This window comes from Triticum aestivum, chromosome 3D, assembly GCF_018294505.1.
Source record: "Triticum aestivum cultivar Chinese Spring chromosome 3D, IWGSC CS RefSeq v2.1, whole genome shotgun sequence".
NCBI lineage: Eukaryota > Viridiplantae > Streptophyta > Magnoliopsida > Poales > Poaceae > Triticum > Triticum aestivum.
Window position 1 is genome coordinate 339,710,901 of NC_057802.1, and position 70,798 is coordinate 339,781,698.

The window sequence follows — 70,798 nt, forward strand, 5'->3', positions numbered from 1 at the left end:
GCCGACGCTAGTCACCATGATATGTGTGGAGTTCGCGATGAACTGTAGGGCACGACCTACTTAAGGTACTAGTAACTTGCACGTGCTTTCCACGCTAACTTGTAAAGCACGCGCTTGACAGACGGATCATCCACAGAGCACATTGGAGAGTTTTATATGTTCGCATTTGGAAGCTCACCTCCAGTGCTTTCTACTCCACTATCTCGGCATCCAATGCCCATTTTCTTTTTCTTTTTTTGCGGGGTCAATGCCCATATTCTTGGTTTAACTTGGTCTTTGATCAAGCTGACAGTTTGGAAAGCTTGGACACCTTCAAAGTGCAATTTTTTTGCTTGGCAAATGATAAATTGCAAAAAATAGGATAGCCTAATTGTACCTTTTTGCCACCTTTGCAAATGTAACATGGAGACCTCGGGACACATCATATTCCAATGCCAATATACATAAAGAATTTGGTGCATGATCAAAGATTGGCTTGGAAAAAAGGACCTCGACCCTGGAAATTGGCATCATTCAACTCCACCCACACTTGGTGGACCAAAGAGGTCGACTCAAATGAGCAACCAAACAATGCCATGGCTTATCTTCTGAAGCGCATGTCATGGGAGATTTTGAATGAGGAATGCTTGAGTTTTTCGCAATTTTGCATCTTTGCCCACGTCTGTATTTGGCAATATCAAGAGAGAGGCAGGGCCGGCCCTAAGGGGGGGGAGGTGGGAGGGCCCCCCCCCCCCCAAGTATGTATTCCTTGTATTAGGCCCATAAGTTTATGGCTGTAGTAAAAAATATCATTGTGCCCGACCCATCGCAAGTAGAAGCAGCTCCCGTACATGGAGCGTCTGATATATCGCCATAACTCACGCATCAACAGAATCTCCTAAAAACTCACGCATCAGCTCGCGGGATTGAGGAACCCACGCATGCATCGCCATCATGCACGCAACAGCCGCCGCCTTTCCGCCTCACGCCCATATTATGGCAGATGAATCAGAAGAGCTTGCTGTAGGAGGAAGGCCGGGATCTTTTTTTTTTGAATTGTCACCGGGGGAGGGGTAGGACCCCTCCACCTGAATCTTTATTACGACATCACTCATGAGAGGAGAGGGGAGACCTCATGTACACGGGTTTGTAACATACAGAGAGGAAGAGAGGGAGGGGAGGGGAGTTCATATCTAATTGAAGGCCAGGATCACAACGGGTGCGATGCACATGATCTCTGGCGCGCGCATGATCTCTGGCACAGATCTCCGTCGCTGGAGTTTCGTCTATAGAGGTGCGTATTTCCATCCGGTCAACATTTTCCACTGTTTATACAATTAAGCTTTCTGGTTCTGCAATTTAATATTGATGTTCAAGTGGTAGATCTCAAAGATTATACAATTAACCTTTCTGGTTCTGCAGTTTAATATTGATGTTCACGTGGTAGATCTCAAAGAGATCAAGCGAAGAACGGGGTACTGGATTCTCTCATGGCAGTTGGTTTATATATGAACTGAGCAATGACGACATAATTGGGTAATTAACTATTAATTTAATCATTCACACAACTCGCTAGGCGGGAGTTGCTTTTGCACTATCGTGGCACTATATGTTTACCTTTTAAGATATGAAGGTATTTATTTTTGAAGATACGAAGAAATATTTTCCACATCACTCGTATGGATTTTGATTATCTATCTAATTTCTCAAATACCCCTATTTGTAGTAATAGTCTTACCAATGTGAATCCAACTATGCAATTCGGATGCAAATTCATTTAGGACTATTCATAGAGTCTTCTGTCGTTTTGGTACCTAACATAATGTACAGTTGTATTTCAAGTATGGCATTAAACATGACTTTGCATCACGCATGGTGGTTTACTTTCTTCATAGCATATAATTTTGATGCTTAAGTTAAGGGCCCCTGGATTTTAGTTTCGCCCCGGGCCCCCGAAAACTTAGGACCGGCCCTGGAGAGAGGCTAGGTTGTGGTATATCACCGGGGTGAAACACTTCTAGGGGCGATCATTCCTCGAGAGTAGTTTTTTCTTTGCGAATTTCCTAGAGAGTAGTCTGTTTGCTTCTTTTTGAATACAACCTTGTACATGCTCTTTACTCCTTGGTCATTTAATGAAAAAGCAAAGCTTTAGCCTTGCTTAATGAAACCTTTACCATCTAAAATACTACACCTGATGAGCATATTAGAATGTGAAGCATCTATTTAGTTTCTTCTATGTTTATGGATTGGTAGAAATCTCTGTCTTTGCTTAGAAAAATGTGAATTGTACACGCTAGCTAGATTAATTGCCCGCAAAATATCCTCGATAGTGGTGCGTTACCCCTTTTCTACGGCGGCTGAATCGTGGTACTCCTTTTTCTACATCAAAATCGTAGTACTCCTAGTAATGTGACAAGACAGGTACCGGCTCGGTCAAGCTAAAAAAATATATCCATTGGGACCGGCCAGACCACAGACAGGTAAGTTTCTGGAACAGCCTTCTAGCGTCTATGTTTTTTTAAGGGAAATAACGTATAGCTTCTAGATGGTTCCCCCAGCTGGTTCAGTGTGGACCTGTGACTCACGGCAGGAGAGGTGAATCCGTTTCATGCTAGCCGTTGGATATGTTGCGCTGACGATTGATGAACGGTAGATGTCAACGTAATGTGGGAAATCAACAGCTCCAAGCACCTCAATAGTGTTTTGGCGGGAAGCTAGGAGGGAAGTGGTAAATCCAAATTCGAAACTGCTACACTATAGTAGTAGAGAAATGAGCTTTTTTTCTCCTCCATTATTTTTTCTGTTTTCTTTTTTTTTCTTTTTCTTTTTTCTTCTCCATTCTCTTGTTTGGTTTTCTTTTCTTCTTCTCCATTTTCAGTTTCTTTTCTTTTTTCCTTCTCCTTTTTTCTTTTTATTTTTCAGTTTTCATTTTTTCATTTTTTCTTTGTTTCATTTTGTTTTTCATTCCATATTCTTATATACATTATTAACATTTTTTTCAAATACTTTTTCAACCTTTTTCAAATACTTGTTCATCATTTTTATATACATGTTCAACATTTTTTAAATACTTGTTCAACATTTTTGTATACATGGTCAACATTGTTTTTAAATAGTCGTTCAACATTTTTTTTCAGATACTTGTTAAACATTTTTTTAAATACTTGTTCAACATTTTTTAAATACTAGTTCAACATTTTTTAAATACTTGTTCAATATATATAATATCTGAATGTGTAAACAAACTTAAAAATGGAATAAAAACGAAATAAAAACATGAAAAAAACAGAAAAGAAAACGAGGCAGTGCAGTACACGCGAACCTGGGGCGACCCATAAGCTTGCGCGTCTCAGCGAGTCGGAAGCCTCGCCCTCTCTATTGGGTCGTTGATATAGTTGGGCCAAACTTGGCGAACTCACCAGTTGAGGAGTACTCATTGCAAAGATCATTCCCACCTTCCCAGGTTGCGATAAGTGGCACGCTGCAGCGCGCCACTTGTCGCAACCTGTGAGTTTTCCCTTTTTTTCGTAGATTCGTTTATTCAAAATATTTTATCTCTTAAACCGTGCGTTCAAATCTTGAACCGTTTTCAAATACTTGTTCATCATTTGTTTTTTCTTTTTTTTTCTTCTCCATTCTCTTGTTTGGTTTTCTTTTCTTCTTCTCCATTTTCTGTTTCTTTTCTTTTTCCTTCTCCTTTTTTCTTTTTATTTTCAGTTTTCATTTTTTTCATTTTTTCTTTGTTTCATTTTGTTTTTCATTCCATATTCTTATATACATTATTAACATTTTTTTCAAATACTTTTTCAACCTTTTTCAAATACTTGTTCATCATTTTTATATACATGTTCAACATTTTTCAAATACTTGTTCAACATTTTTGTATACATGGTCAACATTGTTTTTAAATAGTCGTTCAACATTTTTTTTCAGATACTTGTTAAACATTTTTTTAAATACTTGTTCAACATTTTTCAAATACTAGTTCAACATTTTTTAAATACTTGTTCAATATATATAATATCTGAATGTGTAAACAAACTTAAAAATGGAATAAAAACGAAATAAAAACATGAAAAAAACAGAAAAGAAAACGAGGCAGTGCAGTACACGCGAACCTGGGGCGACCCATAAGCTTGCGCGTCTCAGCGAGTCGGAAGCCTCGCCCTCTCTATTGGGTCGTTGATATAGTTGGGCCAAACTTGGCGAACTCACCAGTTGAGGAGTACTCATTGCAAAGATCACTCCCACCTTCCCAGGTTGCGACAAGTGGCACGCTGCAGCGCGCCACTTGTCGCAACCTGTGAGTTTTCCCTTTTTTTCGTAGATTCGTTTATTCAAAATATTTTATCTCTTAAACCGTGCGTTCAAATCTTGAACCGTTTTCAAATACTTGTTCATCATTTGTTTTTTCTTTTTCTTTTTTCTTCTCCATTCTCTTGTTTGGTTTTCTTTTCTTCTTCTCCATTTTCTGTTTCTTTTCTTTTTTCCTTCTCCTTTTTTCTTTTTATTTTTCAGTTTTCATTTTTTTCATTTTTTCTTTGTTTCATTTTGTTTTTCATTCCATATTCTTATATACATTATTAACATTTTTTTCAAATACTTTTTCAACCTTTTTCAAATACTTGTTCATCATTTTTATATACATGTTCAACATTTTTCAAATACTTGTTCAACATTTTTGTATACATGGTCAACATTGTTTTTAAATAGTCGTTCAACATTTTTTTTCAGATACTTGTTAAACATTTTTTTAAATACTTGTTCAACATTTTTCAAATACTAGTTCAACATTTTTTAAATACTTGTTCAATATATATAATATCTGAATGTGCCTCTCGCGAAAGCACAACCATGCCTCTCGCGGAAGTAAAACCGTGCCTCTCGCGAAAGAAAAAAAAATTGAAAACGCGTTTCCTTTTCTGTTTCCTAGAGGCACGACCGTGCCTCTTGTGAAAGCACAACCGTGTCTCTCGCAAAAGTAAAACCGTGCCTCTCTCAGAAGAAAGAAAAGCAGAAAATATGTTTCTTTTTTTCGTTTCCGAGAGGCACGGCCGTGCTTCTCTCGGAAGCAAAACCGTACCTCTTGTGAAAGAAAAAAAACATTTTTTTCCGAGAGGCACGGCCGTGACTCTCGCAAAAAAAGAGAGTATTTTTTCACGGATTTACAATAAAATACATTTGAAAGATGGCAGTTTAAGTGATTGTTTGTAGGCCGTACCTCGTTTATCGAAGCATCCTGCTGTAGTCCTGCTGATTGTTTTTTGGCTGTAGCTACTCCCTCTGTCTCATAATATAAGAGCGTTTTTTACACTACATTAGTGTCAAAAATGCTCTTATATTATGGGACGGATGGAGTAGTTGATTTCTGGTGGCCAGGGATTGCTCTACTTGTTGGGAACACACAGCTTGGACAACCCCTCCGCTGCGCGGCTCTCATCTACACAGATGTCCTGGGATTTAGCCCTTAAAAGAATGATGTCCCGGGATTTGACGGGCCACACGCCAGATTTTTCATTGCGGAATGCACCGACGTAGGTGGCACGTCGGAAAGCTACTGCAAGCACCAGTGGCGAGTGTGCCGAGGAGGGACAAACGTTAAGCGCACGTCCGATTTGACTTGATCTGAGATTCTACATGACTGATGACCGATGACTGCCCCTGAAGATTCGAGTCTGTCTTTTCAAATGAGTCAATGAGTGTAAACTGCAGATTTGCTTCCTGAAGCCCTGACCGAGGCAGTTACTACCTAAAACTGTAAAACTGCGAGTCTGGTTGGGAGAGGATTTATTATGGCTGTAGGTCTCACGGCACACGGTCCTTTGCAGGGGCGGACCTAGAGAGAAAATGATCAGGTGTCCTAGCATATGATCGCTCATATTTCATTTAAAGATGGAGTGTCACACACTATATTTTACATGAAATTTACAAAGAAAACATTTTGCACCCGGTGTCCTATGCATCCGGGTAGCTCAACTTGGGTACGCCCCTGGTCCTTTGGGCGTGTTTTTAATTTTGACGTCTGATTTTCAATCTTTTATATTTCTTGAACGGAAAATCCAAATTAAGCTTTGTTTCATATTCGTGTTTCTCATGATGAGGGCTTTCAAATAAGATCTATTTTAAAAACATTTTGATGAAATTGAAAATAAATGTTAAGTTTTAACAATTTTTTTGGGCTATGGCAGAGAAAAAAAATCTTACAGTTTTATCTATGAAACTGGTAAAATTGAGTGAGAAAATCGTAAGTTTTAGAATTAAACTTTATTATGCCCTCATGTGAGATCGAACTACTTCGTGAATCACGAGACAATCGAGCGACCGGGCAGGGCTTGGCAGGTGCGTGCCCCCGCACCCACGGGCTCTGTGAATTTCCGAGTCGGGCTGCTAGCGGCTAGAGGTGGTTTCTATCCAAGTGTCTCGTTGGACTTTGGTAGAATTTTCTGCAAACTACTCTCTTTGTAACAAAATATAAGACCGTTTGTTTACATTGTGATAGTGTTAGAAAAACTCTTATATTTTGATGCGGAGGGAGTACTTCCCTTTGTTCCATTGAATAAAGTCGTGGGTAACATCTGTAAAAGCAGAGCGATCCTATTGCGACGCGCATATGCATTGTGCCGCGGACAGGAGTCGCCTGATCTCGTACGTACACGCAGAAAGTAGACTTGACTTCCATAAAAGATGGAAGTCGATGTCAGGTTAGCTGTAAGTACAGGGCCATATGCTTTGTTCAAGTGTAGTTGGTTCCAGCTACTCCAACTTTCGGTTACTCGTGATCGACTGATCGGTGAAGATGTTGGTCTGGTGTCGCTGCAGCAAGTTATCCCAAGGAACATGCATCGCATCTTTTGAAGAGCGCGAATGGCGGAACGGGCCAGTTTTATGGAAGTGACAAGGACAGGTACAGTACGTGCGGTGATGTGGCTCGGCTTTTTTCTTTTTGCGGTGATCAGGTATGCTTGCGACGTTCCAGAGTGCAGGTGCAGCGGGACTCGTACTATACTCTGCCATGCACCTTTTTACAGGCACGCAGGCGACGACAAATGGGAGAAGCACAGCCAGACATCTGGGGCAGCCGGTCCCAAACCTTGATCAGCCAGCATTAACTAACGGTTTATGGTCGCTCGAGGCTACCGAAACACTGCGCTTTTTTGACCAAACGGCCGCTGCCCGACAAGAGGCAAATTTGCAAGCCGTTGGCGAGCGTAAGAAAACAACAACGATAGGCTAGCAGTAGCAGGGGAGCGTGTAGTGTAATGTAGGCCTGCGCTGCACGCCCGGGCCCGGCTGTCACGGCCAGTTCGACTCCAGCAACACTCGAGAGTCGAGAACCATATACTCCTACCACCACCCTGTATGACCTGCCGCTGCCGGCCTTTTCAGTTCAGATACGCCCTGCCCCTGCCCCTGCCCCTGCCCTGGCGTTCTAGAAAGTCCATGCACTTTGTTCAAATTCGCCATGTTTTGCAACTTGACAGCATAATAAACACTGTTCAACATATATTATGCATAATACAGTATATCCGTTACAGCATGCGATGCGCAATAAACGGACCAGCGCAACACATATACAGCCACCCAGCTGAGCTTGCGCTTGCGGTTGCAAATAAAATCGGCAACGGCCTTTACAGCACGAGCTGAGCTGTTAAGCCGTCCGTCTGGCGGATGCCTTACGCACAAAGCAGCAGCTCAAGCCACAATCTCTTCTTCTCCTTTGAAAAAGCACGATCGAAACGGCGATAGGTAGGTTTCGGCACGTCCAGTCCCGAGATCGAAACGGTCTCCTTTATATTCTCCCGTCTCCGCCTGACCACACCCCGCACGTCGCTCCCCACGCCTTCGTCCCGTCTCGTACCAATCTTCTTCACCTAGGCTAGCTATATACTAGGTCTTCTCCCGCTCAGCCATGGCCATGATGGGCATCATAGCGCCGGAGACGGCGTACGAGACGGAGGCCGTGTCTCCGGCCACAGCCAGCGCCGCCGCGGGCGCGCGGCAGCGGAGGGGCTTGCTCCGGAGGATGATGCCGCGGGGTCACTACTCGCCCGTCGGCGCCGAGCAGAAGACAGCGCCTGGAAGGGCGCCCGAGGTGGCACCGATCGCTGCCGATGACTCGGAGGTCGCGGAGAAGCCGCGGCGCAGCTGGCTGCGGCGGCTGGTACCGCGGCAGCGGCAGCGCTGGAAGAACCTCGGCGGAGCCGGCGCGTCGAGGCTGGCCGGACTGTCGCGATCGCTGCGGTGGAAGCGGCTGTCCATGAACCTGAGGGGCAGCTGGGCGTCGGCGCTGCTGGACACCGTCGCGTTCCGCGTCATGTACGTGGTGGAAGCCATCGTGCTTGGTCTGGCGCTTTCCTGCTTCTTCTGCTGCTGCGGCTGCCAGATATAGCTGGCCTGCCTGCCCCTTGCTGTGATTCATGCAAGCCCCCTTCTGCTTGCCATTGGGCGTGTAATCTTTGTACCGTCGTCCTTGTTTATTTAAGATGCTTATATAGTTCTCTAATGAAAAGGATTTTTTTTTTGCTACATCGCGTTGATCGTCGATCTTGTTGGACTCCATTGCATGTTCTTATGCAACAGATGTCTAGTTGCGAGGACCACGTTGCTGGTATGCTGCTTTGCGTATTTGCGAAAAAAGATACTACCTTTGTCCTATAATATAAGAACGTTTTTGATATTAGTGTAGTGCCAAAAATGTTCTTATATTATGGGACGAAGTGAGTATGATGCTAGCGGCTCGCGAGCGTGCATGTTAATGGTCACCCTCGCCGCCTCCCACGGTCTCGCGCAAAGGCTTTTTGTGGATCACCATGACACGTTACACCCTGCTGTATCAAATTATTATTATTCCTTTCTGCGGCAATGAGGGCTATCAAATTCTGTTCGATCCATAGTAAGGGGAACAGGTTCTGAAAAAATTCAAAGATATCGGATTTTTGGTGGGTCTGTCATTCTTTCTGTCAGTTGACTAAGATTTAACAAAGTCTTAATCAAATGACATAGTATATAAAAAGAAAATCTAGAAAGAAAATTTTACACGGATCTCCATGCAAGACGACTGAGACATAATCAAGTCTCAGTCGACTAAGATTTAGCAATGCTGATAATTAAACATCTATTGAAGTTATGTGCTTTCATTTTCTTTGTTCGTTATTTTGTGCTAGAACTAGAAATTTAATATTCCCTCCGATCCATATTAGTTATAGCAGCTTTAGTTGGGAGTATAACAATATAGCCGGGAGAAACCCTTATGGTTCCCTTAAAAAAGATTTAAGTCTTTAATTACATATATCTTCTAAATAACTGTCTACTTCCTCGCCTTTTTTTGTCGATGTACTATCTCCATGCTTTTTCAGTGTTGTGCAACTCGCCATAGAGATCGATGCACATAAGATGATTGTTAAGCTCGATAGCAAAGGGGTGGTTAGTATGATTAATGACACCGAAAAGAATTTATCAGCCGTTGGACCTTCATTGAAGAGATCAATGGGATGTTGAAGTCTAGACAAGATTGGCGCGGCGCTCGGCCAAAGAGGCGGCACACCTCCTAGCTGAGAGCATCTCCAGCCGTTTGGCCCTCCAGCGTACCCGGCGAATGCCTTTTGGCTTTTGCGCCGGTGGTATTTTTCGCCCTGGGGGCAATCGAGTTTGCAGTCGCGCCCTAGGTTTCGACCCCCAGACGCTCAAAAGTTTGAACTTGTCTTTCCCGCTGCCAAAAAACACCACAGGTTCGGCGGTTATCATGCCACAAGTCGGTGATCATCATGCTACAGGTCGGTGATCAAAACATACCCAAAAGTTCGACGATCAAAAGGAAGGAATCATAGACATGGAACACATCAAACGGTAGGCTCCTCTGCCGTGGGACTGGCCGGGGTCGGCGTCGGCATCGGCGTCGGCGTAGCTTCAGTGCTCGGGCTCGGCGTCGGCGTGGCTTTAGTGCTCAGGCTGGTCATCGGCGTCGGCACAACTTCATTGCTCGGGCTGGGCGTCGGCGTTGGCGTCGTCGTGGGTGTAGGGGCGGTGGTCGCCGCCGGTCCGGGCATCTGGTTCAAGATGAGGCCGCGCTTTGCCAGATACCACGCCTTCATCTGCTTGTCCATCATCGACATGTCTGCCACCATCAAGAACGCCAGGTCGGTGTTCCTCTTCTTCGCGGCGACGTTCGTCCTGAGAAGGTCGAGCTTGACGTCCTGCTTCGTCATCAACGGCCACCACCTCGCGTCGGATTTCTCCTCCCTCTTGGCGGCGTTGTTCTTGGTGTCGGCGATGCACTGCTCGATCGATGATTGCAGCCGTTCGGCAGCTGGTGCCGCGTCCCTCGCCGCCTTGGCTCTTTTGTTCCCATCAGGGCGCCCTTTCGTCGCCGCTGGGGCAGGCGCGTCCGGCTTGTAGGTCTCCTTGGCCTTGGCGAGAGCGAGCCGGCACTTCCCCCACTTCTCGCACGACTCGATCCTGGAGAACACGTGAAGGAACTTGAACTCTTGGTCGCTGTTGTCCTGGCGAAAGATGTTGAACATCCGAACCATCTGCACGGTTGCAGAACAAGTGTCGGCGAAGTACACGGCGAAAGGCGGCGCGGGCGAGCCTGAGTACGCCGGCGGTGAGTAGCTGTACTAGGTGTTGAGGCCGGCGGTGAACACGAGGGAGGGAGTGCGCGGGTCGGGGTTGAAGCCGGAGGGGCAGGCACGCGGCGGCGCGCCATGCGTGAAGGTGATGTTGGGGTTGAAACCGCCATGCACGTCGCCGTCGGAGTAGCCAGGCGAGGGCGCGTACCCCCATAGTGGCGGCAAGAAGTTGGCCGGCGACGCGACGCTCTGCTGGCTCCCCCACGCGGCTTGTGGACAGTGGCCGGGCGGAAGGTTCATCATCCCCGCGCGAGACACCTCTCCCTGCTCCGCCGCCGCCGCGTCCCTGGCCCTCTTGGTGATGAGTCTGTTCCGCCGATCGGTGGTGACCGCCTCCCGGCACTCAACGTCTGCCTTCCACTCGGCGTTCGACGAGCCTGGTGGCCTTGCCATCGGCGCCCTCGGCTTCCTCTGCTTCGGCTGGGTGGTATCGGTGGCTAGGCGAAGGGGTGCATACTTCTTCGGCGGCATGGCGGCCGGATCTGATGAGGAGAATGGCAGGAGCGGCGGGGGAGAAGGGGGGAAGCACTAGGGAAATGGAGGGAAAGGGGGGAGGGGTAAACGGCGGGAATAGGTGTGCTGTCGCCGACAGCGCGGTCCCACGTGCCTTTTCGCTTCAACCGGCGCCCTCGATGCGTCGGGTTCGGCTTGGGTTCGCTGGTTGTTATTTGGGCCCAAACAGGCGATAAACAACGATTTGGTGGCGCGATTGGATCGATTTTTCATCGCCAGCGGTAATAAAGGCGTCCTGAGGAGCCTGTTGGGGGAGGGGGGGGGGGATGCTCTAAGGAAAGAAGGAGCACCTGCGAATTATGCAAATTATGGTTTCATGTCCCTCCCGACTGTATTTTGAGCGTTGTATCGACGAAGATTCCAAACTCTCGTGAATAAATGAAGTAAAGCATTTTCTTCTAAAATAAAAGAGTACAATTTGGAGGGACCTTTGGTCGTGTTTGTTAATATCGTTCAGTCGCTTTCCTCGAAGTGATAGAAGGGTTTTGCCTTTTGCACAGTAAGAAAATATCATGGTTCCAGTACTACTACATGCCAAGAAATATAGTCTGTTTGATGTGATCCATTAGTGTCATCTAGCGCACTATCCTATTCCAGTCATGGCCTCTACCATACGGCGCACTTTTCATCGTTAACCCCGGTGCCAAGTTGACCGGCATTGTGAAATATCTTACTTAATCGTCAGGGTCAATAATATCTTCTACGGGCCACATCGCTCCAACCTGAAAGTGAAAAGCGAAAGCTTAGCAGAAGAATTTACAAGAGTATATCTGGTTGCGCCGTCATGCATGGACTGATGCACGTTCATATCTGATCTCTCGTACGGGCAACTTGGCAAGCAGAGCAGGAGTAGTGGTACTCGACTTGGATTTCCACCGTCGAGTGGATATTGCGAAGTGTCGGCGAGCAGGGTAGCCAGCGGACGGTGAGTCAGCCTTGCTCCGCGCCTCCGCGTGCCCGCCCTGGCTGCCGGCACCCAAAGGATCACGACCACGAAGCTCCGGGCACAGCTTCGTCTTTGCTAGGGTACTGGTAGATACTCTCTCAATCTATTACATGCACAGGGGAATTTGAGATACAAGAGCGAATTACAAGCTCTGGCTAGAGTACAGGAATGGAGAGCGAGAGAAAGAAGAAGGAAAGGAAGCCGCGCTGCCGTTCGTGATCCACTGGATACCCTCCTTAGTTGCTTCCTCTCGCGTACTTGTAGTCTGAGGGGTTCTCAACCAGGCCAGGCCCATGAGCTAGACGGGGCAAGCCCATACAGGTAAGGTGGGCTGCTAACACCCCCCCCCTCCTTGAGATTTGGCTTGACCCCAAGCCGATGCCACCGAGAACCACCCGGATCCCATTGCACTCGATGTTGCTTGGCTTGGTCGTAGTCACGGTGGTAGTCGTAGTTGATGAAGACTTCAACGCCGCAGAGGTAGTAGTCGTGCTCAACGGAGGCTTGCCGATGGAAGGTGTCAGGGTAGTTGTTATGGCCACCAGGGTCTTGATCAGAGTAGCAAGTGTAGTAGATGCAGCAAACGTACCCAACATCAGCTCTGTCACCCCTCCTTCCTTGATTAATTTCCTGTTTTCCAGTTGATTTTGCACATGTCGTGCTTGGTGGACGGAATGGTTGGCCAGAGTTGTTGCCACCAGAAGAGAACTCCAAATGAAGTGTCCAAGCAATTTCCCACTGAAGCAGCACCAGACCATAAAGAAAAGAATATCCATGGAAACAAGAGTTCATACTGACTTGATAGCAATTAGGATTCAGCAGTCCCCACACATAACAACCCAAGGGAACAAAATCCGTCTTGTTCTGGCCATTTCCAACCTCCTCTAGCCATTTGTTTAAAAAGCATTGTGGGTGCCACTCACGCTTGCACTGATCACTGTCGGTCTGTATAATTGCACAGATAGGAACCACGCAGTGATGCTTTGAAACAACTTGAGATATAATGGGGATACCCATTCTAGCTGAACTGGAATCCACCATTCCAAAATCGGCAAGGGGTGTTCGCTGATTTGAATAGAACAGTGACTCCCAGTCATGACAAATGCTCTGCTCAAACATATAATCCAATAATATATGATGAGACCATAATGATATAAGTGACCTCGTTTCAGACGCTGACATCATCTTACAAAGCACCGGCACAAACTGAAGAAGGAAGATCCCATGCTGCTGACTGTATGTCGTGTGTGAGAATAGACCATGATTCAGTACTGTAAGCTGAATTCTAGCTCTTGAACCATTAGTTATTTGGTCAGAATTGCATTGCTTATCAAGCTGGCCACTGCCCTTAAGTTCAGTTTGATTCAAAAATGGCCAATGTACTGTCATGCTCATGATCTGTATGGCCCCCTGTGATATCTCATGCCGGGGGATAGCACATACAACATCATGCTTGTCATAGTCAAGTTGCCATTGATCATTGATGCTAGCTTCATCAAACAACAGTAATTGCTCGAACTGTATTAAGTGAAGACCGATACCCATTTTCCGCATTCTCCGACACAGAGGTGCAGCCATAGTAGCAAGCCAAGAATGTTGTAGTACAGGAGCAGAAGTAATAGAGCATGAATAGAGTTCTGAAAACCAATGCTTACCTTCATGCAAAAGATGCTTACTGAAACATGAATTGTCAGTGTCCAGTTTCAGAGACCACCAGTGCCAGAGCTCTACAGAAAGTATCTTTATGCAGTATCCGCGGAGGTTCCACACAAGATCTCCAATATGACATAATTCCTCGTTTTGGTCAGCAAGATCCCGTGCTCGATGCTCAGAAAGTTTCCAATGCATTTGGATTTCACATACCATATTACTAGTGCTCAAAAATTTGTCAAGACCAAAAGTGCCAGCCAACTCACTGACTTGTTCAGGAATAGCCAGAAATTGATGCTCAGTAGATTCCAATGAACAAACAACATAAAAAGAGGGAGTCACCAGTGAAGAAAAAGGAGTAACACTAGAATAGCAGTCATCAGGGGGCTCACCATTAGGTAGTTTTGACCACCATTTCAGCCGGACATCAATTAATCGCCTGATCACAGAGATAGCTCTTGCCACCGAATGGATCCAGCAAACAACCTTCTTCCCGGAACATGGTGTCAGGTGCACACTTAATAGATACATCCAGGATGCTCTCAGATCTGCAATGCTCAAAAATTTCCAACGCATTGACATGCTCAAGACCTGCACTGCTCGTCAATCGCATGAAAATGATGGCCAAGGTGGCTTCAGCTGGATAGTCTCTTGACTGAACTTGAACACAGGCCGTGGCTCAAATTGCACAGTGTATCCTCCACTGCATTTTGTTGCCCTTCCCATGATTGTACATCTACCGAATTCCCACGGAAGAAGTGAATCAATAGTATATGCAGAGAATACAGTCTGAACAACAACACTAGCAAACAAACTGGAAATCGGACCCTGAAGCTTGTAGCAGACTAGTTCATAGGGCCCAAATTGCATGAACTGAAGAATTTTTTTGCTTGAACGTTCGGTGCTTAGAGCAACCATTTTCTGCATGCTCAGAAGTAGATGTGCAGTCGTGATAGCTAGATTCGAATGCTGCACTGGAGGAGCCATAGTAATAGAGCAATCACATAGTTCTGAAAGCCACTTTTTACCTTCATGAAATAACTTCTCACTAAAACATGAATCATCCTTGTCCTCTGATGGCACGCCGATTTGAAATGATGGCCATGGAGTTGGTCGATTCTCATTCCCCTCAGCCATATGATCTGCCAGAAACGATGGCCATGGTGTCGGCCGCATCAAAAGTCCTTGGTGCCTTGTGGGCAACGAGATGTCCAGGTCATGGCCCCGGAACGACGATGTGGCAACGACTTGGTTCGAACAATCCGTCGAATAACTCACGAGTGTCTTGGTGATGCTGTCCTGGGGCACATCATAAGCAACCTCGAAGACCTCCTTGGCCTTTGTGGTGGATGAGGAAATGCTGGTAGGTACTGCAGGTGTGGTGAGGACATCGGGAGGGGCCTCCACCGCTGCGTACTTGCCCGGGTTGGAAGACACCACCGTGGCGGTCACCACTGCGAGGGACTCGGCACTCACGGTAGAGTCAGTGAACTGCTCCACCCTCTTGTCGCTGAGGTCGATGACGGGCTCGGGGTAGATGGTGGTGACCTTGTTGGCGCTGTTGGTGGCGACAACTTGGTTCGAGCCATCCGTCGAACAGTTGATGTGCGCCATCGCGATGCAAGCAGGGGGCGCGTCTTGGATGACCTCAAGCACTTCCTGGACCTTGGTGGTGGAGCCGGAGACGTCTGGGACGGGAGTAGGTGAGGCGTGCGTTGTGGTTGAGGCCGCCGGATCGACAAGCGAGGTGACCACGGGAGGGTCACCCACTCGTGCAATACCCAACACTGAGCTCATCTCGTCTGCCTGAGCGCATAACCTCTCGAGATACCACAACAACTGCTCCTTGGCAGACATGGCATCCCACTCTGGTGGTTTGACGGCAGGCATGGTGTCGTCGCCGGTGGAATTGTAGGATTTGGGAGAAAAAATTTGAAAGGGAAGGGTGGTGCCTGGCTCTGTATACCAGATGTTAGGGTACTGGTAGATACTCTCTCGATCTATTACATGCACAGGGGAATTCGAGATACAAGTGCGAATTACAAGCTCTGGCTAGAGTACAGGAATGGAGAGCGAGAGAAAGAAGAAGGAAAGGAAGCCGCTGCCGCCGTTCGTGATCCACTGGATACCCTCCTTAGTTGCTTCCTCTCGCGTACTTGTAGTCTGAGGGGTTCTCAACCAGGCCAGGCCCATGAGCTAGACGGGGCAAGCCCATACAGGTAAGGTGGGCTGCTAACAGTCTCTTCATGGCTGCATTCGCACACCCGCTCTGCGGAGAATGACATGGTGGTTGCCTAGTTAGGATTGGACAGTAGAGGTTACTGTGTGTTAAATTTTCACTCTTCAGTAACCAGCATTCACTCCTGACCATGCATGATCTGATAGTATAAAGTACTCCCTCTCTAAAAAACTAATAGTGAACTAAACGTTCTTATATTAGTTTACGGAGAGAGTAGTATAAACTCTGGTTATGCGTTATGACTTATGACTTGCTTTCTTGATCCAGGCTGGGGTTCGGTCCCTAAAGTAATCCCGGCCCGCAGATTAGGTTGGCTTTTATCGCCAACTGAACTGCGTAACCAAAGCGATACAGTAGGGTTGAGTGTAGAGGAGGAGCAGAGGGTAGCTGATATAACTGTGAGAGCCGCAAATCCTTGTTGAAGAGGATATCGAGCACAAGAGTGAAGAGTGAAGAGTGAAGAGTAGAGGGCGCATTGGAACTGAGGGTGCCAAGTTAACTAATCAGAACGCTACCAGGTGGGTTTATACTTCAGAAAAAATACGCAGAGGAGGACTGGGAGATTCATAGCAATTGTAAAAAACACTACGAGCTATACATATGGTGAGCATTCAGTATATATAGAGAGATACAGTGAAATCGCTAACCCTACATTACAAATTGGAAGCTGAATCTCCATTCTCCAAGGCTTAGACTCCAACGGAATAGATTCACATTACATGTGTATACACATACAGATTCAGTGACATTTCTAACGCTACACATTGGAACTTGGAAGCTGGATCTCCATGGCTTATATAGATGCCAAGTGATCGATCTACAATAAATGTTACACAGGGCCATTGCCATGTCCTACATACCGGACTCTTAAGTACTATATACAGGGAGATTCAGTGACACTTCCAACCCAGCATTTCGGAACTTGGAAGCCGAAATCTCCAAGGCTTAGGGTAGGTGACAGCGGATCTATCCACAGGCCACAACACATGCATGTTACATGGGGCCATCGGGGAAAATATCCAGTGATACCAACCCATAGATGCTATCATGATACAAACTTGAATAAATCAAATTTAAACATTCCAAAAAATTCTGAAAAAAATCATGGATGTTTGCAACACATATTTCGACTACCCCTAAAAAATTCAGATCAAAATTCAAAATACGCATGGAGAAACAAAAAAGACAAATTCAGATGTGAATAGTGCCAATTCTGCTTTTGTCTTCTTTTGACACTATTCATGACGGATTTCTCTCTTTTGTTTCTCGATGTGTATTTCGAATTTTAATCTGAATTTTTTAGGAGTTGTCAACATATGTGTTGTGAACATCCACAATTTTTTTAGAATTTTTTGGAATGTTTAAATTTGAATATTCAAGTTTGTATCATGGTAGCATCTATGGGTTGGTATCATGGGCCATCGCCCTGTCCGACGTACCGGACTCCATTGCGTCCAACGTTCGGCTCGTGTTTGCTCCCGCCTCACCTTGCCAAGGGACAACTGCGGTCGAGTCACTGTTGCTCATTTCAGTAGCGCGCCGCCTCCGGCTCTCCTCTTCCCTCTCGCTGATGTACCTGAAGTGTGCATGAGGCCAGAAACCTGCCGCCATTGCGTGGATTATGGTTGTTCATTAGATCAAATTCAGCAAGCACACATTAGCTTGTATCAACAGAGAAACCAACGGAAACCGTAAAATTAAAATAAAATTGATGTAGTCTCTTTCCGGAATATAGTCAAACATATAGTTCTAGTCAACTTATTTTCCTTTAGATCTAAGATTTGGTATTTGCAGAACACAATTATACAACATTTACAGCCCTTTTAGTCACAAGATTCTGGAAAGATAGGCATACAAAAGACACATAAATAGAATATGAATCCATGTGTAAAGCAGAGGAATTGAAAACACAATCTTGTAAACATGGATGTTCAAGAGTAGGAAAAACACGTGTATGAATAGTAATAAAGACAACCAAATTAAAGTCAAATCACATAAAAACGATATAATTAGAATGTTATCGTCCCACTAAAGACCTTCATCTCGTACTTCATAGGTATAAGCTCTAAGAAGAGATCCAATAAATTGTAAAATTCATGTATTTTTCTTTAAATCAGACATTGAAAGACATTTAGCCAAGAGGTTTGCTTTAGTACACCCGAGCATGGTGTAGCGGCTTCTACACTTCACTCCATAACTTTTTCTACAACATGTTGCTGATATGTGCCACTTTATTCTTTTTAAGAAAGAGAAAAGAAAGCTAAATAAGCATATCAACATATTTAGTTGCATCATCTGTTCCATTTCTTGTGCAACAAGTGACTTATTTAATACACATGGCTTCAGGGATATTTCCCCCCGCGTATTTGTCTTCTACATTTTTTATTATGTTGATTCTCCAACATATTTATGTTGCATACAAGACAAGGTAATGTGATTTCTCCCTTATCTTGTGTTTTTAGGCGTTACTTGATTCTTTTGTAAAACAATTTCTTGAATAAACTTCATTGTAGTTTATTTCCCTCACAGTTAGCTGTCCATAGACAAAAAATTTATTGAATTTCATCAACATATGTCTACACCTAATTTGCTGTGGACTTTGATAACCAAAGAACATCAGATTTTCAAGCATGAAAAAACAAACGTTTTTATGACAAATTATATTGTTGTGAGGATGATAATTTCCTTTAGCAAACATCTTTTTAACATTCCCCTTTGTTTTAGAATCATGCGATAATTTTCCTATATGCATGGATCCGTTGTCGGGTCGATATCTTTAAGGGCAGCTAGCGTTTTCCTAGTGTTCATTGTACTATAATTGTTCATATTAGGTATAAGTGTTAAGTCTTCTGTTTTAATGTGTCTCAAGTTCAGATAAACACATCGAATCTAACGGTATGGAGCCTAATTCAGCTTGACTACAATGTGGCTCAAATTTTTAAAAGTGTTTCTACTATACTTTAGTGATACTAAATGAGACTAGTTGGTATGGGCTAATTATACAGCATCACAAACCATGCTGAGGTCCAGTGGCGGAGCTAGCGAGTAATGGTTGAGGGGGCAAATGATGAAATATAATTTTCTGGAGGGGCCAAAAACTGTATTTCTCTTAATTTGTACCACCCAAAAAAGAGTTTCTTTACAAAAAGATCCATAGGCTGGGGGGCCATAGCCCCTGCAGCAATGCAAATAGCTCCGCCAGTGCTGAGGTCTACGAGCGGCACTCCAGCTGCTTGGCAACCTGATTGGGGAGTCACTTGTGGACCTCGCCCCAGTCCATTTGCGATGCCACTATAGTGTAACTTCAAGACCCATGTACATGCGTCCATTTTCCCTTCCGCCCTTTATGTTTGCCTTTCCTTGAAGCTCCCAATTGTCTCCATAAAGGCTTTTACTGCTCTATTTCAACTCGATTATCCGTGTCCTCATTTGACAATCCACTATCCCATGCAGCACGATGATTGGTTCTATTACTTTGTATAAATGTCAAATGCTCCCCCATGAATCCAACATGGTGATAACAAATGATCACCATGCGAGGTAGACTAAGCTGTCATTTTTAATAAACGATACATTTTCAAAGGGTCAATGATGTAGAAGAATGGTGATATCGGTGAAGATGTGAACCATCAAATTAAAGTCGGATGGACGAAGTGTCGTCAAACTTCAACCATCCTCTGTGACAAGAGAGTGCCACAAACTAAAAGGCAGGCTCTATAGGACGGTGATTCGATTTGCGACGTTGTATCACGCATAGTGTTGGCCAACTAAGAGGCGACATGTTCGACAGTTAAGTGCAGCAAAGATCCGCATGCTGAGATGGATATATGGCCACACAAGAATGATCAGGTCTGGAATGATGATATACATGATGGAGTTGAGGTAACACTAATTGAAGAGAATCTTGTACAACATCGTCTGAGATGATTTGGACATATACAATGCAGGTCTCCAGAAGCTCCGTGTGTACTAGAAGATTAAAGCATTCTAATAATGTCAAGAGTGGGCGGGGTAGAACAAACTTGACATGAGAGGAGTTTGTAAAGAGACAAAATGTCACCAAAAGAACCAGCCATGGATAGGGATGCGTGGAAGTTAGCTATCCAACCATTACTAGGTTTCGTGATCTTAATTGTTTCTACTCTAGACTAACCCAGTTAATTTGGATTGGAATACTTTGTTGTTGTTGTTGTTGTACATTTTAATCTCCACCATTGATTTACATAGAGATTTTTAAATCCTTATAGAGAGGGTGTACCAAAGTATACTACTTCAACTAAACTAGAAATCTTACGATGCTCCCAAATTATTAAGGGTTGTCCATTAATATTGATCTAATGGCTAGGAACTTTTTCTTTGAAAAAGAGGTTGAAGCCCTCTAATGGCTAGGATGGTGTACTACTTTGTAGAAGGTAAGAGGTAACTTTGACTTTGGCTAAACAAGTTGATTGCGCACTTGTGCCGAGTGCAAGAAATGTATTCGCTAAACATATTGTGTGAACAAAGGTATACGAAAGACTCGTTGAGCAACACTACAAATATTAGATCAAAACATTTCAACCAAATTTAAGCCATAATTTTTTACGAACTATTTCAATGGCACGAACTTGTAAATAGCTAGACAAAATGATAAATTTGGACTACATACAACACTTGATTAGAAATATAAGATAGATATGCAATTTTAAAGTATGAAAAAACAACAACATAATAATAATTATTGTCATTTAGAAATGTTAGTTTAAGACGTTTATTAAACGTGCATATGTTAGATTACTTGGTATAGCTATGCAATCAAGCACGACACTTGTGGACAGAATGCATCTATTCAGACCGATTAACTGGAACGTCATCAAGATTCCATTGTGATCAATTGTCAGATTGTTACCATTTGTTATGGAAGGATGGTGAGGTAAGGTGGAGCCTCTTTAAAAAGCTCAACTAAATGGATGAACAATACTGTCAACGTAATTTTCTCTCTTCTTTTTATTTTTCTGTTCATTCTTCACTTTTTCTATGCACCAAAGAGGGCCTTAACATGTACTCCCTCCCTAAACTGAAAGTCCTCAGTCCTGATATAAAATACTCCAGATGCACCAAGAGTCCAGAAGAAGTAGAGTATACCTTTGTCATCAGAGGGTGGTGGAAAGAACTGCAGGTAGCAAACAGACGCAACCACCATTCCTTCATACACACGACAAACCTCGTCAGCAACAAAGAGAGTTCGAAGATTTCCCGCAAAAACATAAATAGAAAAGAAAATAGTTCAGAGATAACAAAGAATAGGCGCGAGCTTCTGACCAAGGATGCCGCCGGCGAAGACGTCCTGCCAGTGGTGCCAGTAGTCATCTACCCGCGAGATGGCGATGACGGCGGCGACGAGGAGAGGCAGGATGACGACGCACAGCTTGGCGACGTGCCCTCGTCGGTCGAAGACGGTGATCTTCCCGGCAAGGTACCACGACAGGAAACCCAGGCCGGCGAAAGACCCTGCACCACCGCACGACAACCAGATTATTATCCTCGAGCACATTGTACAGAGCACACGCAGAAAAATCATACACAGTTATGTTAGTGCTATCGGTTTGTGACAGTAGCAGTGCAGTTGAATCTAGTAAAGTGAGTGGCATCTTACAGGAAGAGTGGCCACTTGGGAAGCTCTTGTGGCCTTCTTTGATCACGCTGGCGTCGCCGTGGCATATGACTGCTGTGGTGATGTTGTCGTACACCTGGGCAACAAGGGGACCAGTCTAAGTTTGGGTGCCAATGATAAAGGGATATCTGAAGTTCATTTAGACTTTGTGAGTAAGCTGTAAAATTCAGAGAAATCCGAGTGAGTGGTATTACAGCGATTCCATCAGGGAAGCAGCGCCAGAAGAAGTTGGGGCGCGGACGGCCCACGGCGTTCTTGATCGCATCCGTCAGGACGCCGGTGATCAGCACAGAAAACAGAATACCTGCTTGTTCAATTGAGGCGCATCAGAACGAAACCAAGTACTGCATGTTCATTAACAACTTGGGGAAAACTACATAAACAAAGTACCAATCGTAGCATGGTGCAAATCATACGCATTCCTCCTCCAGATGTAGATGGCCATAAAGATGAGCATAGGTGCAATGACAGCAACGATCTGCGTGAAAAAACATAAGTTTCAAGCTCAGGAGATGCATTCTTCCAAATCCAAATCTAAATGACAGAGTAAACATGTGGGAGGGTCGCACGCACCGGCACGGCCCAGACCGGGACGGTGTTGCTCTTCATGGGGTATCTGAGGTCCGCGATCATGCCTTCGCCGACGAAGCGGTGGAACGGCTCGATGGCGTTGAGGACGCATTCCATGGCGATCAGAAGGAGCAGCGCAACCCAGTCGTAGGCGTGCGACCTCGCGATCCTGACGCCATGCGACTGCATCGTGGCGAAGGGGAATGTGCACGCCGGAGCATTGGTACACGCCGGCGCCTGCATCTCAGTCCCTCCTCTGTCTCTGTGGATCTACACTACTTACCCGTTCCAATGAATGCAGGAGGAGAGACAGTGATGTTAGCGTATTTGCTCTCGACTCCGGACTCTTCCGTTTTCTTTTATTTCGTTCTGGGGCGGTGCATCAACCCTTGTTTATAGCACACAGAATGGAGGACTTAAGGACGACTGGCAGTTGCGAGGGAAATTTCGAAATCGGCATATTTTGGTAGACCCCAAGATTTTAAATGACTGACTGAGGATCTGCACGGGGTTGACTGACTTGCTGCACCGCGTTTGGACAGCGACTGCAAACCGCGTTCTACGCGGTACCCACTAGGCCCGCTACCCAGTTATATATGTACTGCTTGCTTGCATTTCTGTGCAATGGCAATGGCAGAATCAATCGTGCTCTCAGGTCCTTGAAAATCTTATCATCAGTACTAGCTGACCTGTACCCGCGGATCTGAGAAACTACTACTAGTGTACCAATTCCAGCTTCAGAAGCAACCAGCGATTTAGAAACGAAAACTGAAAAAAAAAACAATTAGTACCAATTCTACACATCACTGCCAGCGGACCTGAGAAAATACTAAACTCATCTTCAGTAGTACCCGCGGATCTGAGAAACATAGTAGTGCCAATTCCAGTTTGAGAAGCAACCTTCTTCAGTATGACAGTATTTGAGAAGCAACCATCTTCAGTATGACAGTATTTGAGAAGCAACCATTTTAGGTATCGGAGAAACAACAAGCACTAATTTCAGTTTGAGAAGCAAGCAGCAATGAAAACGTAACCGCATGATCTTCAAACCTTCGTAGAAAAGGACCTTCAGACCATTTTCCAGAAAAACCTTCTTATGTCAGAGGCTAATGAAACCAAAAACTGAAGAAGAACTTTGAACGTTAGATTTGTGGGCTTTACCCTCCCCAAAGGAAAGGAGCCCTTTCAGAAATTCTCAGTGGCCCCGGAGGGCCAAAGAGGGGGTTTGGAAATAGTTTTCAACCAGCAATTGACGCGCCTCGGTATAACCTCACTAGCTGCGTCATTGCCCCAAGCGCAAAGATGCCTTCTCCCGTCAGCCCATCGCCCCTTCTTATACCCGGCCACCCTCTCGCTCTTTCCTCCACAACCGATGTGGGACAAAACTAACGTAGTCCCCCGCAGACGGAGCAAAACAGACCGACTCAACGAATTAGGAGCGGGCGGGCCAGCAATCCTTGTTGGGCCGTACCTTCCCACAGCCCATGCAAACCCGGGAGCCCAGCAGCCGGGGAGGGTGGTGATCCCCGAGTACTCCCCTCCTCTGCCCTGCGCTTCTCTGCTTCTTTCTTCTTCCTCCTCCCGCAAGCCGACCTACGCCTCTCTAAGCTCGGCGAGCCCGAGAAAAGTGCGGGATGAAGACGAGGTCGCAGACCACCCCGAAGCCACTCAATACTGTGCGGCTGCCCCCCGTGGAGAGCCCCCGCACGAGGCCGAGGCCGAAGCCGAAGCCGGAGACGCGGAAGAAGGGGGCCCTCGGCGACCTCCGCCGCCCCAAGAAGCCCCCCACCGCCTTCTTCTATTTCATGTATGCCCAATTCTTCATCTGTAGTCGATCTCGTGTCTGCTAACCGGCGACTGCTCTGTTGAGAAGCAATTGGGATGCGGTATTAGGGGTTTCTCCGGCTTCTCGGCTGGACTGCTCGCTCGCAACCTCGGACTAGTTATATACACCTCTTGGGATGTGCGGCAGTTCTGTTGACACACTTTGAATCGATGCGTGCCTTAGTGGGTGTTCTGGTGAAGAGAACTCGAGTCCTGCCAATACGGTACTGTTCTGAAGATGTTTATCTCAGTCTGACAGTCAGAGGCGTCTTTGTTTGTTCTCTAATCGATGGGTGCAGCGTTGTTCGGACCTAGTATGTTTTTTTTTGTCAATTCGAACTGTTTTCAGCTTACCGGTAGCGCCGGAACGGTTAATAATCACTGATGTATGAACAAAATTGTACTATATGTGCTGTTGACTTACCCCAATGTTGATGTTCCAAAATGCTTTAAGTGCTGATAAAGAATAACTGCTCCTCGCAAGTAAAGAATAACTGCAATAGGACATTGTCGCTGCACCATATAAACGTTTTCTGCTTCATCCAGTCATCATCTTTGAACATATTGATTGCTTATCCTTTGGGTTCTTCACATGGCTTTAGGTGTAACGCAAATACCAAACATCCTTCCTGCTGTCCTGGTGTTGAACATTTAATCTATCGTGGACACAATGACTTCAGAGATAAATAATTACATTCCTCTGTCCATCGTAGACTGTTAACCAGGGCACCAGGCTAAAATGATGAAATTGCTGTACATATGATCCATGGTTTTCGTGTCGAACGACTAGTCGTTGACTAGTCGAAGAGTCGTAACTGCAAGGTCGACTCAACATGTCGACTTGACTAATTGGCTGAGTCGAGCGACTCAATCGACTAGTCGCGACTAGTCGTTGACTAGTTGAAGAGTCGTAACTGCAAGGTCGACTCGACTAATTGGCTGAGTCGAGCGACTCAATTGACTAGTCTCGACTAGTCTAGGTTTATGAGTCGAACGACTAGAAGTTGGCCCAGCCTGTCATATTTTTTTTCTATTTGCTTGCCCAATCCCCCCGTGAAACCTAGATCGCCCCAGTTTTCCCCCGACCCAAACCTATCCTGGCTTACACCCCACAATCCTGCCGGCCGGCGCCGCCGCATGCTGGTCTGCTCCTTGCCTGGTTGCTGCTGCTGCTGGTAGTCTGCTCCTCCCCTGGTAACTCATGTCGACTATGAGTCTTGACTAGTCACAACTAGTCAAGAGTCGCTACCCCAGAACGACTCGTCGAATCGAAAACCTTGATACGATCTTGAATGTACGATTTGCTTCCAACACTGAAATCAAATAGTGGAACAATGCTGGAAGACTGCAGTGGACGGTGGCTGGAGTGCATCGGACATAACTCGTACATGTGTCGTACTCATAGCAGTGTTCAATAAATAATGCAAACATGCTGCGGTATCCAGCAACATTTGGATAGTTGATGCGATGTATGTTGCCAAACGCCTATCTCGGTCCTGGTGTGACTCACAGATTGCATGCCTCAGTACATGTCTGATTTCACAGCACTCCTTATGTTTCACGTTTGTGTATTTTAATTCTTTAATTAATCGTCTAATTAGAAATATCTGTAGGCAAACATAAGTTTTTCTTCACAAGAACCCAGTTAATTTCCATGGGGATCAAGAAAGAATCATGTGTTCCAGATGGCCTTAATGTTCTCTTTATTTATAATATGATCATTTCACTGCCCTGGTTAAGATGTTTCATCTCTTGCACTGAACCAATTTTACTGAAGCTGTTATATTCTCTTGAAGGGAGGATTTCCGGAAAACCTTTCAGGAAGAAAATCCAAGTGTAAAAGCAATGCAGGATGTAAGTTTCCATCATTTAAATTTGAAGCTTCAAGTTGGCTTTCTTAGTTTTGTAATGTAATATACCTTTCACTGCAGGTAGGGAAGGCATGCGGCGAGAAATGGAATAAAATGGCATTTGAGGTTGGTATTTTCCCTCCGATAGCCTGATGATGTCTGTGTTGCATTAGGTAGCTAGTCACCACACCATCTTGCTGCCTGGTAGTATAATACAGTTGATAGGAATATATGAAGTGGAGATGTAGTTTGGTTTCTTTGATGATTCACTTATTTTCATTTTGTTATCAGAAATCAATAGAAGCTTCTTTGTCAAATCATGAAATGCAAGACCCTGCTTTAATATTTTATTCAGCATGATCCAAATTTCAGAACAAAAATGTCATCCTTTCCTGCCTGTCTATTGTACCTTGTCTATGTGCCTAGTAGCTAGATCAATTTCACTGCTTATCCCAATCCAGAGAAACAGCTGAAGGGATGCACTGACACAGGTTGTAGGTTTAACAGTGGAAGTTTCATGACCTGTATACTCAGAATTGATTTTGTAGGATGTAAGCTAAGATTCTTATTGATGACGGTACACTGTTGCACATTTGCTGTAGTTTACATGTTGTTTAGTAGGTTTATTGTTTCCATTTAGCTAACTACACTAAAAATTGAAGTCCCTACCTGTAGACAGTTCTACACATATGAATCCACTTAAATTGATGATGATAATGACCCATCTTTGCTATACCAGTCATATTATTGTGAAATTTCTCACTTAGGAAATGTAATTCGGCACATAATTATTTAGCAGTTATGTCTTCTCATTGACTTGTGTAAGACCACATTGCATAATTTGGTGGAGTTATAAAACCGTCTTCTAACTGTAAAAGACCCATTCAAAAGTATGCTTACAAAAGGAAACTATGTTGCCAAAACTGCTAGAAAATACATTATGCTTCACATTCTGCTGATGTTAACATTTTCACCGTGTTCATCACACCAGGAAAAGGTGAAGTATTATGATCTAGCTACCGAGAGGCGTGCTGAGTTTGAGAAGGCGATGGCTCAGTATAACAAGAAAAAGGTGTCTGTTGTACATGTATGTGCATATTTTATCCTATTTTTCATTCATCTGATCATTTTTTGTCCTACTTCATGTAGATAAACGGTGAATTGTCCGAAGAATCAGAGTAGAAGTGAACATTGGGTTCTGTTGATGCCACAAGTTAACTGGATGAATCATTCAATTGTATATTACATGCCTGAGCATTGTATGAATTCTATTATCTATAGATGGCTGGAATTCTATACACCGAAATGTAACGTCAGTGTTACAATGACTCAGTTCAGTCTCATATTGGCGCTATTCCTCTTTCAAAAAAAATATTGGCGCTATTCACCTGAACGGCGGAACCAATGTGTTGTGGGCTGTACGTTTACTGTTTCCTAGTGACATTTCAATAGCTGTAAATTTTAATCATAAGTCGGGTTCTCGTACACATTAATTAAACAGGAACCGGTTAAACCTACTGGTTGAGAACTAAACTAAAAGAAAATGTCAACAACGACTCCGTGGCCCAATGGATAAGGCGCTGGTCCTTCTGGGTTCGATCCCCAGCGGAGTCGTTTTTCTTTTCCAATACAGTTTTGTTCGTTCAAATTTTGTATTCTGGGTGCAGTTTCGTTCCTAAAAATATTCAAATACAAGGATTTTTTTATGCCATTGCCATGACGCTTAACCTTCCGGTTGAGGTTATGAATAAGATAGACGCTCACCGAAGGGAAAAAATGCAAGGTTAATTGGGATCAACTGTGCAAATCAAAAACTTCACGGTGGCCTTGCTGTCCTCGATACAGTTTTGTTCGTTCAAATTTTGTATTCTGGGTGCAGTTTCGTTCCTAAAAATATTCAAATACAAAGATTTTTTTTTATACCATTGCCATGACGCTTAACCTTCCGGTTGAGGTTATGAATAAGATAGACGCTCACCGAAGGGAAAAAATGCAAGGTTAATTGGGATCAACTGTGCAAATCAAAAACTTCACGATGGCCTTGCTGTCCTCGATACAATTTTGTATTCTGGGTGCAGTTTCGTTCCTAAAAATATTCAAATACAAAGATTTTTTATGCCATTGCATCTACTATATGATGGCGCTTAACCTTCCGGTTGAGGTTATGAATAAAATAGACGCTCACCGAAGGAAAAAAATGCAAGGTTAATTGGGATCAACTGTGCAAATCCAAAACTTCATGGTGGCCTTGCTGTCCTCGATACAGTTTTGTTCGTTCAATTTTTGTATTCTGTGTGCAGTTTCGTTCCTAAAAATATTCAAATACAAAGATTTTTTTATGCCATTGCATCTACTATATGATGGCGCTTAACCTTCCGGTTGAGGTTATGAATAAGATCGACACTCACCGAAAGAAAAAAAAATGCAAGGTTAATTGGGATCAACTGTGCAAATCAGAAACTTCACGGTGGCCTTGCTGTCCTTGATCTGAAATAGTTGGCTTTTGCCCTTCGCGGTCGTTGGCTTTGGAGAGAGCGGCTCACCACTGCCAAACCTAGGGTTGGCTTGGGGAACCCTTGCGACCTGCACGACCGAGACATCTTCGCGGCGGCCACAAGGGTTGTGGCGGGCGATGGTCTTCGCGCCACTTTTTAGGAATCAACTTGGCTTAATGGGTTGTGGCCTCCAAAAATTTATGATCTATCCAAAAGAAAGAATTGTTCGGTTCAGAAAGCTCTTTCCAACAATTTCTGGGTCTCCCAGTTGAAGACCACTGACGGCATCATGATTGACTATCTTAACGAATTTGTTACTCTCTCGGAGAAGCTCTCTCACGTGCACCTCAACCCCGACATGACCGATACTATCTCTTGAAAGCTCACCAAAGACGACCACTACTCCGTGGCTACAGACTACAACGCGTAATTACTTCGTTTAGTCGACTCAGATATGACTAGGAATGTTTGGAGGATCCGAGCTCCCGTAAGTGCAAGTTTTTCACTTGGCTTGTCATCAATAATACGATTTTGACGCTGGTCGGTTACAGAAATAGGGATGGCCTAGTTGCAACCACTGGCCCCTTTGCAAGCAAGTTCAGGAATCGACGGCTCATCTTCTTTTCAAATGTCGCTACTTGATTAGAGGTTGGGGCATGATCAAAGCGGGGCTAGGTCTCCATGATGTCCATCCTCACGATTGAGCCATCGTCGACTTGGTGAAGACTTGGTGGAGCACTATAGCGTCTAGGATGACGCAACCGCAAAGGCCGCTAACCTCTCTTATGCTAATCGTCTCGTGGGAAATCTGAAAAGAGAGGAATGCTAGGGTATTCCATAACACTGTGGTGCCTGTTGGTGTTTAGAAAAAACGGTGTTGTGGTGCCTTGCCGGTGCTAAACATTTGTGTAACGTGATCCCACGAGAATGATGTATTTTATGTTGCCTTTGACCTTTTGGAATCTGTTCTGAACCTCTAAAACTCCTTATTCAATCAAACTGGCAAATCTTTTGCCTAGTCTTTAAAAACAAAGTGGCGACTACTTGGCTTCCACTTCATCCTGGTATCGATAAATTAACGTTTTTGGGAGTGCAGATGAAAAACAAACCAATTTATAGAATACAAACATGAAGTTTGATGGCCAAAGTAGAGGACTGAAAAAAAGATCCCCCAAATTCAGTTTGGCGAACATAGTGCTGGCGCATGTCATGGCAACTGTTGGGTAATCGTGTGCGCTCGTCTCTAACTGTGATCCACCGGTTCTAAAGCGAAACTGAGATGAGAAAGAATCAGGTGCCGTTTTGCCCTGACTGGAGACGATGATGGAATAGAGACCATCGATAAAAAGTCCCGTCGCACTTTTCTTTTTCAACTTAAAGCAAACTATTCTTGCCGACCTTACATATATCATCCGAAAGTCCGAGCCATTGTGTGGGGGTGCTCTTGATTTCACGCGGGAACAATGGCCAAGGCGATGCCAGACCAGAAATCCGGTGATGCAGCGACGGCGGCAGCGAATCCTCTCGAGTTTCATGTGTATGGCCCCCGCAACCTGTCGTCCATCAGCTGGAAAGATCTCCTTAGCTCGAGCTGGTCAGTATACTCAGCATATTTACACTCACACACGCTTGCTCAGTTCGCCTCTGGGAATTACTGGAAGTTTACTGCGATGGCTGATGCAGGAAGAACGCCAACTACCGGCGGATGGTGATCGCGTGCTTCATCCAGGGGGCTTACCTGCTGGAGCTGGACCGGCAGGAGAAGCGGGACGAGCGCACCGGCCTCGCGCCGCAGTGGTGGCGCCCGTTCAAGTACAAGCTCGCCCAGGTGCTCGTCGATGAGCGCGACGGCTCCATCTACGGCGCCGTCCTCGAGTGGGACCACCAGGCCGCGTTGTCCGACTACATCCCGTTCCGCCCCACCCGTGCGCCAGCAGCCGTCGTGCCGTTGCGCGGCACGCTGCTTCGTGCCCCCACGTTCCGCCGCGACGTGGTGGACAACCTCCGTTTCCTGGCCTGGGACAGCCTCAAGGGCTCCGTCCGCTTCGCCGGCGCGCTGGCGGCGCTGCGGGACGCCGCGCGCAGGTTCGGCGTCGGCAACGTGTGCGTCGGCGGGCACTCGCTGGGAGCCGGGTTCGCGCTGCAGGTGGGCAAGGCGCTGGCCAAGGAGCGCGTCTTCGTGGAGTGCCACGTGTTCAACCCGCCGTCCGTGTCGCTGGCCATGAGCCTCAGGGGGTTCGTCGAGACGGCCGGCGAGCTGTGGGGCCGTGCGCGCGGGTGGATCCCATACGTGGGCTCCCAGCCGGCTGCGGACACGAGCGGCGGCAACACCGGCCACAGTGAAAGTGAGGCGAGGGCGTCGCTGGCGCAGTCGGGGATGGGAAGGTGGCTGCCGTACCTGTACATCAACACGAACGACTACATCTGCTGCCACTACAGCGACGCAGCCGGCGGTACGGCGACCGTGGCGGTCGACAGCGGGGGCGGGAACGGCGGTGGCAAGGCGGGGGTGGCGACGATGCTTGTGGTGTCCAAGGGGCCGAGCAAATTCCTGGCAGCGCACGCGCTGGAGCAGTGGTGGGCCGACGATGTCGAGCTGCAGGTGGCACTCAACCACAGCAAGCTAATCGACCGCCAGCTCAGGTCGCTCTACGCAGCGCCGCCTGCCGCACTGCGTGCCCGGAGTTAGGCTTGTGCCGTCGTTTTACCCGGGAGCAACAAAATGCTTCCGATTCCATTTAAAAATGCAAATGTCCGGGTACTTGTGCGTGGAGAATTTTTAATGAAAAGATTCATAGTTTTGTGATAGAACGAATGCAAAATTACTCCCATGTCAAAAACGATCTTATCTCTTATATTATGGGACAGTGAGAGTATAAAAAATATTTTTATATTATGAAACGGAGGGAGTAGGTATCTACTTTTCGCAAAGAAAAACTAAGTTTCTACGGTACACCCTTTGAGGTCAATCTGGGATCGGTGTGGGTTGATACGGGTTTAGTGGCGTGGATTTTATTTTCGATGTCAGTGGATAGGCTTAATCGGTTTAATGATGCTAAACGGTGTGGTCTGGGGCGGGTTGACCATTTTTCGTTCGGCCTGAGACACCATGGTTTCAACCTGCAAAATTGAAATGGCCGAAGACAATAATGCTACACTTACAGAGACTTGGTTACAGACTGCATCAGCATGTAGACTTCTTTCGTAGAATTCATTGCGTAAGTGTAGCATTATTGACCGAAGACTGGGTTGAACCCATGGGTCGAAATCCACTGTTCTCCTTCTCTCGAGGCCCGAGCATAACTCTCCGCCCTTGTCTCCATCCCAAACAGAACTCTAGGGTTCCATGCTCGCCGCTTTGGCTAAGAGCTCTAGCACGGGTGATTCAACTAGTCCACCTTCTGGTAGGAGATCAAAAGTGTGGGAACACTTTGAGCCAGAATTGGTAATGATAGATGATATCTGTAAGGCTGACTGCAAGTACCGCAAGCTAAAGCTGACGAGGAATAAAAAAAATCTGAAACGAGTAGCCTATTAACACATTTCTGAGTCATGCTCAAAGATTGAAGTTGTAGATAGGAATAGGTTTCTTGCTACCTAAGAAACGATCAGATATTGGCTTTGCCTTCGATCCTAGGAGAAGTCGAAGACTCATGACCAAGTATTGTATCCATGTTGAGGTCCCATTTAGAAAATTTAAGAACCCTTACTTTGACGAGTGGATGGAATGAATGCAACGAACCTTCAAAGTACTTGTCCGTCAAACAATTCACAACGATTGTCTTCTTACACATGAGGACATGAAGCAACAACTGCACACTAAATTGCAGGGTCTTGATTCTCGTGTATACCATGCCTCACCTCAGACATGTATCACTGCTCACTATATTGATGCCAGCTTCATCTTGAAAAAGAAGGTTATATCTTTGAAGCTCATGAAGTATCCACATACAAATGTAGCCATCGGGACTCTTAGCATGTGCCTGGTAGAATGGGGTATCAAATGAAAATTACTTACCCTGACATTCAACAATGCACCGAACAATACAAAGGCAGTTCACTTTTTTTTGGTTAATAAGGACCACGACTTGCTCTTTGATGGAGTGGATTTTTCATGTGAGATGTTGGGCACACATTCTAAACCTCTTGGTTCACGATGGAATATCACATATCAAAAAGTCAATAGATAAGATACGTGGCCTTTTAAGGCATATCAATTCTTCACCCTCAAGAGTCTAAACATTCTATGAGATTGCCAAAAATAAAGAACTACAAGAGAAAGCTTGTCTATTTCTTGATATTCCAACTCATTGGAATTCTACCTACGAAATGCTCAAAAGCTATCAAGTATAAGTGGTTCTAAATAGTTATGTGAGTGACAATGGTGAGCTAGTACCAGATGTCGCTGAGTGAACAAATGCTGAGGTAATCTGCGGTTTCCTTAAAGATTTTGAAGAAGCTACAAAGCAGCCTTGGCCGATAGAACACCCACTACACATCTGTTCTTGCATATGGTGTTGTATATCTGCAACACATTAAGGGATCCTTAGTGGAAAGTTAATGGAACCATGGAGGCACTGGCTATTTCTATTGGAAAAATGTTTGACAAGTACCGGAAAGAGGCTTCATTGAATGTGATACTTGTCAGTGCCCTGGTACTTGATCCAAGGAGAAATTAGAATGCCTAGATTTCTTCTACAAAAAGTACTGTGAACATGTGGATGACACTTAGACAAGTGTTGACGGCAAAACAAATTTGATGAGGTTATACTTTGAGAAGTATCATGAGCAATTCAAGAGAAGTGGCGAGCAACCATTGTCTCACAGATCCATGCTTAATGTGGGATCTCCCGTTCTTGGCAAAAGGAAGCTTGAGAAATAGTTTGCTCAATACAAGTCAAGAAGGGCCTACTGCGCCAAGGGCGAAGTTGGACGCATACCTCGAGGAGGAATACTTTGATAAATCTAGTGAAATCTTTGATATATTGGCATGGTGGAAAGAAAATGTTGAAAAATACCGCGTGCTCTCGGCGATGGCACGTAATTTACTTGATGTGCCTCTTATTATCGTATCGTCCGAGTCAGTATTCAGTAGCGGAGGAAGATCTCTTGGAGACGCACAAACCTCCCTGAAACCAAAAATGTTGTAAGCTTTGGTTTGCGCGAAGGACTGACTTACCAATGTCCCAAACAATGAAGGTATAAATAGTTTTAAATAAATTCTGTTACAAAATTAGCCTACATTGTTTAACATGTGTATTTGTACATGCAGGTCCAAGCTCGACAGTATGAGGGTCAAAATTCATACTTGGAATGAGATGCGGTTTTGAGGTATCATATGTTCAACTTTCTATATATATTGTTGCTACCATATATAATGTATATGGTATCATCAATGTGCCTTTTATGCTTGCTTGCATTTTACTTTGGTCTATGGTATGCATTTTACTTTGGTCTATAATATGTTTGATGAATTTTTTTTACTATGATACAACCCTAGATGTTGTTGTCAATGCATGTTACTCTACTAACACAAGGTGATATATCCCTTTTATAATTTATGCTAGCATTACTAGTGAGCTTTGTGGGCATGAGACTAGCACCTTTTTTCAACGTGCTTCACATAAAGACATATAGTAGTACTAGTTATACCCCTAGCATCTTTCCCTTGGCATTGAGGACATATATTGTTGTTGGAAATATGCCCTAGAGGCAATAATAAATGGTTATTATTATATTTCTTTGTTCATGATAATTGTCTATTGTTCATGCTATAATTGTATTGTCCGGAAATCGTAATGCATGTGTGAATACATAGACCACAACGTGTCCCTAGTAAGCCTCTAGTTGACTAGCTCGTTGATCAACAGATAGTCATGGTTTCCTGACTATGGACATTGGATGTCGTTGATACCGGGATCACATCATTAGGAGAATGATGTGATGGACAAGACCCAATCCTAAGCATAGCATAAAAGATCGTGTAGTTTCGTTTGCTAGAGCTTTTCCAATGTCAAGCATCTTTTCCTTAGACCATGAGATCGTGCAACTCCCGGATACCGTAGGAGTGCTTTGGGTGTGCCAAACGTCACAACGTAACTGGGTGACTATAAAGGTGCACTACGGGTATCTCCGAAAGTGTCTGTTGGGTTGGCACGGATCGAGACTGGGATTTGTCACTCCGTGTGACGGAGAGGTATCTCTGGGCCCACTCGGTAATGCATCATCATAATGAGCTCTATGTGACTAAGGCGTTAGTCACGGGATCATGCATTGCGGTACGAGTAAAGAGACTTGTCGGTAACGAGATTGAACAAGGTATTGGGATACCGACGATCGAATCTCGGGCAAGTAACATACCGATTGACAAAGGGAATTGCATACGGGATTGATTGAATCCTCGACATTGTGGTTCATCCGATGAGATCATCGTGGAACATGTGGGACCCAACATGGGTATCCAGATCCCGCTGTTGGTTATTGACCGGAGAGGCGTCTCGGTCATGTCTGCATGTCTCCCGAACCCGTAGGGTCTACACACTTAAGGTTCGGTAACGCTAGGGTTGTAGAGATATGTGTATGCGGAAACCCGAAAGTTGTTCGGAGTCCCGGATGAGATCCCGGACGTCACGAGGAGTTCTGGAATGGTCCGGAGGTGAAGAATTATATATAGGAAGTCAAGTTTCGGCCACCGGGAAAGTTTCGGGGGTTACCGGTATTGTACCGGGACCACCGGAAGGGTCCCGGGGGTCCACCGGGTGGGGCCACCTATCCCGGAGGGCCCCGTGGGCTGAAGTGGGAAGGGAACCAGCCCCTAGTGGGCTGGGCGCCCCCCCATGGGCCTCCCCCCATGTGCCTAGGGTTGGAAACCCTAGGGTGGGGGGGCTTCCCACTTGCCTTGGGGGGCAAGGCACCCCCTTGGCCGCCGCCCCCCACCCTAGATGGGTTTGGCCGGCGCCCCCCCTCCCGGGGGGCCTATATAAAGGGGGGAGGGAGGGCAGCAACATCACAGCCTTGGGCGCCTCCCTCCTCCCCTGCTACACCTCTCTCTCTCGTAGAAGCTCGGCGAAGCCCTGCCGGCATCCCGCTACATCCACCACCACGCCGTCGTGCTGCTGGATCTCCATCAAACTCTCCTTCCCCCTTGCTGGATCAAGAAGGAGGAGACGTCGCTGCACCGTACGTGTGTTGAACGCGGAGGTGCCGTCCGTTCGGCACTCGGTCATCGGTGATTTGGATCACGGCAAGTACGACTCCGTCATCCACGTTCATTGGAACGCTTCCGCTCGCGATCTACAAGGGTATGTAGATGCACTCCTTTCCACTCGTTGCTAGTATACTCCATAGATGCATCTTGGTGAGCGTAGGAAAATTTTAAAATTATGCTACGATTCCAACAGTGGCATCATGAGCCAGGCCTATGCGTAGTTACTATGCACGAGTAGAACACAAAGAAGTTGTGGGCGTTGATGTTGCCAATTCTTCTTGCCGCTACTAGTCGTTTCTTGTTTCGGCGGCATTGTAGGATGAAGCGGCCCGGACCGACCTTACACGTACGCTTACGTGAGACAGGTTCCACCGACTGACATGCACTAGATGCATAAGGTGGCTAGCGGGTGTCTGTCTCTCCTACTTTAGTCGGAACGGATTCGATGAAAAGGGTCCTTATGAAGGGTAAATAGAAATTGGCAAATCACGTTGTGGTCATACGTAGGTAAGAAACGTTCTTGCTAGAAACCTACAAACCACGTAAAAACTTGCAACAACAATTAGAGGACGTCTAACTTGTTTTTGCAGCATGTGTTATGTGATGTGATATGGCCAGAAGATGTGATGAATGATATATGTGATGTATGAGATTGATCATATTCTTGTAATAGGAATCACGACTTGCATGTCGATGAGTATGACAACCGGCAGGAGCCATAGGAGTTGTCTTTATTATTTTGTATGACCTGCGTGTCATTGAATAACGCCATGTAAATTACTTTACTTTGTTGCTAAACGCGTTAGCCATAGAAGTAGAAGTAATCGTTGGCGTGACGACTTCATGAAGACACAATGATGGAGATCATGATGATGGAGATCATGGTGTCATGCCGGTGACGAAGATGATCATGGTGCCCCGAAGATGGAGATCAAAGGAGCATAATGATATTGGCCATATCATGTCACTATTTGATTGCATGTGATGTTTATCATGTTTTTGCATCTTATTTGCTTAGAACGACGGTAGTAAGTAAGATGATCCCTTATGATAATTTCAAGAAAGTGTTCACCCTAACTGTGCACCGTTGCGAAGGTTCGTTGTTTCGAAGCACCACGTGATGATCGGGTGTGATAGATTCTAACGTTCGCATAGAACGGGTGTTGACGAGCCTAGCATGTACAGACATGGCCTCGGAACACACGCAATACACTTAGGTTGACTTGACGAGCCTAGCATGTACAGACATGGCCTCGGAACACGGAGGACCGAAAGGTCGAGCATGAGTCGTATAGAAGATACGATCAACATGGAGATGTTCACCGATCTTGACTAGTCCGTCTCACGTGATGATCGGACACGGCCTAGTTAAACTCGGATCATGTTTCACTTAGATGACTAGAGGGATGTCTATCTGAGTGGGAGTTCATTGTGTAATTTGATTAGATGAACTTAATTATCATGAACTTAGTCTAAAATCTTTACACTATGTCTTGTAGATCTAATGGCCAACGTTGTCCTCAATTTCAACGCGTTCCTAGAGAAAACCAAGCTGAAAGATGATGGCAGCAACTATACGGACTGGGTCCGGAACGTGAGGATCATCCTCATAGTAGCCAAGAAAGATTATGTCTTAGAAGCACCGCTAGGTGATGCACCAATCCCAGAGAACCAAGACGTTATGAACGCTTGGCAGCAGCGTGCTGATGATTACTCCCTCGTTCAGTGCAGCATGCTTTACAGCTTAGAACCGGGTCTCCAAAAGCGTTTTGAGAAACATGGAGCATATGAGATGTTCGAGGAGCTGAAATTGGTTTTCCAAGCTCATGCCCGGGTCGAGAGATATGAAGTCTCCGACAAGTTCTTCAGCTGTAAAATGGAGGAAAATAGTTCTGTTAGTGAGCACATACTCAGAATGTCTGGGTTGCACAACCGCTTAACTCAGCTGGGAGTTAATCTCCCGGATGACGCAGTCATTGACAGAATCCTCCAGTCGCTTCCACCAAGCTACAAGAGCTTGGTGATGAACTTCAATATGCAGGGGATGGAAAAGACCATTCCTGAGATATATTCAATGCTGAAATCAGCGGAGGTGGAGATCAGAAAAGAACATCAAGTGTTGATGGTGAATAAAACCACTAAGTTCAAGAAGGGCAAGGGTAAGAAGAACTTCAAGAAGGACGGCAAGGGAGTTGCCGTGCCCGGTAAGCCAGTTGCCGGGAAGAAGCCAAGGAATGGACCCAAGCCTGAGACAGAGTGCTTTTATTGCAAGGGAAGTGGTCACTGGAAGCGGAACTGCCCCAAATACTTAGCGGACAAGAAGGCCGGCAACACCAAAGGTATATGTGATATACATGTAATTGATGTGTACCTTACCAGTACTCGTAGTAGCTCCTGGGTATTTGATACCGGTGCGGTTGCTCATATTTGTAACTCAAAACAGGAACTACGGAATAAACGGAGACTGGCGAAGGACGAGGTGACGATGCGCGTCGGGAATGGTTCCAAGGTCGATGTGATCGCCGTCGGCACGCTACCTCTGCATCTACCCACGGGATTAGTTTTAAACCTCAATAATTGTTATTTAGTGCCAGCTTTGAGCATGAACATTGTATCTGGATCTCGTTTAATTCGAGATGGCTACTCATTTAAATCCGAGAATAATGGTTGTTCTATTTATTTGAGAGATATGTTTTATGGTCATGCCCCGCTGGTCAATGGTTTATTTTTGATGAATCTCGAACGTGATGATACACATATTCATAGTGTGAATACCAAAAGATGTAAAGTTGATAACGATAGTCCCACATACTTGTGGCACTGCCGCCTTGGTCACATTGGTGTCAAGCGCATGAAGAAGCTCCATGCAGATGGACTTTTGGAGTCTCTTGATTACGAATCATTTGACACGTGCGAACCATGCCTCATGGGTAAGATGACCAAGACTCCGTTCTCCGGAACAATGGAGCGAGCAACCAACTTATTGGAAATCATACATACCGATGTGTGCGGTCCAATGAGTGTTGAGGCTCGCGGAGGATATCGTTATGTTCTCACTCTCACTGATGACTTAAGTAGATATGGGTATGTCTACCTAATGAAACACAAGTCTGAAACCTTTGAAAAGTTCAAGGAATTTCAGAGTGAGGTTGAGAATCAACGTGACAGGAAAATAAAATTCTTACGATCAGATCGTGGTGGAGAATATTTAAGTCACGAGTTTGGTACACACTTAAGGAAATGTGGAATAGTTTCACAACTCACGCCGCCTGGAACACCTCAGAGAAACGGTGTGTCCGAACGTCGTAATCGCACTCTATTGGATATGGTGCGATCTATGATGTCTCTTACCGATTTACCGCTCTCATTTTGGGGCTATGCTTTAGAGACTGCCGCATTCACTTTAAATAGGGCTCCGTCGAAATCCGTTGAGACGACACCGTATGAATTATGGTTTGGGAAGAAACCTAAGCTGTCGTTTCTAAAAGTTTGGGGATGCGATGCTTATGTCAAGAAACTTCAACCTGAAAAGCTCGAACCCAAGTCGGAAAAATGCGTCTTCATAGGATACCCTAAGGAAACTATTGGGTATACCTTCTACCTCAGATCCGAAGGCAAGATCTTCGTTGCCAAGAACGGGTCCTTTCTAGAGAAGGAGTTTCTCTCGAAAGAATTGAGTGGGAGGAAAGTGGAACTTGATGAGGTGATAGTCACCCCTTCCGAACCGGAAAGTAGCGCAGCGCGGGAAAATGTTCCTGTGGTGCCTACACCGACTGGGGAGGAAGTTAATGATGATGATCATGAAGCTTCGGATCAAGTTACTACTGAACTTCGTAGGTCCACAAGGACACGTTCCGCACCAGAGTGGTACGGCAACCCTGTCCTGGAAATCATGTTGTTAGACAACGGTGAACCTTCGAACTATGAAGAAGCGATGGCGGGCCCGGATTCCGACAAATGGCTAGAAGCCATGAAATCCGAGATAGGATCCATGTATGAAAACGAAGTATGGACTTTGACTGACTTGCCCGATGATCGGCGAGCCATAGAAAACAAATGGATCTTTAAGAAGAAGACGGACGCGGATGGTAATGTGACCATCTACAAAGCTCGACTTGTCGCTAAGGGTTATCGACAAGTTCAAGGGGTTGACTACGATGAGACTTTCTCACCCGTAGCGAAGCTGAAGTCCGTCCGAATCATGTTAGCAATTGCCGCATACTATGATTATGAGATATGGCAGATGGACGTCAAAACGGCATTCCTTAACGGCTTCCTTAAGGAAGAGTTGTATATGATGCAGCCGGAAGGTTTTGTCGATCCTAAGAATGCTAACAAAGTATGCAAGCTCCAGCGCTCAATCTATGGGCTGGTGCAAGCATCTCGGAGTTGGAACATTCGCTTTGATGAGATGATCAAAGCGTTTGGGTTTACACAGACTTATGGAGAAGCCTGTGTTTACAAGAAAGTGAGTGGGAGCTCTGTAGCATTTCTCATATTATATGTGGATGACATATTATTGATGGGAAATGATATAGAATTCTTGGAAAGTATAAAGGCCTATTTGAATAAGTGTTTTTCAATGAAGGACCTTGGAGAAGCTGCTTATATATTAGGCATCAAGATCTATAGAGATAGATCAAGACGCCTCATTGGTCTTTCACAGAGTACATACCTTGACAAGATATTGAAGAAGTTCAATATGGATCAGTCCAAGAAGGGGTTCTTGCCTGTATTGCAAGGTGTGCAATTGAGCACGGCTCAATGCCCGACCACGGCAGAAGATAGAGAAAAGATGAGTGTCATCCCCTATGCCTCGGCCATAGGGTCTATTATGTATGCCATGCTGTGTACCAGACCTGATGTAAACCTTGCCGTAAGTTTGGTAGGAAGGTACCAAAGTAATCCCGGCATGGAACACTGGACAGCGGTCAAGAATATCCTGAAGTACCTGAAGAGGACTAAGGATATGTTTCTCGTTTATGGAGGTGACGAAGAGCTCGTCGTAAAGGGTTACGTCGACGCTAGCTTCGACACAGATCTGGATGACTCGAAGTCACAAACCGGATACGTGTATATTTTGAATGGAGGAGCAGTAAGCTGGTGCAGTTGCAAGCAAAGCGTCGTGGCGGGATCTACATGTGAAGCGGAGTACATGGCAGCCTCGGAGGCAGCACAGGAAGCAGTCTGGATGAAGGAGTTCATTACCGACCTAGGGGTGATTCCCAATGCGTCGGGCCCGATGACTCTCTTCTGTGACAACACTGGAGCTATTGCCCTTGCGAAGGAGGAGCCCAGGTTTCACAGGAAGACCAGGCATATCAAGCGTCGCTTCAACTCCATTCGTGAAAGTGTTCAAAATGGAGACATAGATATTTGTAAAGTACATACGGACTTGAATGTAGCAGATCCGTTGACTAAACCTCTCCCTAGAGCAAAACATGATCAACACCAGCATGCAATGGGTGTTCGATTCATCACAATGTAACTAGATTATTGACTCTAGTGCAAGTGGGAGACTGTTGGAAATATGCCCTAGAGGCAATAATAAATGGTTATTATTATATTTCTTTGTTCATGATAATTGTCTATTGTTCATGCTATAATTGTATTGTCCGGAAATCGTAATGCATGTGTGAATACATAGACCACAACGTGTCCCTAGTAAGCCTCTAGTTGACTAGCTCGTTGATCAACAGATAGTCATGGTTTCCTGACTATGGACATTGGATGTCGTTGATAACGGGATCACATCATTAGGAGAATGATGTGATGGACAAGACCCAATCCTAAGCATAGCATAAAAGATCGTGTAGTTTCGTTTGCTAGAGCTTTTCCAATGTCAAGCATCTTTTCCTTAGACCATGAGATCGTGCAACTCCCGGATACCGTAGGAGTGCTTTGGGTGTGCCAAACGTCACAACGTAACTGGGTGACTATAAAGGTGCACTACGGGTATCTCCGAAAGTGTCTGTTGGGTTGGCACGGATCGAGACTGGGATTTGTCACTCCGTGTGACGGAGAGGTATCTCTGGGCCCACTCGGTAATGCATCATCATAATGAGCTCTATGTGACTAAGGCGTTAGTCACGGGATCATGCATTGCGGTACGAGTAAAGAGACTTGTCGGTAACGAGATTGAACAAGGTATTGGGATACCGACGATCGAATCTCGGGCAAGTAACATACCGATTGACAAAGGGAATTGCATACGGGATTGATTGAATCCTCGACATTGTGGTTCATCCGATGAGATCATCGTGGAACATGTGGGAGCCAACATGGGTATCCAGATCCCGCTGTTGGTTATTGACCGGAGAGGCGTCTCGGTCATGTCTGCATGTCTCCCGAACCCGTAGGGTCTACACACTTAAGGTTCGGTAACGCTAGGGTTGTAGAGATATGTGTATGCGGAAACCCGAAAGTTGTTCGGAGTCCCGGATGAGATCCCGGACGTCACGAGGAGTTCCAGAATGGTCCGAAGGTGAAGAATTATATATAGGAAGTCAAGTTTCGGCCACCGGGAAAGTTTCGGGGGTTACCGGTATTGTACCGGGACCACTGGAAGGGTCCCGGGGGTCCACCGGGTGGGGCCACCTATCCCGGAGGGCCCCGTGGGCTGAAGTGGGAAGGGAACCAGCCCCTAGTGGGCTGGGCGCCCCCCCATGGGCCTCCCCCCATGCGCCTAGGGTTGGAAACCCTAGGGTGGGGGGCTTCCCACTTGCCTTGGGGGGCAAGGCACCCCCTTGGCCGCCGCCCCCCACCCTAGATGGGTTTGGCCGGCGCCCCCCCCTCCCGGGGGGCCTATATAAAGGGGGGAGGGAGGGCAGCAACATCACAGCCTTGGGCGCCTCCCTCCTCCCCTGCTACACCTCTCTCTCTCGTAGAAGCTCGGCGAAGCCCTGCCGGCATCCCGCTACATCCACCACCACGCCGTCGTGCTGCTGGATCTCCATCAACCTCTCCTTCCCCCTTGTTGGATCAAGAAGGAGGAGACGTCGCTGCACCGTACGTGTGTTGAACGCGGAGGTGCCGTCCGTTCGGCACTCGGTCATCGGTGATTTGGATCACCGCAAGTACGACTCCGTCATCCACGTTCATTGAAACGCTTCCGCTCGCGATCTACAAGGGTATGTAGATGCACTCCTTTCCACTCGTTGCTAGTATACTCCATAGATGCATCTTGGTGAGCGTAGGAAAATTTTAAAATTATGCTACGATTCCTAACAATTGTCTCATATATTGGTGCTTTCAAGACCGTATCATTGTAATTAGAGGGAAATTATTTAATTGTTTTGCATGGTATGCATTGCAGCTATAGCAGACTAGCAGCACTATGAATTGATATTGTCTTACATGAGGTGGACAAGGAATGGAATGTCCAATTTCCTGGGAATTGTAGCATTTTGTGCTTGTGGGCAATAAGTATTTTTTTATGTGTTGTCAGGTCATGATTCACACGGTTCCAGTTGCCTGTAATAAGTGTCAACCTACTCCTGAGAGATTAAGTCCTTTGTGAACTCCTAAGATATTAAGTCTTCTTGTCTTTTGTGTTGAAATAAAATGTGTTATCATGTTAAACATGCTTGATATTCTTTTTGCTTAGCTAGACTATGAGTTTTGCAAGTTGACATAGCCACTGTTGAAGGTGTTCTTCGTCGTTACTCTAGCTGCACCGTCGTTGCCATCTTTTCCTTTGTTTCTGAGAAAATTATGCTCTATGGAAATTCTCCTTGAGAATAGTTATGTAACGTTATGTTGTACAAAAATGCTGCATACTTTGTTCTAAAAAAGTATTTTTGGAAAAATTCTACAATCTTTGTTCTGAAAGATATGTTGCAACATAATCTTCTTTTAGTATTTTTTATTTGTTCTCAAAATTTAAGATGCAATATTTGGATGCTTGCAACTTGTACTGCATACTACAATAGTGACACAACATCATGTCCCCAGCACAGTGCACATATGCACACTAGCAGGTCAGCAACGCAGTGCACATCCACACACGAGCAGGTCAGCAACACACGAGGTCAGGAGTAGCACAGACATGCAGGTGCAGAATGCATCCATGGGTTGCTTTATGGTTTCAGCCCACGGTTGAAACCAATTTACTGAGGTGGTTTGGCATGGGTTGGTTATAAAACGTAAGTAAGTTGGATTGGGGCGGGTTCCACATAATTAGTTGTTGTATGGGTTGGATTGACAACTTGACTAGTTCGTGCCCGGTTGAATTGGACATGGGGTGGGTCATAGACCATTCCTAGGTTGACTTCAAGGTGCACCAAATATCATATAAAAGTGCAAAAAATTCTAGACTTACCAACCATTTTTACAGACCCTAGGAAACCGTCCATCCACACTAATCAAACCTCCTCCTGAAATTAATGGTGGGTCGTGCCCTGTCGGGGTTACAAATACATGGTAGGCCCAAGTATACGAATGGCCCACCAGAAGGGCATAGCCCATCAGAGATACGACCCAGAAGATCATGGGTCAAAGGACATCACCTTTGGCCCATAGGAGTCGGAGCCCAAGATAACAAGGACTAGAAGGGTGGTGCATGATCTGATCAAGTCCCTATAGTTGGATTCTACACCCCCTGTTGAACAAGACTCAGCAGTCGGTCATGAAGATGAAAGGGAGCAGTCGGCTAGGCCTACATTCAACGGATACCTAGGATACCCCATCAACCACGATGTCTAAATGACAACAGTTACCCAACGGTGGAGTAATCTAGTTAAATACGATAGTTACTAGCAGTAATAGCTAGGAAATAGTCCTCTACACCTGAGGCCATGAGTAGCATTAATACCAACCCATTATGTACCCCTCCTAGCGCACTCTATATAAGTTGGGAGGGGAGCACCGGGCTAAGGGTAGAGCATTCACACCGTGTACCTTATGCCAAGAGCTAAGAGCACCACAAGAGTAAGGTATTACCTCCATCGAAGAGGGCCCGAAACTGTATAAATCCTTGCGCGTACTCCCATCTACATCGCTCGGTTGATATGATCCTCTACATTCATACCCCGATATTATTGTCAAGATTATATCCATGACATGCCCTACTAATATCCAATAAAAAATTGTCATATCACCCCGTAATCACCCATAATAGTGGCGGTGCTGGGGTCCTTCCTGGGAGTTCCCTGGAATACACAAGATTTTGGCACATTTTTTTACTACATATGTTTATGCGCTAAACACTTGGCCCACTGAGTCCAGGCAAAACTGACACCTACCGCAGCGACCGAACGACGCACCAAACTAGACATGATCGACCTAGTGTCTGGTTAGGCGGGTGATTCCTCCACCGATTATAGTTTACCCAACCTAGAGATAGCGACGGCGAGTCCAAGTCTGGCAGCCGCCCTCCCCTCCCCTTCGGTCGGCGCTCTCCGTGACTCCCTCCCCTCCCCTCTACCTTTGACCCTCGTTGCGCTCCCCTCCGCGAGTTTGCCGCTCTGCGTCTGGTTTGGCCTCAGGCGCCAGTTTGCATCTGCCCTTCGGCCTCCTCGGCTTGGCTTGCCCTGCAGGGCCGCAGGCGCCCTCCACGGCACGGCTCCACCTGTGGTAGTCCAACTTTCATGGCCCCATCGAAGGTATTTTCCCCTCTTTTTTTCAAAAAGATCTGAAGTTTTTTTTGTAAATGCCATTGCCTGTGATTGCTAGAAGTAATAGAAGATAGTCACTGACTGCTTGTAGTGAAATTGAATTGCTTATTATGTGATTCATTTGCTACTTATGTGATTCACTGGTTGCTAGATGGACATAACGAACCTGGTGACCACTACTTCTCATGATCATTTTCACTAATTGGTTGTACATTAAAATTGTTTGTCCAGTGACCAATGTCCATTAGTTCATGCCACTGCCACTGATTTCTACTACTTGTTTGTGTGATTGTGATGTATATGAAGAAGAAGGATGTTAGCATATTTGAATTGTGGGACAAATCTTCAAAGGCAAGGACAATAACTTCTACATCCACACCAACTCCTCTTTCTATTGTGGTTCAGAGCAACCTTCAACTAGCACTAGTGAAAACACATGATGATGCTTCGCAACTAGCGCGTGGTAGCATCCACAAGATGACATAGATATTCGTAAAGCACACGGTTCTGAAAGGTTCAGACCCGTTGACTAATAACCTCTCTCACAAGCATAACATGACCAAACCAGAACACATTGAGTGATAATCACATAGTGATGTGAACTAGATTGTTGACTCTAGTAAACTCTTTAGATGTTGGTCACATGGTGATGTGACCAGTGAGTGTTAATCACATGGTGATGTGAACTAGATTATTGACTCTAGTGCAAGTGGGAGACTGTTGGAAATATGCCCTAGAGGCAATAATAAATGGTTATTATTATATTTCTTTGTTCATGGTAATTGTCCATTATTCATGCTATAATTGTATTGTCCGGAAATCGTAATGCATGTGTGAATACATAGACCACAACCTGTCCCTAGTAAGCCTCTAGTTGACTAGCTCGTTGATCAACAGATAGTCATGGTTTCCTGACTATGGACATTGGATGTCATTGATAACGGGATCACATCATTAGGAGAATGATGTGATGGACAAGACCCAATCCTAAGCATAGCATAAAAGATCGTGTAGTTTCGTTTGCTAGAGCTTTTCCAATGTCAAGTATCTTTTCCTTAGACCATGAGATCGTGCAACTCCCGGATACCGTAGGAGTGCTTTGGGTGTGCCAAATGTCACAACGTAACTGGGTGACTATAAAGGTGCATTACGGGTATCTCCGAAAGTGTCTGTTGGGTTGGCACGGATCGAGACTGGGATTTGTCACTCCGTGTGACGGAGAGGTATCTCTGGGCCCACTCGGTAATGCATCATCATAATGAGCTCAATGTGACTAAGGCGTTAGTCACGGGATCATGCATTGCGGTACGAGTAAAGAGACTTGCCGGTAACGAGATTGAACAAGGTATTGGGATACCGACGATCGAATCTCGGGCAAGTAACATACCGATTGACAAAGGGAATTGCATACGGATTGATTGAATCCTCGACACCGTGGTTCATCCGATGATATCATCGTGGAACATGTGGGAGCCAACATGGGTATCCAGATCCCGCTGTTGGTTATTGACCGGAGAGGCGTCTCGGTCATGTCTGCATGTCTCCCGAACCCGTAGGGTCTACACACTTAAGGTCCGGTGACGCTAGGGTTGTAGAGATATATGTATGCGGAAACCCGAAAGTTGTTCGGAGTCCCGGATGAGATCCCGGACGTCACGAGAGGTTCCGGAATGGTCCGGAGGTAAAGATTTATATATGGGAAGTCTTATTTTGGTCGCCGGAAAAGTTTCGCGCTTTATCGGTATTGTACCGGGAGTGCCGAAAGGGGTCCGGGGGTCCACCAAGGGGGTCCACCAGCCCCGGGGGGCCACATGGGCTGTAAGGGGTGCGCCTTGGCCTATATGGGCCAAGGGCACCAGCCCCAAGAGGCCCATGCGCAAGAGATAAGAAAAAGGGAGAGTCCTAAAGGGGGAAGGCACCTCCGAGGTGCCTTGGGGGGGAAGGACTCCCCCCTGGCCGCACCCTTCCTTGGAGGAAGGGGCAAGGCTGCGCCCCCCCCTCTCCCTTGGCCCTATATATAGTGGGGGGAAGGGAGGGCAGCAACATCTAAGCCTTGGGCGCCTCCCTCCTCCCCTGCAACACCTCTCTCTCTCTCGCAGAAGCTCGGCGAAGCCCTGCCGGAGACCCGCTACATCCACCACCACGCCGTCGTGCTGTTGGATCTCCATCAACCTCTCCTTCCCCCTTGCTGGATCAAGAAGGAGGAGACGTCGCTGCACCGTACGTGTGTTGAACGCGGAGGTGCCGTACGTTCGGCACTCGGTCATCGGTGATTTGGATCACGGCGAGTACGACTCCGTCATCCACGTTCATTGGAACGCTTCCGCTCGCGATCTACAAGGGTATGTAGATCCACTCCTTTCCCCTCGTTGCTAGTAGACTCCATAGATGCATCTTGGTGAGCGTAGGAAAATTTTAAATTATGCTACGATTCCCAACAGTGGCATCATGAGCCAGGTCTATGCGTAGTTACTATGCACGAGTAGAACACAAAGCAGTTGTGGGCGTTGAGTTTGCCAATTCTTCTTGCCGCTACTAGTCTTTTCTTGTTTCGGCGGCATTGTAGGATGAAGCGGCCCGGACCGACCTTACACGTACTCTTACGTGAGACAGGTTCCACCGACTGACATGCACTAGATGCATAAGGTGGCTAGCGGGTGTCTGTCTCTCCTACTTTAGTCGGAACGGATTCGATGAAAAGGGTCCTTATGAAGGGTAAATAGAAATTGGCAAATCACGTTGTGGTCATACGTAGGTAAGAAACGTTCTTGCTAGAAACCTACAAACCACGTAAAAACTTGCAACAACAATTAGAGGACGTCTAACTTGTTTTTGCAGCAAGTGCTATGTGATGTGATATGGCCAGAAGATGTGATGAATGATATATATGATGTATGAGATTGATCATATTCTTGTAATAGGAATCACGACTTGCATGTCGATGAGTATGACAACCGGCAGGAGCCATAGGAGTTGTCTTTATTATTTTGTATGACCTGCGTGTCATTGAATAACGCCATGTAAATTACTTTACTTTGTTGCTAAACGCGTTAGCCATAGAAGTAGAAGTAATCGTTGGCGTGACGACTTCATGAAGACACAATGATGGAGATCATGATGATGGAGATCATGGTGTCATGCCGGTGACAAAGATGATCATGGTGCCCCGAAGATGGAGATCAAAGGAGCATGATGATATTGGCCATATCATGTCACTATTTGATTGCATGTGATGTTTATCATGTTTTTGCATCTTATTTGCTTAGAACGACGGTAGCAAGTAGGATGATCCCTTATAATAATTTCAAGAAAGTGTTCACCCTAACTGTGCACCGTTGCGAAGGTTCGTCGTTTCGAAGCACCACGTGATGATCGGGTGTGATAGATTCTTACGTTCGAATACAACGGGTGTTGACGAGCCTAGCATGTACAGACATGGCCTCGGAACACACGCAATACACTTAGGTTGACTTGACGAGCCTAGCATGTACAGACATGGCCTCGGAACACGGAGGACCGAAAGGTCGAGCATGAGTCGTATAGAAGATACGATCAACATGGAGATGTTCACCGATCTTGACTAGTCCGTCTCACGTGATGATCGGACACGGCCTAGTTAAACTCGGATCATGTTTCACTTAGATGACTAGAGGGATGTCTATCTGAGTGGGAGTTCATAATCAGATGAACTTCATTATCATGAACATAGTCAAATAGGTATTTGCAAATTATGTCATAGCTTGCGCTTTAGTTCTACTGGTTAAGATATGTTCCTAGAGAAAATTTAGTTGAAAGTTGGTAGTAGCAATTATGCGGACTGGGTCCGTAAACTGAGGATTGTCCTCATTGCTGCACAGAAGGCTTATGTCCTTAATGCACCGCTCGGTGTGCTGAACCTCAGCGTCGTCTGTAGATGTTACGAAACATCTGACATACACGTTTTGATGACTACGTGATAGTTCAGTGCGGTTTAGAATTGTGGCACCAAAGACGTTCTTGAAACGTCGCAGAACATGTGAGATGTTCCGAAGACTGAAATTGGGATTTCAGACTAGTGCCCACGTCAAGAGGTATGAGACCTCTGACAAGTTTCTTAAGCCTGCAAACTAAGGGAGAAAAGCTCAATCGTTGAGCATGTGCTCAGATTGTCTGAGTGCCACAATCGCTTGAATCGAGTGGGAGTTAATCTCCCAGATGAGATAGTGATAGTTCCCCATAGTCATTGCCACCAAGCTAGTAGAGCTTCGTGATGAACTATAACATATCAAGGATAGTTATGATGATCCTTGAGCTATTCGCGATGTTTGACACCGCGAGAGTAGAAATCAAGAAGGAGCATCAATTGTTGATGGTTAGTAAAACCACTAGTTTAAGAAGGGCAAGGGCAAAAGGGATACTTCATGAAACAGCAAGTCGTTTGCTGCTCTAGTGAAGAATCCCAAGGTTGAACCCAAACCCGAGACTAAGTGCTTCTGTAATGAGAGGAACGGTCACTGAAGCAGTACTACCCTAGATATTTGGTAGATGAGAAGGCAGGCAAGGTCGACAGAAGTATATTGGATATACGTTATATGAATGTGTACTTTACTAGTACTCCTAGCAGCACCAGGGTATTAGATACTGGTTCGGTTGCTAAGTGTTAGTAACTCGAAATAAAAGCTGCGGAATAAATGGAGACTAGCTAAAGGTGAGATGACGATATGTATTGGAAGTGTTTCCAAGGTTGATGTGATCAAGCATCGCATGCTCCCTCTACTATCGAGATTTGGTGTTTGCGTTGAACATGATTGGATTATGTTTACCGCAAAACGGTTATTCATTTAAGGAGAATAATGGTTACTCTGTTTATTTGAATAATACCTTCAATGGTCTTGCACCTAAAATGAATCTCGATCGTAGTGATACACATGTTCATGCCAAAAGATATAAGATAGTAATGATAGTACCACATACTTGTGGCACTGCCACTTGAGTCATATTGGTATAGAACGCATGAAGAAGCTCCATGTAGATGGATCTTTGGACTCACTCGTTTTTGAAATGAATGAGACATGCGAACCATGTCTATTGGTATATATGCATGAAGAAACTCCATGCAGATGGATCGTTTGGACTCACTTGATTTTGAATCACTTGAGACATGCAAATCATATCACATGGGCAAGATGACTGAAAGGCCTCGTTTTCAGTAAGATGGAACAAGAGAGCAACTTATTGGAAGTAATACATTTTGATGTATGCAGTCCAATGAGTGCTGAGGCATGCAGTGGACATCGTTATGTTCTTACTTCACAGATGATTTGAGTAGATGCTGAGTGTATTTACTTGATGAAACACTAGTCTGAATTATTGAAAGGTTCAAGTAATTTCAGAGTGAAGTTGAAGATCGTCGTAACAAGAGGATAAAATGTCTGTGATATGATCATAGAGATGAGTATCTGAGATACGAGTTTGGCACACAATTGAGACATTGTGGAAAGTGTTTCACAATTAATACCGCCTGGAACACCATAGTGTGATGGTGTGTCCGAACATCATAACTGCACCCTATTGGATATGGTGCATACCATGATGTTTCTTATCAAATTACCACTATCATTTATGGGTTAGGCATTAGAGACAACCGCATTCACTTTAAAAGGGGCACCACGCAATTCCGTTGAGACGACACCGTTTATAGAAACCTAAGTTGTCGTTTCTTAAAAGTTTGGGGCTGCGATGCTTATGTGAAAAAGTTTCAGGCTGATAAGCTCGAACCCAAAGCGGATAAATGCATCTTCATAGAATACCCAAAAACAGTTGGGTATACCTCCTATTTCAGATCTGGAAGCAAAAGTAATTGCTTCTAGAAACGAGTCCTTTCTCGAGGAAAAGTTTCTCTCGAAAGAATTGAGTGGGAGGATGGTGGAGACTTGATAAGGTTATTGAACCGTCGCTTCAACTAGTGTGTAGCAGGGCACAGGAAGTTGTTCCTGTGGCACCTACACCAATTGAAGTGGAAGCTTATGATAGTGATCATGAAACTTCGGATCAAGTCACTACCAAACCTCGTAGGACGACGAGGATGCGCACTACTTCAGAGTAATGCGTGATCCTGTCTTGGAAGTCATGTTGCTAGACAACAATGAACCTACGAGCTATGGAGAAGCGATGGTGGGCCCATATTCCGACGAATGGCTCGAGGCCATGAAATCCGAGATAGAATCCATGTATCAGAACAAAGCATGGACTTTGGTGAACTTGCCCGATGATCGGCAAGCCATTGAGATAAATGGATCTTTAAGAAGAAGACGGACATGGACGGTAATGTTACCGTCTATGAAGCTCGACTTGTGGCAAAGAGTATTTTCACAAGTTCAAGGAGTTGACTACGATGAGTTTTTCTCATCCGTAGCGATGCTTAGGTCCGTCGGAATCATGTTAGCATTAGCTACATTTATGAAATCTGGCAGATGGATGTCAAAACAAGTTTCCTTACCAGTTTTCGTAAGGAAAGGTTGTATGTGATACAATCAGAAAGGTTTTGTCGATCCTAAGGATGCTAAAAGGTATGCTAGCTCCAGCGATCCTTCCATGGATTAGAGCAAGCATCTCGGAGTCAGAATATACGCTTTGATGGAGTGATCAAAGTTTTTGGGTTTATACAAAGTTTGTTAGAAACTTGTATTTACAATAAAGTGAGTGGGAGCGCTACAACATTTCTGATAAGTATATGTGAATGACATATTGTTGATCCGAAATGATGTAAAATTTCTGGAAAGCATAAAGGGTTGTTTGAAAGGAGTTTTTCAAAGGAAGACCTGGATAAAGCTGCTTACATATTGGGCATCAAGATCCATAGAGATAGATCAAGACGCCTGATGATACTTTCAAAAGACAGCACACCTTGACATGATTTTGAAAGAGTTCAAAATAGATCAGCAAAGAAGGAGTTCTTGGCTGTGTTACAAGGTGTGAGTATTGAGTGAGACTCAAGACCTGACCACAGCAGAAGATAGAGAAAGGACGAAGGTCGTCCCCTATGCTTTAGACATAGGCTCTATAGTATGCTATGCTGTGTACCGCACATGTAGTGTGCCTTGCCATGAGTTGGTCAAGAGGGTACAATGGTGATCCGGGAAAGGATCTCATGACAGCGGTCGAACTTATCCTTAGTACCTAGTGGATTAAGGAATTTTCTCGATTATGGAGGTGGAAAGGAGTTCGTCGTAAAGGGTTACGTCGATGCGAACTTTGACACTAATCCGGATGACTCTGAGTAGTAAACCGGATTCGTATAGTAGAGCAATTATTTGAAATGGCTCCAAATAGCGCGTGGTAGCATCCACAAGATGACATAGATATTCGTAAAGCACACGGTTCTGAAAGGTTCAGACCCGTTGACTAATAACCTCTCTCACAAGCATAACATGACCAAACCAGAACACATTGAGTGATAATCACATAGTGATGTGAACTAGATTGTTGACTCTAGTAAACTCTTTAGATGTTGGTCACATGGTGATGTGACCAGTGAGTGTTAATCACATGGTGATGTGAACTAGATTATTGACTCTAGTGCAAGTGGGAGACTGTTGGAAATATGCCCTAGAGGCAATAATAAATGGTTATTATTATATTTCTTTGTTCATGGTAATTGTCTATTATTCATGCTATAATTGTATTGTCCGGAAATCGTAATACATGTGTGAATACATAGACCACAACCTGTCCCTAGTAAGCCTCTAGTTGACTAGCTCGTTGATCAACAGATAGTCATGGTTTCCTGACTATGGACATTGGATGTCATTGATAACGGGATCACATCATTAGGAGAATGATGTGATGGACAAGACCCAATCCTAAGCATAGCATAAAAGATCGTGTAGTTTCGTTTGCTAGAGCTTTTCCAATGTCAAGTATCTTTTCCTTAGACCATGAGATCGTGCAACTCCCGGATACCGTAGGAGTGCTTTGGGTGTGCCAAACGTCACAACGTAACTGGGTGACTATAAAGGTGCATTACGGGTATCTCCGAAAGTGTCTGTTGGGTTGGCACGGATCGAGACTGGGATTTGTCACTCCGTGTGACGGAGAGGTATCTCTGGGCCCACTCGGTAATGCATCATCATAATGAGCTCAATGTGACTAAGGCGTTAGTCACGGGATCATGCATTGCGGTACGAGTAAAGAGACTTGCCGGTAACGAGATTGAACAAGGTATTGGGATACCGACGATCGAATCTCGGGCAAGTAACATACCGATTGACAAAGGGAATTGCATACGGATTGATTGAATCCTCGACACCGTGGTTCATCCGATGAGATCATCGTGGAACATGTGGGAGCCAACATGGGTATCCAGATCCCGCTGTTGGTTATTGACCGGAGAGGCGTCTCGGTCATGTCTGCATGTCTCCCGAACCCGTAGGGTCTACACACTTAAGGTCCGGTGACGCTAGGGTTGTAGAGATATATGTATGCGGAAACCCGAAAGTTGTTCGGAGTCCCGGATGAGATCCCGGACGTCACGAGAGGTTCCGGAATGGTCCGGAGGTAAAGATTTATATATGGGAAGTCTTATTTTGGTCGCCGGAAAAGTTTCGCACTTTATCGGTATTGTACCGGGAGTGCCGAAAGGGGTCCGGGGGTCCACCAAGGGGGTCCACCAGCCCCGGGGGGCCACATGGGCTGTAAGGGGTGCGCCTTGGCCTATATGGGCCAAGGGCACCAGCCCCAAGAGGCCCATGCGCAAGAGATAAGAAAAAGGGAGAGTCCTAAAGGGGGAAGGCACCTCCGAGGTGCCTTGGGGGGGAAGGACTCCCCCCTGGCCGCACCCTTCCTTGGAGGAAGGGGCAAGGCTGCGCCCCCCCCCCTCTCCCTTGGCCCTATATATAGTGGGGGGAAGGGAGGGCAGCAACATCTAAGCCTTGGGCGCCTCCCTCCTCCCCTGCAACACCTCTCTCTCTCTCGCAGAAGCTCGGCGAAGCCCTGCCGGAGACCCGCTACATCCACCACCACGCCGTCGTGCTGTTGGATCTCCATCAACCTCTCCTTCCCCCTTGCTGGATCAAGAAGGAGGAGACGTCGCTGCACCGTACGTGTGTTGAACGCGGAGGTGCCGTACGTTCGGCACTCGGTCATCGGTGATTTGGATCACGGCGAGTACGACTCCGTCATCCACGTTCATTGGAACGCTTCCGCTCGCGATCTACAAGGGTATGTAGATCCACTCATTTCCCCTCATTGCTAGTAGACTCCATAGATGCATCTTGGTGAGCGTAGGAAAATTTTAAATTATGCTACGATTCCCAACACCATAAGTGTTGAAAACTCAAAGATGTGAGAAGGGGTAATTTTACAAGAGCCGTGTTACTGATATGTAAAAATTCTATGTAAAATTTATACGGAGCATTGCACAACCAACAACTACAGTTAAAATCGTGTGGTGATTATAATCCACACAGATTCGCTTTACAACCCTCAACTAACCACATGGTTCACGTGGCATGCTAATTAGCACAGACATAAATGACTGATAGGTAAGACCGTAAGAGGAAATCTAGGTTCTAAATTGCAAACCACAAAAATGATAAGGTCGTTCCTCTCATTGGTGTGCTCTTCCTTTCAACTACTGCTGCCGCCTAGATTAACCTCTGCCTACCGCCGCTGCTTGGAGTGACACCACTGGCGCTTGGAATGGGAATGCCTTCGAATCAGATCTACACATGAGTTCTAGATGGGATCTACTAATGAAATATTCTACACTTCTAGGATTTCTTGAGCACAACAAGTCCCTTTGCCCCCTCCTATCCCGAGGAAGGCCATTATATAGGGGTCATGATTAATGGCCGCCTCCGTCCATCCTCACCTTCCTAGCGCACAAGCTCCAGACTCCTTCACCTTTGGTAGTCGCGCGACCCCTCATAAGGAAACCAGGGTTGGCACACTTAAGGAAATTGTTAGCCCAGCCATGGACCCTTCATACCATGCTCGTATGAGCGAATATGGCTTGAAACACCTTTTATGTGTGTCACCAGAAGGTCTAGAACCACTTCTTCTCGGCAACTGAATGGTTTCAACATCATCAATTTTCGGTAGTAGATTTAGAGCGCCAGAGTTAATTATTTGGCGTAGATCCAACTTGTGCGCGTAGAAATCATAAAAAGGAGTCCGCGGGCCATGTTGAGTACTGATAAGAACTCTATAGGAATTCCATCAGGTCCAAGAGCCATGCTATCAATAGTAAACTTGGTCTCTTCCTGGCAAAGGGTCTATCCAAATCTTTGTTACCATCTTTTGATAAACATTCTTCAGGTCCACAGCATTCTCTAGATTCATATGGCCTCCTTCTCTCCAAACTAAGCTTTCATAATAAGTCAAATGGTCAGTAGCATTTTAGAGGATTTGATCACTGCCCATGAGAACATCGGAGCCATGTTTAGAAGTGTACATAGTATCCCCTCCCCCCTTTTCCCATTTGCCATTCAATGGAAAAATTTAGTGTTGGCACCCCTGCAACAATCACCTTTCACCGGACCTGTTATGCGAAACTAAAATCTTCCTCGTCATAGATATGAAAGAAAGCCCTTTTGATGAAACATTTCCTGCCATATTGGTCACCAGAGAAAGATTAGATTTCTTCAAGCAACTCCAAATCTTCCAATTTATCAAGCAACTCTTATTTTGTTCCTGAGGTCCTTTTGATGTTAGCACTCCACACTTTAAGTTGTATGTTACTTTCCTAACTTCAGTAAAAATCTTCTCAAATTATCCATAGTAGCTACAGGTGAGTTCCATGCTCTCTCTCTCCACCCTCTCAAGGAACTCGGGGTGCACCAGCTAACTAGATTCAAACCATAAGCCTTTGTTTTTAATCTCCAATAACTATTCATCCGCGATGAAAGGAATGTGATCCTTAGGTTCTCACTTATTTACAATCTTTAATATTAGTGCAGCTTATGCGAGTGGATTTGGTCTTGCCCAATTTTTTCTATAGTCAATGGTGGAGACACCATGCAAGTTAGATACGACTTCGACAAGATCTGATTTATTTAGTACTTCTTCCGTCCCATAATTTTGCAAGTTAATATAGCTTGTAAAAATATCTTGTATTATGGGATGGGGGAGTATAAACCAATATGTCAAATTGGGTCTGTAAAAAAAATTGAGCACATCATTAACCCCAGCCGCAAGGACCCAACAGGAACAACAACAATGGCAATAACCATTCAACGAAAAAAAATGATAATAAGTCAATAGTACCATGGCACACGTGCCTAACTCCGAGCGGCTGGTGCGGCCGGTGGCGGGGCGTAGAGCGACCTGAGCTGGCGGTCGACGAGTTTGCTGTGGTTGAGCGCGACCTGCAGCTCGACATCGTCAGCCCACCACTGCTCCAGCCCGTGCGCGGCCAGGAACTTGCTCGGCCCCTTGGAAACAACCACCATCCTCGCCACTCCGGCCTTGCTAGTGCCGCTCCCGCCCCCGCTGCCGACGGCCACGGTGGCCGTGCCGCTCGCGGCGTCGCTGTAGTAGCAGCAGATGTAGTCGTTGGTGTTGATGTAGAGGTGCGGCAGCCACTTGGCCATCCCGGCGCGCGCCAGCGACGCCTTGGCCTCGCTCTCGCTGTTGCAGCCGCCGCCCGCGTCCCCGCCGGCTTGGGTGCCCATGTAGGGTATCCAAGCGCGCACGCGGCCCCACAGCTCGCCGGCCGTCTCGGCGAAGCCCTTGAGGCTCATGGCCAGCGACACGGACGGCGGGTTGAACACGTGGCACTCCACGAAGACGCCCTCCTTGGCCAGCGCCTTGCCCACCTGCAGCGCGAACCCGGCGCCCAGCGAGTGCCCGCCCACGCACACGTTGGCCACGCCGAACTTGCGCGCGGCCGCCCGCAACGCCGCCAGCGCGCCGGCGAAGCGCACGGAGCCCTTGAGGCTGTCCCAGGCCAAGAAGCGGAGATCGTCGACGACGTCGCGGCGGAACGTGGGCGCCTTGAGCAGCGTGCCGCGCAGCGCCACGACGGCGGCGGGTGCGCGGGTGGGGCGGAACGGGATGTAGTCCGAGAGCGCGGCCTGGCGGTCCCACTCGAGGACGGCGCCGTAGATGGAGCCGTCGCGCTCGTCGACGAGCGCCTGGACCAGCCTGTACTTGAACGGGCGCCACCACTGCGGCGCGAGGCTGGTGCGCTCGTCCCGCTTCTCCTGCCGGTCCAGCTCCAGCAGGTACGCCCCCTGGATGAAGCACGCGATCACCATCCGCCGGTAGTTGGGGTTCTTCCTGCATCAACCATCGCAACAAATTCCCGGTAAAGCTACGCGAATGTGCAATGCAAATTATGCACCCGTCCAAGTGCAGTACTGACTAGCTTGAGCAAGTGCAGTACAAACACATACGGAGTAGAGTACTGACCAGCTTGAGCTAAGAAGATCTCTCCAGCTCGTGAAGGACAGCTTGCGGGGGCCATAGACATGGTACTCGAACGGACTCGGCACTGGCACCACCGCCGTTGCTGCGTCGCCGGCGTTCTTAGTCGGAGCCGGCTTGGCCATTGATCGTTCCTCCACCGTCAAGTCGCGCGCCACGCCTTCTCGGTTCTCGCCCGCGCAGATGTAGGGAATGGTTAAGCTTCCGCGAGAATAGTTTGTTTCAAGCTGAAAAGAATCACGGAAAGCGCGGCGAAACTTTTTATCCTCGGTCTTTATTCCATCATCCAACCAGGGTAGCATGGAACCTGCTTCTTTCTCGTCTCTGTATACCATGCTAAATTAGAACTGGTGGATCACAGCCAGAGTTGGGCGCACACGATTCGCCAACTTAAGATGGAGATGGCAGTCATATGCTCGGCCTCGACGAGAAGCATCTAAAAGCAGAAAAAAAAAAGGTTGCAGGAATCTGCCCAACGCCCAGCAAATCAGTCAAGGATCAAAACACCTCGTCAGTGTAAGATTCAAATTACCTCTACATTGCGTGACTGTACATTCCAAGACCATTTTCTGAATTTGATTTCGCCAGATCAAGGGAACCACAAACAAGACAAATCTTCTCATTTGCAGTTGCATGAACCGTGATTACATGAACTACAACAACTGCCACCTGGAGACAAGTAAGACATACAAAACCTCGACTAGCTAACTGGTTGGTCATCACTGGCCGAAGATGCCTGCTTTTCAGCCATCAACTTATCAAGGCGCTTCTTGAGGAAAGCTTGCCTGAGTTTCTCTCTACGAGCCGACTCCTGCTCTTGTCGCCGGTGTTTCATCGTTGAAGCCTTCTGCCTTGCTTGACTTACTTCGTCGTGAACCTCCCTGCAGACATGCCATGGTGCAAGTTAGTAAAAGACCTGAGAAATATTATTCTCAGAGGGAGACAAAATCGTTCAGGTTGCAAATTCAATGGTAGCATCTGGTATTGATAGTATGCAATCAAGGGATCTACATATCCTTCGCCTTCACATTTTATACTGTACAAAGCACCAGTTTTAAATTTGAATTTAGTAACATTGTAATACTGTCATTCCCACTCAAGAGAATACATGGAGGCTGGAGCACCATGGACCATGGAAAATCTTTCTAGTTTATTATCAATGAGGTGCCTCTCCTTATCGCACGACTACGGTTAGCTGGATTCACACTATGGTCTCAACCTTTGCACATCTCCTGGGGTATCAGTATCCTTGTCTCTCCATACAAGGCCACATTCCCCAAGCGTTACAGTTTAAGGTGCACGGAAAGTTTGTACGACTAATTGTGTCATGTATAAGTGCTTCACCAGCTAAGAGTGCTCTACTAAACTACTACTTGTAAGTTATACCAAGGCACATTTTAATTAGATCAACAAATTGAGGAAATATTTATGACAAATAAAACCAAAGTAATGCAGCTCATGCTAAAAACATTTAGTTCAAGTATTTACTTGGATAGAAAGGATATCACAAATGAAAAGGGAACATGAGAACATCGAGAATTCAGAGTGTAGTTTTGTAAGCCCACCTAACACCACGACGTGCAACGCTCCTCATACTACAAAACAGTTTTGGTACCTTGTAAACTATATCTATAGTTAGTCTGTACATGAAGCAGCCGAACACAGCTTGTACAGATTTACAAATGGTAGTACTCACAGAAAGAAACTACTAGTTAACAATGTGCTTTGTTAGGGGCATGACTCTGTTGTTTTGGGGCGCAACACGTGATCTATGTCTACATGGGCATGGCATGCTAAGAGAAGTGATATGCACAATATACCAGCACTAAAAGGCATGTAATGGATACTGCAACTGGGAGCCCAATTTATGTTCAGTGGTTTATGCAAGCGTCAAATGATTACAAGTGTTGAAACCGCCAGTTCCAATTTTGTTATGCATCTGCCATAGAGCAATTTCTACTTTGACTTCTCAAGGACTGGCACAGAAGTTCAGTGGATCAGTGCAGCAACTGCCCAAAGAAAACAGTACCTGACAAAGCGTTTGTGCTCATCTTGGTCAACTGTTGTACCAGTTCGTCCAAGGCCCACTGGCTTGGGATTTAGCATAGAATCGACACTCTCATTTTCTTGTTCTACATGCTCAGAGGCAGTAGCAGTCTCTGGCTGCCGCCGCTCGCTGACTTGATGAAAACTTTTCTGGAAGAAATCAACGCAATATTTCTCCTGGTCTTCTTCATCAGGTAGCTCACCCCTGGATAATTTCTCATACAGCTCAGCCTTCTTTTCTAGGGCAGAATAACATGCAGTACCATCTTTCACAGCTTTCAGCTCCAGCTTATCTCTGTTGCAAAAGGAAATATTACAGAGACATTAGTAAACACCAAGAGCATGCACAAGATGACAAGAGCAAAATGAAAAAGGTGCCAAAATGTGAAAATGATAGAACAAGAAAAACAATGACATGCTGATAGAGTGAAATCAAGATGCTTAGAAATGCCACACGAAAAGCAGAACAAATATCTTTATATTGAATGGTGATTCTATGGTATACTCATGGTACAAGAGCAACTGTGGCCAGGATGACAGTTTCTTGGAAACTGAGAAAAGCAAAATCAAATGATGGTTTAGTAGGCATCTCCTTTCAATTAGATCCATTGTTAATTTTCAATGTTTGTTGCTAGGAAAAGCAAAATCGTGTTATCGCAGAATACCGCACAACATACAAGCACATGTAACAGTTCACTCCTTTAATTACCAGCTGTACAACCACTAAGCAAACACTTACATGTTGTCATTTCACTCAAGAAATTAGCATGTTAAGAATAGCGAATATGAACCACCTTCTAAAATAATTAGCATGTTAAGCTCTGGCTTCCTACCTTGTATAGCACAAGGGTAACACAAACTAGGCTTAGCAAAGCACATAAAATGGTGCCGTGCATCCGCACAGAGAGATTGAGCTTATGCAGTTATAATTCGGTCCTCATATTAGAGTAACCAACATCTCATGCCCTATACAGCCAAGTAATTTCCTAACACAAGTCACGCAACCAACCATTGGTAAGGGCATGTCAAAGATATAGTCAGCTATTATCTCATGCACCCCTCCATATCAGGCGGAGAGAATAGGAAAACAAGGGTTATCTCTTAAATTGTCCATTAGTACTTAATTCTTAAATGGAATAAGAAAATGTCGTGATCAACGGTGAATATTATCTTCCATGAACTATTTGTGTTGCCTGGTTGCAATGGCTGGAAAATTTCACTACATACAATTTTCTAGTACGATTGATTCATACAAGTGCAGTTATCTTAACTTGTCTACTGTGTGCATAATTCACAGCTTCATTCATTAATTCGTGCATTGCAACTGTTGCAGCCAAGCAACAGAAACAGCCCGCACACATAAAATCCCATGTTGATCGCCGCGTTAAGCAGTCCATTATGTTAGTTGCCTCTAGTGTTACGTCTAGATCGGCAAGGAGTAGAGAGAAACAGCTGACTCTACCTCTGTACACCTGCTTTTGTAGTTTGTGCTGCCCTAAAGATGATCCATGTTGGGAATCCATATTGGGATTGGGATATTTAACAGATATATAGAGATCACGGCTACTTAGTCTCCGCTCTTAGTGCAGAGGATCGATCCTATTGGGAATTTAATACCTTCACAAACGGTACGCCATAGGATTGATTAAGTAATTCTCCTCAAAACTAGCACAAAAAATAACCAGTCTACAATCACACTGAAGAAATGCCATAAGGATGATAATTGTGGACGTACTTGTGGGCGCGAGCGTCTACGCCTGAGTTCTTGGCGCCGAGGGGGTCGGCGGGGCCGGAGCGTTTCTTGGCGCGGCGGAACTCGCTGGAGGCAGCGTCAGCGGCGGTGGAATTGCGGGCTTCCTCCTGAGTGCGGTAGAGCTGGGCCTTGAGGTCGAGTATGGATGCCGCGCCGACGCCCTCGATGGCCTTGTGCTTCTTCGGCATCACCGTGGACTCCGTCAGCCACCCGAGCGACTCCATCCGCCGCTCCTTCGGATCAGCCTGCTGCGCCAGAGGCTGTGGATGCTGATTCGGCGCGGCCGCGGCCGCGGAGGAGGATGACGGCGCGGTATCTCCAGGTGACGACATCATGGCGGTGGCGGTGGCGATTTGGGAAGAAATTGGTCTGTCGTGGGACGAAGAGGGGGGGATTGGGCGAGGAGGGGAGGGGCAGTGTGCGGTGGGCTGGCGGCTTCGGCCTTTTGGGAACCTTGACTTCGGCCTGTGGGCTGAAGTCAAAAGTCCATGAAAACATTCAGTACTCACGTCCAAATTGGGTACATCTTCGCTCAATTCGTGACGTGTATAACTCTGTTTTTTTTTCTTTTGAGAAACTAGTAAGCTTGCACGCATGTCTAAAATGTTGATGAAGTCAGCTTACATGTTACAAATTTAAAATAATTTTTGGAAAAAAATATAAATGAAATGGATACAAAATAGCATGTCACTCAAATTGTATTTTTTAAAAGTGAGTCACCATTGTGATCCAACAACCATGTGAAGAATCTGTCTTGCCACGACCACCAAGCTTTTTGAACAAACTGATTTTCAAGATGAATTTACACATGGTTAGCAGGCTAGTCGTGAGCACTTGCAAGCAAAAAATTGAATTTATGTGGCCCTTGCTCGATCCTATCAACGACTATTAAATACTTGATCAATTTCTCCTCTCTACAATTATGGTAGTAATACTAGATCAATTTCTCATCTCTACAATTATGGTAGTTATACTAGATCAATTTCTCCTCTCTACAATTATGGTAGTATTTTTTCTTTGTGGAACTGGAACACCTTGCATTCCAAACTTAAGACAGACCGACACAATCAGCGGTCGCAACACGGGTTACATCCAGGGGGAGGTCTGGAGGCTAGAAAACCTGGCTCGCAGGGGCACTCCGGCTACCAAGGTTCGCTAGCACATGTGCTGGTTTATTACAAGCTCTCGGGCAGTACATGACTTTGGCCTCTATGAAACCTAACTGTAGTAGATATCTGGTTTCACAGAATAGCACCCCAATGAAGACCGGTCTGATGATGTAGAGGTAGTTGATTGTTGCAGATCCAGGGAATCAGTTTCGGAAATCTCACGCCCCATAACTTGCATTTCAGCAAATTAGATTGCCTGCAAAAGGGTCGTAGCCTCAGCTTGCAAAGCGCGAGACTGAGCTGTTAGACGACCGGTAGCATCACAAAGGACGTTTCCATCAACATCCCTAGCAATAAGGCCCCACCCACCCTCCTTTAACTCGTCTCGAAAAACTTCATCCACTTTCAATTTGATAAAATCAGTGGGGGGGGGGGGGGGGGGTTCAGCCAGGAAGAAACATGTTTCGGCACACCATGAGGTTTAGGTACTTGGAACTCTTTCCATTCAGCACACCTAGCAATATTAAATTGAAATTCCCATCTCTACTTCTCTTGCATGCGCTTTTGCTTGTGATTCACTTTCTTTATCTCACTCCACCAGGTCCATAGAAGAGCAATAGCTCGCATCTTCACTTCATTCGGCATTTTCAACAGGGCTAAAAGAACCTTTTTCAGGGTCTGCCAGTACACTTTCCAGAGATCACGCCATAAGTTGTCTTGCCCCCTGTTACCCGACGAGCTCTCTCCCGGTGGCCTAGTCTTATGATTCTGCAGCAAATCAAGGTGAACTCTGTAGGCTGACCTCGCCGAAAACATGCCCTTGCTATCAGGTTGCCATGCTATGAAAACTTCATAGTGTTCGCAGATTGGGATGCTAAGGATCACACGAGCGTCTTCCGGGATAAAAGTTTGCCTCACCAGCTGGTCATCCCACTAATTTGAGAGTGGATCGATCAGCTCAACGACCTTGGTACCTTGTCAAGACGGATTGGGTTTGCCCATAAATTTAACATTGTCTTCTTATATCTACTTAAAACCAATGAAGATGGCTGCCCTGCATGTATTAAGATTGTACCAGAATAGAATTAGTTATGTCACAACTAACTAATAAGCATACAGTTCAGTTATGTGCAAGTGATTCAGAACAAACTTGTGGAGAATAAATTACAGAAATAAGGTTATGTTTCTTACAGTGAAAAATTTATGGGTCTCTCTTCAAACCTGCATTTTGTATTAGTAGAAGGCCAAGAAGGCGGCTCAACTTACAAAATCGTGATCCAAAAACCAAAATAACAGTAAGAACACAAGCAAAATAGAGAAATTAAGCAAAATATTTTCCGTGTAAAGGATGGCAAAATAGAGAAATTAAGCAAAATATCTATCATTGGAAAGGATACCATTAAAGATTACATATTTTTTTTACAACTTCCATATTACAAGCATACGACAACTCTATCTCCAAATTGCTGAAAATTGGGTACATCTTTGCTCACTTGACGTGTATAACTCTGGTTCTTTTTTCTTTCTTTATTTTAAGGAATAATAATTGTGGTTCAATTTATTTATTTTTCACAAAAAAGACTCAAATCTATTACTCCCTCTGATCCATATTAATTGTCATTGACTTAATACAAGTTTGCACTAAATCAGCGACAATTAGTATGGATCAGAGGGAGTATAAAAGTTCATAAGAAATAAGAAGCATCCCGAATATAATAAAAATTACATAAGTATAGCTTGTCAAAAACAGTTTATTTCAAAGTAATGAATTTATGTGAGGAGTCTTTTTGGCCCGGCTATTGTTTAAAAAAATCACAATATAAATTTTATATGACATCTAACATGATCACATGAGGTTGAGGAGCCGATAATATACAAATATTCTTCCCCTGGCACTAAACGAGATATAGGCCCGTATTCTTCACTGACACTTGTCATTTTGTACTTGTGCACTCACTACTTTCCATTGTGATGGTTAGGGTTGTCTACCTCCTCCTCCTCTTCCTCCTCCACCACCACCTCTCTTTCCCTCCTCCTTTCTTTTTCGAGCGGCCACTGCGCCTCGCCACCTCCCCCGCCATAGCAACTGGTTAGAAGGCATGAGGCCGGACCTAGGATTATCCATAGGGTTATCTTTTCGTCTTCCTTTTTCCAAACATTTCATGTTAGTGGGTGCAAATGTGTCGCTAAATAATCTTAAAGTTGGAGAAGACCTAGCTAAAACATTGATTTTTTGAAGGTGAAGCGTGCAAAAAAATTAAAATTGCTTCCAATACTTTGTAGTTCATCCAAATATTCTAGAACCGCACCCCTCCCTAAACTTTTGTATTATGTGATTTCCACAAATTCCGTAATTTATGAAATCTTAAGGGACTTTGGCATCGATCATCCCCACGATTGACCGTAAACTAGAAGCAAAGGCACCCTTTGCCAAGTAGTTGTTTTCTGCTCATGGATGTGGGTGTTCTTTTTTATGTTTGTTTTATGCTTGAAACCTCACATTTAATCAAAGGGAAAGCTGCAAGACATCCCCATCAACACGACAGTTTCTTCCAACCAACCCCAAAATTTTAACATGTATATCGCACAAGCACTCGCGAAAAAATTGGAATAAAAGAAACAACCAGTATCAATCAAGTCTTTGGTAATATCACCATCTTCAGCAGATTTTATGTGTGCCGATCACAAGAAAACCCATTAGCTTCGATTCTTCACAGTGCTCCTAAATAGTAGATACCTTGTTGTATGGATGCTAGTTGCCACATATGCTCCCGAAATAGTAGATACCTTGAAATAGGGCACCTCACATAACACCCCCAAAATGCTCCACATCACATCCAGTTCCTAAACTTATCTTCAACACCACACGCTGATCAATAGAGATAGACACAATATGCATCCCGCGCAGAGCGGGAACAGCCGGAGGATCACTTACCAAGCCAGCCGATAGCTGGGACAAAGCAAGAAAAGGTGACACCGTAGAAACAGGTGATCAATGCAGCCATTGGAGCCTGCCCGCCTACCAGCAGCCGTGCAAGCCGACGTTCTCGGTAGCTCCCCCAAGAACTCCTACACTCTTGCGACTGCCAATGGCCTCGTCATACTTCTGAATCACCTTTCCTCTCTGTAAGTGCATCTAATGCCACCCCTAGTTGGTTTTGGAGTATTGACGACAAATTTGGTTGAGGGACTAATGTGTTTGTGAGAATTGCAGGATAACACAGGTAGTAGTCCCTTATTGATTCGGTTTACCTACCAGAGATGACCCCTAAAAATGTGTGAAGACATAGAAGACAATGGCGGTTCGTGAAGACATTCACGATGAAGATTATGACATGTGAAGACATTCACTTGAAGACCATGGAGTGCGAAGAGAGAGTTGTTTCGTAGTTTCCTTTTCTTCTTTGTTGAGTCATAGGAACCACTGTACTGTTAAGTGGGGTCCAAGTGAACAAAGTCAGAGTGACTGATGTGATCCTCAACCAAAATCCTATGTCTTTGAGCGAAGACAATGAGAGCAAATCTTATCCAGAGCTAGATGAGTCAGCTTTGCTTGTAGCCCAAGTAAAGCTGTCGGGTGTGTTTGAAATCTGACCGTTTGACACGTGTCGGTTCCTTAGTGACCCAGGGTCATTTCAAACATATCAGGTCGGGTTGCCTCCTGGCTATAAATAGCCCGCCCCCTACACCATAAATTGGTGGCTGCTCAGAGTTAGTGCACGGTTTTTGTCGTTTGAGAGCAACCCACCTTCGAAGACTTTGAGAGAGAGATCCTTGCGATGACAAAGCCCAAAACACCCAGAGCCAAAGAGTGTTAGGCATCGTTCAAGTCTTTCTGTCCGCGTGACCTGAAGACTTGTTACACTTGAGGACTGTGAATCCTCCAGCCGGTTAAGCGTCGCGTTCTGAGCATCCAAGAGTCATTGTGGATCGCGGGTGAACGAAGTCTGTGAAGGTTTGGAAGTCTACCTTGAAGACTTACCAGTGTGTTTGGGCGAGGACTGGGTGTCCTTAGCTCAAGGGGAATAAGGTGAAGACGCAGTCTTCTGAGTTAACTCTCAGCCTCCCTAACCAGACGTATAGTTGTCACAGCAACTGGAACTGGTCTACCAAATCCTTGTCTTCACCAAGCAATTGGTTCTATCCCCCACTTCCCTTACTTTTCAGTTTGTCTTCATGAAGTCATTGCTTGCTTGTCTGATCTGATTGACTTCACTGTGTGAAGACTATTTACTGTTTGTCTTCATACTGTCTTCCATCCTGATCCATACTACCTAGCTGTTGTTAGACTTCGTACTTTCACTACATTGCTTACTTGACTATGGCTTGTCTAGTGTAGTCTATCTTCCGCTGCATATCAATAGGTTTATTTCATCTGTTTGTTTTCAAAGGCCTCGTGTTTTGAATACTTCCATAAAAATCGCCTACTCACCCCCCTGTAGTTGATAACTAGCACTTTCAATTGGTATCAGAGCAAGGTGCTCCCTTGTTCTATGTGATTTGGTTTAACCACCTGGAGTTTTAGCTATGTCGACTACAGGGATAATCAAGATCTCCGTTGCGTGCCCAGTCTTTGATGGCACTGATTACCCCTACTGGAAGAATAAGATGCGCATGCATCTTGAAGCCATTGACGTCGTCCTCTGGTATGTCGTCAAGAATGGTGTTCCCAAGGTCGGTGTAGGTGTCACCGCTGCTGATGTCAAGAGGTTCATTCAACTAGATTCCACCACCAAGAACATCATTTGTGGTCATCGTACCAAAGGACAATATGGTCATGTGAGTGCACTGGAAACTGCGAAGCTAGTCTGGGACTGGCTCTCCAAGGTCAACGAAGGCGTCTCAACTCAGAGAGATTCAAGGATTGATGTTCTTCACAACCTCTTCAACCGCTTCAAGAGAAACGACAATGAGAATGTCCAGCTCACATTTGATCGCCTCACTGATATCACAAATGAGCTTCGCGCTCTTGGCGCCACTGAGATCACCAAGCACGAAATCGTCAAGAAGCTCCTGAGATCGCTTGACAGCTCATTCGACACCCTGGCCCTGATGATACAAGAATGTCCCGACTTCAAAGATCTCAATCTGTCTGACATACTTGAGAGGCTCAACACACATGAGTTCCAGTTATCTGAGAGGAGAGACATCTATGGCCCCAACTATGGCCGAACCCGAGCTTTGAAGGCAAAGGTTGTTTCCTCATCTGAAGAAGAATCTGACTGCAGTTTTGGGGATCCCGAAGACATTGGAAAGGAGCTAGCTATGCTTGTAAAGAAGTTCCAAAAGTTCTCCAAGAAGAATCGCTTCGGAAAGTCTTCAAGATCCAGCTTAAGAAATGATGAGGCTTCCACTCGTGACCACAAGAAGAGAACATGCCACAAGTGCAAGAAGCTTGGCCACTACATCTCTGAGTGTCCTCAATGGGAGAAGGAATCTAAGAAGAAGAAGAAGAGCAAGGAATATGATTCTGACGACAAGAAGAAGAAGAAAGCCTCAAAGTCTTCTTCCAAGTCTTCATCAAAGTCTTCGTCTCACAAGAAGAGCTCATCTAGCAAGGCTCGTGCATTTGTTGGCAAGGAGATGGATTCAGAGGAGGAGTCTGCTTTTGAGGAGGCGGAGGTGGAGTCTGAGGAGGAGTCTAATTCAGGTGTGGCAAGCCTGGCTCTAGCTTCGACTTACGTCGCCAAGTCCATCTTCAACACCGAAGACAATGGCCACGTCACCGACGCTGAAGCCGATGATGAGGATGACTCTGCTCCGACCTACTACTTCATGGCACGTGGTGCCAAGGTAAACTCACGCGATGCTTACTTTCAAACATCTAGTGAAGATGACTATGAATGTGAATCCAAACCTAGCTACAAGACACTTGCTAAAATCGCAACTGAACAACAAACTGCTATGGAACATATTCAAAAGTTGCTAGACAAAAGCGATGACCTGCATGACGTGGAAATGAATCGAACTCAGTCCTTAATTGAAGACATAAAAAATCTTCACGTTAAGTATGAAAGAACTTGAAAGTCGTCATGAAACTCTCTCAGCTACTCATGAGAAACTTTCCTATGATTATCTTCAAAGGAAGCAAGAACTTGAGAATCTGAGAGTGTCTCATGAAGATCTTCAAAAGGAGAACGATTCAATTTGTGCTCAACAGATCAGCTCCGGTCAGGAAGACTTTGAGCCACCATGTTTAAAATGTCTTGAGTGTGATAATATTGTCGCTGTTGCTGAATGTTCTACTGCTGCTACTGTTGTAATATCTTCAACTGCTGATGTGGTTTCTAACCCCTCTTCTGAGGATACCACTACTATTGCTGATGAAAATGCTAGGTTGAAGACTTTGCTTGAAACTGGCATGTACAAAAGCCTCAAAGGGCATCAGACACTATGTGATGTCCTCAAGAAACAGATTATGAACCGAAACCATAGGAAAGAGGGTGTTGGGTTCGAGAGGAAAATGAATGTTGATGGTTGATACTGGAAGCCTGAGCAGTACCCCAAAATCACATGGGTTGCTACAAAGGGACCTTCAGTGGATCCATCTACCTTATCTGGCTTCACTTGTGCTAACCATATTATCATTGATGAATCCTTTGATGCAAACTATAAACTGTTCAAGAATCAGGATGGTGAAGTGTTTGCCAGGTATATTGGTACTAACTGCAGGAATGGACCACCCCTGAAGAAGATCTGGGTCCCCAAAAGCTGTCTTGAGAAGCTTCCTGTGAATGTCATCATGACACCACCTGGGAAGAAGACAAACCCCAGACCAAAGGCTTCATATGGTCCAAAGGCTTCATACAGACAAAGGACCCGCCAGGGTCACCCTAACGCCAATGTTTTGCAGGGAACCCATACTCAGACTTATGAATATGAGCGTGTTTCATCAAACCGCTATGTTCATAAAACCAAGATCTTTTCTGCTTATTCTTATGAGTATTATCCACCTCCTGCAAGGCTATTTGCTAGGGCTCCAAAGCCAAAGTTCTCAGATGCTGCACTTAGACTCATTGCTTCTAAGCCACCCCTGAAAATGTGGGTGGCTAAGAAGAATTAACTCTATTTTGCAGGGAATGGTCTCCAGCCGGAAATCAAAGGCTTCTGATGCTTATGCTGGGGACCTAAAACATCTTGTGGGACGCAAGATAAAGTGCCAAAATGGTCTTACTATGTATTTCATCCTAGGATTTCTTGACAATCATCCTATCTACCCTAACAAGGATCTGAACTTTGATAGTATGCTTGTTCGTCAAATGTTTATGCTTCACACTTCTCTTTGTGAAGCCTATCCCCCAAACTGCACTGTAGGGTATGGCTCCGAAGGCTACTGAGTGGATTATGGACAGTGCATGCACTAACCACATGACTGGTGATCGAAGTCTTCTTCTGGATTCAACCCTACATCCGTCTGACAAAAGTCACATCACATTTGCTGACACTGGTAAAAGCAAGGTATTGGGCCTAGGTAGAGTTGCAGTCTCAAAGGATCAGCACATGGATAAAAGTGATGCTTGTTGAATCCCTTGGTTTCAACTTAATGTCTGTCTCAATGCTTTGTGATCTGAACATGATTGTGATATTTGGAAAATCTCGTTGCCTTGTGCTTATGGAATCTGACAAATCTCTAGTCTTTGAAGGGCATCGAAAAGACGATCTGTATATGGTAGATTTCTCCGCAGGAGCACAACTGGTTGTATGTCTTCTAGCAAAAGCTTCAGAGTGCTGGCTCTGGCATCGGAGGCTAGGGCATGCGGGCATGAGGAACTTGCAAACTCTCGCGAAGAAGAAGCATGTCATTGGCATCGAGGGCGTCAAGTTCAAGAAGGATCATCTGTGTGGTGCCTGTGAAGCCGGTAAGATAAGTAGGGCCAAGCATCCCTCAAAGACAATCATGATGACAACGCGTCCCTTCGAGCTGCTTCACATGGACTAATTTCGCCCTACTCACTACTCTACCCTTACTACCACTGCATGCCTCTATGGCTTCGTCATTGTTGATAATTACTCAAGATATACATGGGTGCACATGATTATCTACAAGACTGAAGTGCAGGATGTCTTTAGATGATTCGCCAATCGTGCCATGACCAATTATGGCATCAAGATCAAGCACATCAGAAGTGACAACGACACATAATTCAAGAACACCGGCCTCGCCACTTATCTTGATACATTGGGCATCACACATGAGTTCTCTGCTTCGTACACACCTCAGCAAAATGGCATCATGGAGCGCAAGAACGGAACCCTCATTGAGATGGCACAAACGATGCTTGATGAGTACAAGACTCCAAGGAAATTGTGGCCTGAA

General features: G+C 45.4%; 6 protein-coding genes and 1 pseudogene across 6 annotated transcripts; 3 read left to right on the top strand and 4 right to left on the bottom strand.

Annotated features, from left to right (window-relative positions):
• Positions 1-7,578: 7,578 nt before the first annotated feature.
• LOC123074606 (uncharacterized) lies at positions 7,579-8,505 on the top strand. Its single transcript, XM_044497405.1, has one exon. The coding sequence runs from the start codon at positions 7,889-7,891 to the stop codon at positions 8,366-8,368; it is 480 nt and encodes a 159-aa protein (XP_044353340.1). The 5' UTR covers positions 7,579-7,888; the 3' UTR covers positions 8,369-8,505.
• An 8,043-nt stretch (positions 8,506-16,548) lies between these two features.
• On the bottom strand, positions 16,549-22,856 carry LOC123078747 (lipid phosphate phosphatase 2). The gene is made up of 7 exons (XM_044501353.1): positions 22,182-22,856; positions 21,999-22,086; positions 21,803-21,912; positions 21,591-21,684; positions 21,257-21,445; positions 21,080-21,139; positions 16,549-17,556 (listed from the first exon to the last, which is right to left on the bottom strand). The coding sequence occupies exons 1-7, from the start codon at positions 22,419-22,421 to the stop codon at positions 17,354-17,356; spliced, it is 984 nt and encodes a 327-aa protein (XP_044357288.1). The 5' UTR covers positions 22,422-22,856; the 3' UTR covers positions 16,549-17,353.
• Positions 22,857-23,331: 475 nt separating this feature from the next.
• Positions 23,332-23,482, bottom strand: LOC123081115 (uncharacterized; annotated as a pseudogene).
• A 93-nt stretch (positions 23,483-23,575) lies between these two features.
• LOC123078748 (high mobility group B protein 14) lies at positions 23,576-27,257 on the top strand. Its single transcript, XM_044501354.1, has 5 exons — positions 23,576-23,985; positions 25,799-25,856; positions 25,934-25,978; positions 26,844-26,924; positions 27,002-27,257. Exons 1-5 carry the CDS (start codon positions 23,813-23,815, stop codon positions 27,032-27,034), a joined length of 390 nt encoding a protein of 129 aa, XP_044357289.1. The 5' UTR covers positions 23,576-23,812; the 3' UTR covers positions 27,035-27,257.
• A 2,524-nt stretch (positions 27,258-29,781) lies between these two features.
• LOC123074607 (GDSL esterase/lipase At4g10955-like) lies at positions 29,782-31,243 on the top strand. Its single transcript, XM_044497406.1, has 2 exons — positions 29,782-29,941; positions 30,031-31,243. Exons 1-2 carry the CDS (start codon positions 29,811-29,813, stop codon positions 31,034-31,036), a joined length of 1,137 nt encoding a protein of 378 aa, XP_044353341.1. The 5' UTR covers positions 29,782-29,810; the 3' UTR covers positions 31,037-31,243.
• A 24,932-nt stretch (positions 31,244-56,175) lies between these two features.
• On the bottom strand, positions 56,176-58,118 carry LOC123078749 (GDSL esterase/lipase At4g10955). Its single transcript, XM_044501355.1, has 2 exons — positions 57,559-58,118; positions 56,176-57,426 (listed from the first exon to the last, which is right to left on the bottom strand). Exons 1-2 carry the CDS (start codon positions 57,906-57,908, stop codon positions 56,427-56,429), a joined length of 1,350 nt encoding a protein of 449 aa, XP_044357290.1. The 5' UTR covers positions 57,909-58,118; the 3' UTR covers positions 56,176-56,426.
• On the bottom strand, positions 58,061-61,793 carry LOC123078750 (uncharacterized protein At4g18257). Its single transcript, XM_044501356.1, has 3 exons — positions 61,355-61,793; positions 59,603-59,914; positions 58,061-58,454 (listed from the first exon to the last, which is right to left on the bottom strand). Exons 1-3 carry the CDS (start codon positions 61,705-61,707, stop codon positions 58,274-58,276), a joined length of 846 nt encoding a protein of 281 aa, XP_044357291.1. The 5' UTR covers positions 61,708-61,793; the 3' UTR covers positions 58,061-58,273.
• Positions 61,794-70,798: the final 9,005 nt, after the last annotated feature.

Bases quoted from the DNA above. Each gene is read 5' to 3' on its own strand.
- LOC123078749 (XM_044501355.1), bottom strand. From the start codon at position 57,908: ATGGTATACAGAGACGAGAAAGAAGCAGGTTCCATGCTACCCTGGTTG. The intron at 57,427-57,558 runs GTCAGTACTCTA...TGGTTGATGCAG, and splicing joins GATCTTCTTAGCTCAAGCTG to GAAGAACCCCAACTACCGGC.
- LOC123078750 (XM_044501356.1), bottom strand. From the start codon at position 61,707: ATGATGTCGTCACCTGGAGATACCGCGCCGTCATCCTCCTCCGCGGCC. The intron at 59,915-61,354 runs GTACGTCCACAA...CTTTTGCAACAG, and splicing joins GTAGACGCTCGCGCCCACAA to AGATAAGCTGGAGCTGAAAG. The intron at 58,455-59,602 runs GTACTGTTTTCT...GCATGTCTGCAG, and splicing joins GAGCACAAACGCTTTGTCAG to GGAGGTTCACGACGAAGTAA.
- LOC123078747 (XM_044501353.1), bottom strand. From the start codon at position 22,421: ATGCAGGCGCCGGCGTGTACCAATGCTCCGGCGTGCACATTCCCCTTC. The intron at 22,087-22,181 runs GTGCGTGCGACC...TTTTTCACGCAG, and splicing joins TCCCGGTCTGGGCCGTGCCG to ATCGTTGCTGTCATTGCACC. The intron at 17,557-21,079 runs GTATACTCTACT...CAATGGCGGCAG, and splicing joins ACCACCCTCTGATGACAAAG to GTTTCTGGCCTCATGCACAC.
- LOC123074606 (XM_044497405.1), top strand. From the start codon at position 7,889: ATGGCCATGATGGGCATCATAGCGCCGGAGACGGCGTACGAGACGGAG.
- LOC123078748 (XM_044501354.1), top strand. From the start codon at position 23,813: ATGAAGACGAGGTCGCAGACCACCCCGAAGCCACTCAATACTGTGCGG. The intron at 23,986-25,798 runs GTATGCCCAATT...ATTCTCTTGAAG, and splicing joins ACCGCCTTCTTCTATTTCAT to GGAGGATTTCCGGAAAACCT. The intron at 25,979-26,843 runs GTTGGTATTTTC...TCATCACACCAG, and splicing joins GGAATAAAATGGCATTTGAG to GAAAAGGTGAAGTATTATGA.
- LOC123074607 (XM_044497406.1), top strand. From the start codon at position 29,811: ATGGCCAAGGCGATGCCAGACCAGAAATCCGGTGATGCAGCGACGGCG. The intron at 29,942-30,030 runs GTCAGTATACTC...TGGCTGATGCAG, and splicing joins GATCTCCTTAGCTCGAGCTG to GAAGAACGCCAACTACCGGC.